Genomic DNA, 72,089 nt, shown 5'->3' with positions numbered 1-72,089 from the left:
GGAGAGAATGCAGATTAGGTATTCAGTTGCTACCTATTCTACCCATTACTGAAATTTTGTTCTCTGATATGGGGTTTGTTAAGGAGTTGGTAGAATGGACTGTTCCTGCATTGAGCAGGGAGGGTGTTGGAGAGGGATGGAAGGGATTTGTATATGCATTAGAAAGTTCGTATGATAAAGACAGTGCTCTGCAGAAGGTAAGGGCTCTGAAGGGGTATGATGATGGCAACTCACTGACAAATTTATTGTGGTGGATATATACAAGAGGTACTGATGATTGTGATTATTCATGTTGCTGTTAAATGAAGATATCAAGTAGAAATTCATGGTTTTTTTTTTTTTCCACAAACCTCCGTTTATTAGGCACTAGTTATTTAGTTGTCACTTAGCATCATTTGTGCCTAAAATGTAAGTTACCTTGATAATCTGGATATAGGATTTGCCCGTATTTTGTTTGTATATTTCCACACATATTCAGCATGCTTATGAAGAAAATATTACTTCCAACTGATTACTATTTTATTACACTTCATTTGCTTTCATTCATAAAAGAATGTCAGGATAACTTATCTTCTTTTTATGGTTTACCTGAAACCATGCAAGTTACATGTCATGATTCTTTTTTGTTTTTTCCATGTATTTTCACTTAGTCCTGCGACAACTGCAGGCCTTTGATCTCTTTCTTATGCTGGATAGTCTTAAGAAGGATTTTGTCCCTTTATTCTTTAATCATAAATTCTTACATATGGATTAAGATATTGTTTTTAAAATATGTAGCTAAGAATATTTCTTTCAAAAGTACAAAATAATGAAAATCCAGAATGTATTGTGAAGTAACGTGCTAAATGGGATGCTCAACACTTGAGAGGCTATATATCATTTGATTTTACTAATAATAAATGAAGTCCTTTTCTCAAGCAAGCCAGCACAGTTTGATAAAAAAAACCCACAAAAAAACTTTCAAAGTTGCAATTATTGCATGATTTGTCACAATTTGTTTCATACAGATTTATATTAGAAGATTCGAGATGTCATTGCTGTTAAACTTCATCACAATCTGAGTATCCAAATAAAAGAAGAAGAAGAAATTGGATGCTTTAAAGGATTTCAAAATCAAATTGTAAATTTTATCATTTAAAAAAGACAGAAAGCTGAATTAAATCATCTATATTTATTTTATCGTTTTATGTCCTACTGCTAATAGTTTTGGATTTTGGTAGACCTTTGGGATCAAAGGCAACATATTTAACATCATAGTAGCGAAACTTGAGACTTGGCCAAATAAACTAAGTTATGGATAGCTTATTGAGATCCTTGGCAAAATTTTGTGTTATGTGAAAACTCAGAGACTGCTGTAGAGATGACCTGTTTCAACTTGTTTGGGATTTGCTTGCTAGCTGGATTTATAAATACTTGGAGAATGTGGGCAGTATGATTACCATAACATGTTGACCGTCATGTGGCTGCATCCTCAATGGTTATAAAAATAATGACCTTTCAGCACTCTGACATATCTCTGGAAATCCATATTTAGTGTATTTAAAAGTTTAAAAACATGTTGTAACCATCATACAAGACATTTCTCTCTTTATGCTACAATACAATTACTTTCACGAAAACATGCCTCTCATTTTTTTTTCTAACCCAATAAGGTAATAAAAGATTTCATTTAAAATGTTCGTAGATTTTCAAGGATGCGTTATGCTTTTGTTACATTTGATGTTCTTCAAGATAAAATTAACAATCATGTAAGCAATTGGTTCTACCCCATTTTGGCCAACATTAAATTAATGTTATATCTACATATATTGAGTGTACAATGTTGGAGTTCTTTATGGAAAGACTGGAGAAATGTTTTGCTGCTTTTCCATCTATTTTGAGATTTGAATGTAATGGAACTTTAAGGTGGGTGAGTTCTTTTTGGTTTGAGAAAGAGCTTTCGATCCAGTTCTATATATGGTAAAAGGTCCTTCATACAAGTCATCCTGTGTCTAAATGGAGTTGTATTTTTGCGGTATGGTGTTTTGGCAATTCTGAGCTCTAGATTGCATACTAGAGGAACAGTTCTATATGTGGTAAAAGGTTCTTCATACAAGTCATCCTGTGTCTAAACGGAGTTGTATTTTTGCAATATGGTGTTTTGGCAATTCGAGCTCTAGGTTGCAATACTAGAGGAACCATTCTACAGCAGAACACCATTGCATCTAGCATCAATTTTCATTTTCTGTAAGGTAGAATTGTGAATTGCACATGGACTTTGCCATCATTTCATATTGTTGAGTACGAAAGAAACTGTGCTGGAGTTGTTGGCTTAATCCACAGTTCACAACGCCAATCCTCATCTTAACAATTGGTCCTTCATCTTCATAGTTTTGACTTTGCTTTCTAGTTGCTTGGTATCAGTCAAGGTTGGCAGTGCCAGTTTGGGTTGAGGGTTTGGTTCACAGGTTCAGGTAAAAAGAATACAGGGGTTGGTTATATATATATATATATATATATATGCAATAGTTATTAAGTTCAAAAGATACCTCTATGCTAGTAGTCAAAAAAACATAGCAAAACACACCACTATATTAGTTAAAAAGGAATAATGTCAAGTGTAAACAATTAGCCATCCGTGATCAAATATCATGTCATCAAAAACATCATCATCCCTCACGTGGTGTGGTAAATTAGTAGAACCACAAATAGTGCCACTGGCACTAGCATTGGCAGTGGTACTAGCACTCTTCAGTCTTATGCTCACTAGGTGGCTCATAGTCATCAACTACAAGTGCAGCAAGGTGGAAAACTGAAACATCCAACTTAGCATGCTCTCTGGTCATTCCTCTGGCACTCTCTGTCTCATGCTCACAAGGTTGTTAGCATGAATGCTGATGATACTACTTTGGGGGACTATCCTAAGCATTGGAGAGTATTGATATGTTGCATTCATGACTATGTTTGTCATTAATGTCAACATAGCAATAAGTCTGTGAAGACTGACAAAGTAGCAAACATAGATCTTAGTTGTATGGACAATGTTTTGATTGTTTGGTGATACGCGTTCATGGACATGTTCGGTACAGTGTCCTGATGTGAAGGTTCAATGCGCAGCACATAAGTCAAAGACGTACAAAAGTTGTACCTGATTTACAAAGAGCAGTACAGAGACAATACCTAAGAAGTGGTTTTTGATGTTTGCATTATATCTTTTGGCAGTGATATAATCTATTGATGCGCGGTCAGCAAGTGACTAATGACAATCTGATGATGACATCAGTGGATGCGCAAGCCCTAGTGTCACACTTGTGAGAAGTTGTATAGACTATGAGCCAACATTGCTATTGTAATTGTAAATTAATTAATTATCTTATTATAATTAATTGGGAAAACCTCAAGGCTGACTCAAGGAATTATTTTGAAGATATGGTATAAAAGAAAGATATTTTCCTTGTTTGTAAGCATGTGGTGATCATTGTATTGAGTGCAAAGTGCAAAAAGGAGCAGAGTGTTTCTTGAATGCGAGTAAGTGATCGAAGGGATTATTGGATGCGAGATTTGAGATTTGGTTACAAGATCAGAAGGAGTAGAAGTCTGGTTGACAAGACAGAAAGAGGAAGGAGCAATACTATTCATTTCTATTATTTTACAAGGAATAATACAGAGATCATTTAGACGGTGGGTTCATTAATCTTGCTCTTGAAGTTGTTTGGGCAGTGGGTTCAACTGTCTTCCACAACTCCTAACAGGGTTGTAATCTCCTAACAGGGACTGATATGTACTGAATGTTGTTATAGACTCCTAATAGGGTCATCGTCTAACAAGGAATATTTATATTAGTACATCATTTTGTGGGTACCATTCCCACCGGGGTTTTCCCTCTGATCAAGGGTTTCCCTAGTTAAAATATCTAGTGTTATTGTGCATGAGTATCTCGTTGTGGTTTCTGATTATATTGCTCATATGGTTAAAGTTTAATAAGGTTGATAATTGTGATATTAGTTGGATAATTGATTAACCCCCCGCTCCCCCTCCCCCCCCCAGTTATATTGGTGGACTATATATTCTAACATAGGTTGCTCATAGTCGTCTTTTCCAAGTGTAGCAAGCTGGAAAACTAAAACATCCAATTAGCATGCTCTCTGCTAAACATTTTGCTGCTTTGTCTCCCCTTGTTTGTAGGAATTTAGTTTGTGTGTGAGGAGCCACAAGTTTGAAAGCACAGACACCAAGCCCTTTGCTTTTTTGGAGTGTGGTCAATTGCCTTCTATTAAGTGGTTGAAGGAGCATGTGCTTGAATTTCTCTTAGATGACAATGAACTAGCAACCTATTAAGATTTTGAAGTTAGAGAGTTTAAGAGTTATAATTAAAAGTAAAATATAATAACACAGTAAACTTATAAGCAATATGGAAGATTTTTGTAATAAAACAAAGAACTTACTTGCGATAAAACTTTGATTACAAGAAGTTGTAGGTGTGTGTATGATTCTCCTTGGTAGTACCACTAACTATGAGCATCAACCCTATACTTGTCCCAAAGAGGATCAAGACCACAAGGCACAACCATTCGTGCGTGCAAAACTCATGAACTCAACCCTCACTGCATTCTGTACGTCACTATCACCAAAGCGTATACAAAGTGCTGCCCTATATACTTGAGCAATTTAGGGATCTCTATATGTGGCAACTCTTGTGCCAATAAGTAGCTGTTGACATAATACCTAAGACTCAATGCAAAGGCAAGAAGATGCAATGAAGTGGTCATTTTGTTGCATCTCTCCACCATGATTTGTTGTAGTACTTTGAAGAATGTTTCTTTGTGATCTTGCTCTTTTTTTTATCTATGATAATTTCCATCTTCTCAATCATTAAGTTGATGCTATCATATCCCTCAGTCAACACAAGGCCTAACTATGTCAGTATAACAGATCATATTCAATATAGGCCCAGTGAAACTTGAGAGGTACTCAACACATGCAAGATTGCCTCCATATGCCCCAATTAGGGCAGTTGTCATGTTAGATAGTATCTCATGAATCTTTAGAAGTCATCTCAAACAATTGGGTTGGAGTCAAAAGGGTCTCACCAACCTATATTAAAATCAAAATAATTAAATTAAAAAGTTTACTAAGTAAAACATATTTATTTTTTAACTTACCTTTAATAGCTTCACTGTTGAGAATTGTCTAAATGTGCCTTGTGACATATGGTGGTTGGTAATGAACATTAGAATCTCATTGACATCGGCATACAATTGTTTGATCCATTCAACTTGTTGCCATTTTTTTGCAGCATTAGGTTGAGTGAGTGGACAGCCTAAGGTATCCAAAAAATGTATGAATAATGCTCCTCAACCAGTAACCCAACTGTTACAAGATTCAAGAAGAGTTGGCAGATTAACGGATTTCCGGATCATTCATTGATTAACAGAGGAACAAATGTGTTCCTTATAAAGAATTACAAGGATGTAGACTGAAGACGGAATTAGAAACAAAACTAGAGACAGGATAGGAAACATTCCTATCTGGACTGAAGACAAAAGAGATGGGATAGGAAACATTCCTATCTAGACTGAAAGACGGACTATAGACAAGTAGTTGACTATTATAGAAAGTATAAGATATTATCTTAATACCCTCCCTTAATGGTCAACGTACAGATGTTAGAACATTTTGTGATAATTGAGACCCTCCCTGGATCTACAGAATGTTGAAACCAAGAAGCTTTGCTAGAAGAGTGCTATGACCCAAAACAAATTGCAATTACAAAACTTCGTTTTTGAGAAAAAAAGGGTAAAACCCAGAATCTCACACAACCTTGCTTATTACAGGCAACTTGAAATGATTTTTGAGGAGAAAATCAACAAACCCAGAATCTCACACAACCTTGCGTATTACAGACAACATGAAATGATTTTTGAGGAGAAAATCAACAAACCCATAAAAACAGAAACAGATTTAGAAGGCTCTTGTCGGAAGTCTCATGAAGACCTTTTAGATGTGTCCAGATTTCGGCAGCTGTCTTGCCGGATGGAATCTGAGAAAGCTGGTCATCAGCTACGGATAGTTTGAGAAGCATTACTGCCTCTCGATTGTTCAGATCCCATGTATCTTGATCAGGACCCAGAGAAGTCGGACGCTGCGTAACACCCAGAACAAGTTGATCGGTGTTTCGATATTCGAAGATTGCGATGATGCGCTGCTTCCAGGTTCCATAATTGCGACCATTGAATTTGGAATTATGTTTATGCAAAATATTTGTCAGAGATGCCATGGCATGTTTTTCAATGAAAAACTGTGAAAATCTGTGAAAGCACGTTCTTCGAAGCAAAAGTAAAAAAGACCTAGAAGAATCAGAGAATGACCCAGAAGAGAGCTTGAAAAACCCAGAAGGAATTTGCTGTCGTTTTTTAGATCCGCTGGCTTGAAAATCGAGGTACCCAGAAAAATGGACAACAACCCAGTTGAGCTCTCGAAAAACCCACCAAGAATCTGTAAACAAAATATTTTTTCGACCCCAAAAATTAGGGTTTCGAAAAAAAGGGGCCCTAGCTGAAAAAAGCTTGAAAAAACTTCAGATTTCTTGATAAAAAATGGCAGATTTTTCTTCAAGGATCGATGTGCATGGACGAATGGGGCTAGAGTGTGTTGAACAAACACAGGCAGACCCGAGTTTGAGAATTTCTCTAGGCCGAAAACCCTAAGCGGGTTTTAGAGAAATTCAACAGAAATAATTTTGAAAAAATTTAAACAAATAATTTCACGAAGAAATTATAAATTTTTTCGAAAAAATTTAAGCAATAGCTCTGATACCATGTTACAAGATTCAAGAAGAGTTGGCAAATTAACGGATTTCCGGATGATTCATTCCTTATAAAGAATTACAAGGACATTGTTTCTAAAAGAAACAACGTAGACTAAAGACGGAATTAGAAACAAAACTAGAGACAGGATAGGAAACATTCCTATCTGGACTGAAGACAAAAGAGACGGGATAGGAAACATTCCTATCTAGACTGAAAGACGGACTATAGACAAGTAGTTGACTATTATAGAAAGTATAAGATATTATCTTAATACCAACAGCCTTATAGTTTTTGGCATTTTTTGTTACCGTCTTTCACCTTCACTTCATCTTCCCTTCATAATTCATTGCTTTCAAAAATGTTACCATCTTTCACCCCACAATTCATTGCTTTCAAAAACATTCCCCATTTAGGGGACACTATAATAATGAAATATACTAACTAGCCATTCTTAAGAGAACAAACAATTTTTCTTGATTTCTTTTTCCATGAGTAAGCTACATAACGACAGAGTCAAGAAAATCTGCATTTTGTGCAAACGTATGGGATTTTACAATGCAATTACTTACATCAAAAATACTGAAAAAGTTCTGCAGCAATTGTAATTCCAAAATTGATATTAATGTGAAAGCTTTTACATACCAAATTTGTACCACCATAGAACTTATACCATTAATTGAATACCAATCTTTCTGCCGGCATAAGCGAACCTAATACAGATGGATAACCTTTGATCAGGCTGTGAATTAATGCAAGCTGCAAATTATTACCAGGAGCTGTGATTTTCTTCTTCTGTGCCAAATTTCTTCTAAACTGATTGCTACAACTTCCAGTGATTTCGCTGGGCTTATTTGCTCAATTAAACAAGAAAGAAATGGAATTGTTGAAGGCTGTCCAGGCTAAAGCTCTTCTACAGAAGTTAGTGATTTAATGCAATTTCTATTTGCAGACCTGGGTGCCATTAATGACTTGGATTGATTGAAGAATTCAACAACTTTTCGTGTTTAAGCATGAACTTTTCAAGGGTTTTGTCCTGAAAAACTGAAACTCACTTCTTGCAGAAAGAAATCAAAGTATATTGATAGATATAATGAACAATGAATGTTCTCAAAACCCCAATCAATTCTTTTATAAAATTCTCCAGCCAAAAAGCATCCAATCCCCTCCTTTATTTCTTACCTTTGAACTTCAAACTAATTAAATTGCCACCTTGGTACTTCACCTAGACGCAAGAGTTCATTACTTAAGTTGCCCTATTTAATGATGACAAACGAGTAATTAGATTCTTAATAACACAATCATAGCTTTTTTACCCATATATCTGATTATCACCTTTTCCCTGCTACTAACTTATTGCTTCAGCCTGTGAGGGGAAAAATAGAAGGCTAGCATTATTTTTTATTTTATTTAGTGGCATGGTAGGCGAAAGGGGACAGTAGAAATAACACTGATCAATGGGCAATTTATTCTGTCTTTCCACTCATCATATATGATGAACACCTGGAAAGGCCTTCAAACCTCTTTTAGTCATTAACAAAGGATGAGCACCTATGGCTAGTTTTGTGCTGCTCCGTTTTCTTGCTCTTCAATGTATGAAAATACATGTTCCATTACAAGAAAGCCTTTACCTTTTGACTTCTTGGACAAAATTTGATGCCTTGTTGAGGTACAAAGCATAAATGTGCTTTCACTGATCTCTAAGAGTTGTTATTAACTTATATTTTTCTTTGCAATGAGGACGAAGCCAACTGTAACCTCCTCCACCTAGAAGTTGTATCATTTCCACTTTTCAAAAAGGGACAGTGTGGACCTGTTTTAAAGCAGGTTTGGCTCCCAAAGCTATAATCACTTTCCATTTCAATAACTAACACAAGTAATTCTATAAACTACATGGATAGATGCAAAGCCACAAACCAAAATGATAAACAAAACAAAACTAGAGTATTCATGTCATATTTTTTTTTTAATGTAAGGTAAAAAAATGCGCTTAAAACCTACCTCTTTTGTTGAAATCTTTCTCTACAATGTCTTGAAGAACAAATCAACACTTGCAAATCCATAGGAATAGCACAAGAACCAGCTTTGAGCATGCAACGGTCAATCTTGAACTCTATTCATGCAACAGGAAGAAAAAACCAAAGTTCAGCAATGGAGCAAAATGTTTTTGTTTCCCATTCAATTGAGCATAAATGGAACAGGTGTCAACCTCAATGGTCAAACCAGGGTTTTGATGCTTGAAATTGACTTTTTGCAAACAAGGAACATTTGAAAATAAGTGAAATATGGCTTGGATTTAGAGGGTGCAGAATTTTAAGGCATAAATTTGCATTGGGCTCACCTGGGTTTGGCAATACCAAACTCAGTTTGAGGGCAGGTCTCTGTCCGGACCCACAGTGTACTGGACCTGAATCCAGATTGGGACCCGGGGGTTTCAGGAGGAAGGACCTGGTAACATCGAGTATCAATAAATCTAGCCCAAAATCATAGACAGGTTGATGGAAAAATAGAGAATGTTTCCATCTCTGGGTTTGTGCTAATTTGTTGATAAGAAAGTTCACATCAGAGAGCAATTGTTGAATTTTATGTCAGCTCGTTAAAAAAAGTTCTGTCAGCTCCTATATGATGTGATTTACAAACTTCATATAGGAATGATTTTATGTCAGCTCCTTTAAAATTATTGAACTTCATAGAGAATAGTTCCCATCAGAGAGCAGTAGTTGGATTTTATGTCAGCTTCTTAAAATGTGAGCAGTAGTTAGAGTACACAACTCTTTTTCTTATTAGAATCCTGCATGAAGTTCTCAAAATCTCTGCTTTTCTTTTCTTTCGATTGTAGCACAGAAGCAATATAGAATATAGACAGAATGAACTAGAAAGCTAAACTTAACAGGTTCTCCTGTGAGTTTGTGTCTCCTTTGATTATCCTCTATGTTTGTCTCTTGTGCAATACTTCATTTTTTGTCTTAATTTCATATATTCATTCACAGGCATTCTTTTATATAATGTTATGCTGTCTTAGAATCTGTTATACCTTTTACAGTGCATGACACTTTCTTTAGTAAGAGTTTCTATTATGATGAGAAGTTGCTTCTTTTCAAATTTCTGTGAAACATTCAATTCATCCAAAATATTTTGATGGGCATGGTGTAGGGTAGATTACCATATTTTTATGGTGCTCTTTGAATATGTCTTTTACTATCATTGTCTTCATTTATGCCCTGAACCCAATTCATTTCTAAAGATTTTTCTTCTTCGTGAATAATCACCAATTATGCACATGGATAGATTCATATAACTTTCTTAAATCTGGTATGTTCTCTGTAGTACATTTTAGTGCTCTGTCGTTCATGCTTTCTGATCATTTTATAAGGTGGTGTCAAATAGGAAACAAACACACAATGGCAGTTATTCCTGGAGACTGCCCTCCAGTTCCAGTTAAAGACAACATACATTGTGACTTATATAACCTGTTACTCAGCTTCAAGGAGTCTACCCAGCTTGCGTTGCAGCATCTAGCTGCTGAGATTCAGGAATTAAAGAAATACTGCCAGTTCTCAACACAGTAATTCTTGGATGTAATATTTTTGAATACCATACATATGATCTCAAGTTATCTTTTCTCAAGGTCAACATGGTGATAGTGTGATGCCCCGATAGCTCAGGCATTTTGTAGAGCTTGGATCACATGCCTTGCAGGAAAAAAATGTGGCACTAGTTTTGGAGATAATAAAACATTTTTTCGCATATCAAGAGAAAAAAGTGGAGTGCACAACAGTATCATTTTTGTTTATGAAAAGGTAATTGAGTTGGTTGTTTGGACGGTGTGCATGTACAGTGCAGTTCATGGACAGAAAAAATACCCTTTTAGCCATTTACACTTCTATAGTCTAGCAGCTTATCTGAAGTTGACATGCAGCCCAACCAAAATTCTTCACTGTTAAGTAATTTTATTTGAATGGTCTAAGTCCAAAGGTGTAGTTTCATCTAAAAGAAATTGCCATTAACAAGCTATTCATCAATAGTTTGAAAATCTAGATTCTTTGTTTATGTATCACGAATTGATTTTGTTTATAAGATGAACTTGCCTTTTCCATCCCCTCTCTGATAATTTTGACTAAACAGTACCCCGTAACTTGACCTCCCAATTTGTGCATTAGGCATAAATCATGAATTCTGATTTATTCTAGCAAGTCTAGGCAAATGCAACATCAACCAATGAGACAATGGGCCCAGAAGATGTGGCCATGACCTTGCCTTTTTCATTTCCGTGCTTAACAATATTTTGCTTGGAAAAATGCAAACACTATGAGCCACCATAAATAGTAATTCCTTATGCAACACCATTTGTATCTTACTATCTTTCCTTATGGAGTCTTTCTGAGTCGGTGAGTCACCAGAATGTGCCGTTTACCTTCACTGTGCTATGTAGATTGGACTCTACTGTTGACCTTGTTGATTAGTTAAAAAGTAAAACGCCTGAGGTTAAACTATTTGTTTCTGGATGTATAATGTTGCTAATTGAAAGTGTTCATATTTGATGAAAATTCCCTCTGTACACAATTTTACATTGTAATCTTTCCAACAATGATATGACACTCTATGAGAATCTCAACAGCACAGTTTGACTTGTAGATGTTGAATCTGTATTTTTGTGAAATAATAATACTTGCCAAGTACTTTAGTACTAAAACTTTACACTCACGATCAGGCCAAAGTTTGAAATCCACATGCTTTCCTACATTGTTACAAATATGTCATGACTGCGGGAACCCTTATAAAGCCACATAATAATTTCGTAGAGTTTTTTTTCTTCTAAACCTTATTGATAATTGATGTAACAAGATATGTAATAAAAATGCCTGATTAATTTTCTATGGTTTATACCAATGTAACTGTGTGAACTGATAATCTAAGTTCAGATTTTACTCGTTGCCTAAAAAATGACGTAAGTTCTAGTGTCTTAGCATGGTCCTCAAACTGTTAACTGTAATTGTTTTGCACAGAATCACTGCAAGCTTTACAAATTTGAATTTCATGTTCTTGTTATCTTTTAGCTGAAGACGTCCACTGATAGGGATCTTTCAGTTATGCCGGAGAATGAGATGAGCAACAAACTGATTCATGCTCGAGTCCACGTATCAAGAGCAATTTTGTCCACCAATAATGAATTCCGAGAGTGGTGTAGAGGAGGTCAGTGTCTGGAACTCAAAGGAAGATATCGCATCTAAACCATGATAAGCAGCAAGATAAAGCAGCATATTGGAAACCAAAGATCCTGGATACTTATATTTTGTAAAAACCTAGAAGTAATATCAAAAGACGACATTTTACTTGAGCCAAAACTTGATTTTCACATTCCCTGAAAATAAAATTAAAAATTATCTACACATATGATTTATGGTGAGGAGTCCATTGCACATCGCCTAAGAGGTTATAGGGGGCTTTACAACGTCAAAGAGCTAAGCTCTGGGTTGCTGGGCTAACCTGCTAATTCCTTTCAGTGAGAAAAAAAGTTAAATAATATCTTTGGTAAACCACAATTTCATATGTGCCCTTCCATGATAGTAAAAACAAGCTAAATTACTGATGAAGAATCCATGATACCATATATACAAAGAAATTTGCTTGGTGAAGATTAAACTCAGACCAGATATACAGATGGAATCTGCTTGGTGAAAAATAAAACTGAGACTGGTGAAATGGTACGTATACCACTAAAAGGAAATGCAATCTTGTAATGACTTGCCGATGCACTTTGTTCAAGTTCCCTGTGAGATGGAGGAGGAAATAAGAAGTGACAAATAAAATACGTGCCTTAATGGTGATCTTTAGCAGCACAAGAGTAGTGCAGATGTCTTGGCTCCTCAGCTTGGCTTAGGCACATGCATTGGCACAAGTTTGATGGTTAACTTCAGGTGCTCTGCTTGTGTAAATAGGATCTGGATTTGTGTTTGTCAAAGTCATCATTCACCATTATTCTCCCCAAACTTGTCTAATGATATCCAAAAAATGGGTACAAATTGGAAGCATATCTTTAAACAGGAACGTTTATATGAACAAGATTAAGTTCACATCTCGTGCGGATACTTGGCTCCTGAATAATGTGGTCCTTCCTCAAACTTCTATGCTAAAATCTGAGAATATGATAAGTTGAAGTGCAGTTCAAATGAAGGAAAATTTCATTTGAGCAAAGTAAAGCTCATATTTTGTGCAAGTATAGGTACATGCGTTGCCGTAAGGTTTGATCCCTGCGTTAGGAATTTAAAATGGATAATTTTTTAGCCTCGAAGCTGACAAGATTTACATTAAAATACAGTTTTGGCTAATATTAAATGTAATTTTATATTTTTATGTTTTTATCTCTGCTTTAGGAATTTTAAAATGCATTAGTGATAGTTAAGTTGTGGTATTTAATGTGGGATTATTTTTAACTTTTTGATTGAAAAATTTATGTCACACTGTAAACCTTTTTTAAAAGCCACAAAATAACTTTTAGAAAAGGTAAAATCATTTTGCTACAAAATCTTTTCACACTAAGAAAATGATATTAAAATAATCATGTCTAATTATTAATTTTATTAATGAACTTAGAAATTAAAATAAACAATAGCATAATGAATAAAAGTCACTATATAAATGAAGTACAAAATTTCATTTCTTCTTTATTTTAGTTGTTTTTTAGCAATAAAAAGTATATATATATGTATTTATATTTATTTATTTATTTATTTATTTATTAAAATAATAATTACGATTTTTTTTATTAATTAAAAATTAATAATATTTTTGATTGAATAAAATAGAAAAAATATAAATGCAATTATACTATCTTCATTTTAAAATAAATTATAATAATATATTTAAAATTTATGTACTAAATTTATGATTACTTTTTATATTAAAATTAAATAATTAGTTTCACAATGCTTTATTTTCATTTAAAAAATATCATCTATTTAATTAATTAAAAAAACCTAAATAAAATATATTTCCAATATATTTATTTTCATAAAAAATTGATGATGAATTTTATTAATTAAAAAAACTTACATAAAAATTAAGAAAAGTAATATTCATAAATTTCTATAAAAGAAATAAAAAATATTTTGATAAGTAGGAGATAATTTCCATAGCAAGTCAAGTTGTGATATTGCTATTAGGATTTAACTATGTGATTTTGAGTCAAACTCATTGGCCCATGTTTCATGAGTAGTAATTCAACATGAATCCACCTCTCATGAGAATAAATGGAACACTTAAACACTCATTAAATCTAGGTGATGCTCACAGGGGTTAAGCACCGAGACTTCTCGGGAGGTCACCCATCCCAGTACTACTCTAGCCTGAGCACGCTTAACTACAGAGTTTCCTCCACGGTTAAGCTTTGAGTTTAACCATGGAGGAAACTCTGTAGTTAAGCGCGCTCAGGTTGGAGTAGTACTATGATGGGTGACCTCCTAGGAAATCCATGGGGTTGCAAGCTTTGGGTTTAACCATGGAGGAAACTCTATAGTCAAGTGCGCTTAGGCTGGAGTAGTACTAGGATGGGTGACCTCCCGGGAAGTCTTGGTGCTTCACCCCTGTGAGCATCACCTAGATCCAATGAGTGCTAAGTGTTCCATTTATTCTCAAGAGAGATGGATTCATGTTGAATCACTACTCATGAAACACGGGTCAATGAGTTTGACTCAAAATCACACAGTTAAATCCTAATAGCAATATCACACACAAAAAAAAAATATTAATAAAAAATTATAACTGAATTTTTTATGACAATAAAATCTAAAAAATCATATTTTTTATGACAGTAAAATTATTTTTTTGTTAAATAAAAAAACTAAAATTAGATTCATAATTCTCTAAAATATTAAATAAAATAAATGTGTATTCAATAAAATAGTTTGCATTAATTAGAAAAAAAATATTTTAAGTTTGATAGTAAAAAAAAATCAATTTGTTAATAATTAAAATAAGTAATATAAAATTTCTTTTTTTAATCAAATAAAAATACCAAAATAACAATAAAAAAAAAAAAAGATATCTAAATAATATTAGAACTATTGCAGAGAAACCATAGACCATCAAAGGCGTTCGTATAGTACAAAACAAGGCAGATAAAGATGATTATGAGGAGCCCTCCTCCTAAGTGCAAAGTGCCTCCAAGCAATGATCAAATTGTGCAATGCACCTCCATGGGTTTACTTGCCCTTCTGTAAAATCATAATAACACCAATGAAAGTATCTCACCAAGGATGTTATGTACTTACCAATGTTGTCAGATGGAAAAATTAGAAATGCTTAAAGACTTGGGTGTGAAAGAAAAGGAAGTCGTGGATCTCTAGTCTAGGTTCAAGTCACTGGAAAAAGACAATAATAACAAAGGGATGGCTTTGTGAAAAATGAATTGTCAAACAAACTTATATGCTTCTTACTTTCTTAAAACAAAATATGTGATACTAAAACTTGTATCTACATTCAACAGATATGAAATACTATAGAAATCAAAAGAATTTTTAGAGGCTAGAAATGGTAAAGGGAACAATCAAATCACAGAGGTCAATAACTCCTGTTGATCAGAGAAAAACCTAGCATCAATATCCATTGAAAAGCAAAAAAATACTTCGAAAAAACCAAATATTGTCATAAGGAGAAGGAGACAACAATTCTACAATCACAAATCTTCACAAGAAACAAAAGGGATAAAGGATATCCAATACTATCAAGAGAGAAGAACCATGGAAAATCATGTCTCAGAAGCAAACAGGGTTCCAATAGAAACAACTAACAAAAGAAGTAATGCGAAGGATCCAAATAGTTGGCAATCTCAAATTCCACAAAAGATAATTTCTTCAATCGTAAAGAGGAGAAAAAATGGCAATGTGTACATTTTGCCTCATAGAAAATTTGTAATGATACAGTTACAATAAAATTTACATTCAATCATAAAATGGAAGGATCAACCAAAATCAAATCCATCAAATAATAAAGACAATGAAAATATCTTGATAATCGATGATATCTACAGTGAAAGAAGATAGTTTGAATGTTAGGATTTGGGGCTATTTGCATATTAGAATGGGTCGAAAGCAAAAAAATCCAAACTTACCTAAGTGGTTGAAAGACCACTGTGATCAATAGGTAAGTATTGTTACAAACTAGAGTTTCCCTTGCACCAAATGATCGACCTTTTAATGCCTAATACAACTACTAGACTTATAGAACATAGGACATGATTAAACCATGTCACAAATCTTGAAGGGGAACATTGGCGGATAGTCCAACAATCCTCCCTCAGCGTTACTCAAGGAGATTCAAACCTGTGATCAAGATCTAATACCAATTGTTAGAATATATAGTCCACCAATATAATTGAGAGGGAGGGGGCATAGGGTGAATCAGTTATACTAATATTATCACAACTATTAACCTTATTAAATCTTTAACCATATCAACAATATAATCAGAAACCACAAGAAGATACAAATGCACAATAACACTAGATATGTTAACTAGGGAAACCCTTGATGAGAGGGAAAACCCTAGTGGGGATGGTACCCACAAGATAATGCACTAATATAAATATTCCTTGTTAGAGGATGGACCCTAGTAGGAGTCTATTAAAACATTTAGTACATATTAGTCCTTGTTAGGAGACTTTGAATCCTTCTTAGGAGTTGTGTCAACCTTATTAGGAGTTGTGGTTTAAGGCAAATGGACCCACTATCCAAATAGCTTCAAGGGCAAGACCAATGAACCCACTAGCCAAATGATCTTTGTATTATTCCTTGTAGAATAATAGAATTGAATTGTACTTCTTCCTCTTTCTCTACCCTATAAACTAGACTTCTGCTCTTGATCTTGATACTAGATCAAAAACTTTGCATCCAATAATCCCTTGGATCGCTTACTCGCATTTACCAAACACTCTGCTCTTGTTCGCACTTACTTGATCACTTCGCATCCCATACACACTTTACAATCAAGTATATCCTTAAAATAATTCCCTAAGTCAGCCTTGAGGTTTTCCCAATTAATTATAATAGGACCACAATAAGATAATTAATTATTTCACAATCACATAAAATTGTCAGCTTATAATTTATACAACTTCTCACACATGCGACTTTAGGACTTGCACACTAGTTAATGTCATCGTCAAATTGTCCTTTATCACTGTGTAACTTTGAGTACCTTGATTATATCTCTATTGGGAGATACAATCCAATCATCAAAAACTGCTTATTAGGTACTCTCTCTTTGCACTGCTTTATGTAAATCACACATATCTTCTTCATGACTTCGATTGACCTCCTCAGTAGGACATAGTTTGGAACATGACCTTAATTGTGTGTCACCTAAACATTAAAATATTGTTCGTATGATCACGATCTCTATCTGCTACTTTGCCAGTCTTCACAAAAACCATACTATGTTGTCATCAATGACAAACACAATCATGAATGCAACATGTCAGTTATTCCACATGCTTACCGATGCTTAGGATACTCCATAAAGGAATACCATCAGCATTTATGCTAACAATCTCCCCCTTTGGCATTGATGGCAACATAGATGAAAAACATCTATGTTCCAAGAATACCAAACAACACTCTACTATTGTTGTTCTCATCTTTTCAAATCTTCTTCATTAATCAAATTTGAAATCCTTTGGAACACTGCTTTTTCCTGCATCTTCTTAGGATTAGCATCAGTTTTTCACACGCTAAACAACTTTCAACTTCTCCCCCATACATCATAACTCTTCATGATGTATCTCCCCTATGGAGATATTCCTTATCCTTACTCACATGAATATTTCTAAGTCTCCCTAGCTAATACATATGTGTTCAACTATTTCTCCCCCATTCAACTAGAGGATGTTTTTCATGTACATATTTCCCCCATTGACATGAATGACAAAGGCCTCATTATGTCAATCATCTTCTCTAAGTCTTCAAAAAGCTCAAGTGTCCAAAGACATTGTTTAAGACCAATTGCCAAGAGTCCTTAATGACTCTTCTCATCACAGATACCCCCCCATACAACTACTAGACTTATAGAACACATGAGGTGGTTAATCCATGTCACGAATCTCAAAGGGGAATGTTGGTGGTTAGTCGAAAAATCCCTCCTCGGTGTTACCCGAGTAGAGTCAAACCTGTGACCAAGCTCTAATACTACTTGTTACAAACTAGAGTTTTCGTTGCACCAAAAGATTGACCTTTTAATGCCCGATACAACTACTAGACTTATAGACCACCAGAGGTGGTTAAACCATGTCACGAATCTTGAAGAGGAACATTGGCGATTAGTCCAACAAGTATATCTTCCCTAGCTAATAGATTAGCATACATTCAATGTAAAGAAATAATAATTAGCAAACATCTCCTTTCATTTTCTATTCATTTTTATAAAGGTTATCTTGTGAAATTCATAAATGGAGCCCAAACTTTAGTGAATGCAATGCTAAAAAACTATGAATCACTACTTGGGTATATATTAACGCATTACCAATAGAGCTTCTACATATTCAAAATTTAAAATTCATTGGTCAGGCTTTAGGAGAATTGGTAGGTTTTGAAGTAAATTATAACAATTCAAACAATATCAAAATCCTAATTAATATGGAAACAAACCTAGAAGAATTCAAGTCATTTAAAGTAATTACAAACAAATCAATTTATAGCATCAACTATTCCAAATATGATGGCTATGTTCATGACATTATCATTTTAGACCTTGCCCAAAACCCTACAACATATAATTTTAAGTTTTATGAAAGAAGCTCTAACTTAAAATAAGTATTTCTCTTTTTATCAAATGGAATTAAAACCAAAATAGAGATCTAACCCCAGTAAATCAAGAGAAACATTGTTTGATAGAATCTACAGAGGAAGGAACTAAGAAGAGCTTAAATACATCAAGTGTTAAACTAGCCAGTAAGATATGTCATTACATAGAGCACACCAAGGAAGGAGAATTAGAGGAGAAAGAAAAGAAATCAACAGAATATCTTAGTTTATACAAAAAATAGTCAGATAAGGATACATGGGACAAGAGAATGGAGAGAAACCTATGGATCTAGTAAACTTATCTCTTGGAACTCAATTGAACCTCTTCAAACCTTGGTACAATGTGGTTCGAAGTGCTTTAGATGCAACTTGTAACACATTTGGTAGGTCTTGCCTGCAAAACAAGTGTTAGTCCGAGACCTTCAATAGAACCAATTTGAACTCCTTTGAACTTTAGTCCAAAGTGGTTCAAAGTAGTTCAAAAGACTTGTTCATAGGTATCTCACAATAGATTGAGTCCTATACACCTAGAACAATACAAGACCTCTGAAGGGATCGACATAACTCTCGAAAGGCACACTTGGGAGTGTGAGGCATAAAGAAATGAGACAATAAGGCTCGAAAAGTATGAGTTTGAAGAGAGAATTGAAGAGATAAGATGTATACAATGGTGAATCAAAAATTCAAACTAACAGGTATCCCCACAATGAAGAAATTGTATTCCCTTTACCACCCTTTTCATCCTCAATATTTTGTCGAAATAGAGTTCCTTTGGCCTTGTCTTCCTAAAAAACCACCCACTCATCTAGAACATCATTACTAATCTTATCAACAATACAAAGTAGATAAGATTCTTGATATTAGTCTCTCTAAGGTTGATCCTTCTATAGCTATCTTACCTAATCCACTTATTCCTCCTTTATAGAACATATCTCAACTCATAGTTGTTCCCTCTTCAGAATCTATATCAATTGATTCTAATCCTTCAACTTCATCTCGCAAGACTATCCCTAATTAACATGCTCATTAGCATCTCAAGAATTGTCAAGCTAAGGATGTGGCACGAGCTCTTGCTTCTCCAATTGTGTCATCTTATCAACCTTTTCTTTCTTCGATCAACCCTTGCTTGAGACCTCGAAGGAAGTTAATCATAGTACTAACATGCAAATGGATAAACATAATGATTCTATTCGTATTTTAGAATTTCTTGTGATTAATCTTGATCACAAACATGCTTTTGATAATGATGTTATTGATGATAATGACAATATTGATGATAATGAAATCCACATGTTAGTGGTGATGAATATGAGACTATTGATATGGATCATGATTTGTTGGTTGTTGTTCCTACTGCATTGGATGTTTTTCCTTTTGTGATATTCCCACCTTTCCCTAACAATATAGATCGAGATTGGGGGGGGAACTTGAAGCGGACTTTTCTAGCATGTAGTCTTTGTGTGTTTGTGTTGTGTTCCCCTCATTTTTTATTACATCTTATAATTTTTATCTAGATTTCTTTAAATGGTCATTGTTTCTTGTTGGTGTGAGGTGATAGAGTAATTGAACATGGAAATTCTTCTATTTCTATAGGTCTTCTTTTATATGTCATTACATGTTATGTCATATATGTATTATTTTCCATGCATGTTCCCTTATGTAGTCTTCTTAGATGCTTGCGATATGGTAGTACCCATGTATTTTGGTCCTTGTGATGTCAGCCCACACAAACTCTTCTTCATATCTTTTAAATGATTTTCCTCTATTGTGTTGTAGTTCTACTTCATTTTGGGAATGATGACATTTCATACTTTAATAATATTACATATTATCAAACTGATCCCAAAGTTAGTAGATACCATTTTTATTCTCTTACTTGTCGTATTTATTTCCCTTGGAAGTGTTCTCTATTGGGGGCATTTCATAGTGGAAACATTTCTAGTGGATGCATGTACACTCTTGTTAAATCCATTTCTCTTGTTGACTAAGAGAACTTGCAATCACTTTATCGTGGGTGCATACACTTTTCTCACTTGTACACACACACTTCGATTGGTAGTTGGTTTTAGCTTTTTGGACCCCTCTATCCAGCTATTAAAAATTTGGGGGGCATGATCCATGTAGCTCTTCTTGGATCCCTCTATCAAACTATTAAAATTTTAGGGGGTTTGATCTTTTCATTTGATCCATCTTTAGATTACTAATAGTCTTAAGAGGTCGGATCGCCACTTTTTAATCTCTTTGGATTACTAGTAGTTCATGAAGCTTGAATGTTTCTTTCGATGTTTCTTTAGACTACTAATAGTTTGAGAAGTCTAGTCATGTTTCTAATCCCTTAAGGACATATAAATTCTTATGTCTGGGTCATTTTTCATTCCCCTTTTAGGACATGGAGTTCTCTTGGGGATGAATCTTTGATGGATTAACTAGCATACCACACAAACTTGCTAGACCATTGAATGTCATCTTTTGTTGCAGCATGCCTTTGTTGTAGTTCACAATAAGGAACAAACCTTATTGGGTGAGATGACTAAATGTGTTCTCTATATTCCTCTTGTTAGTGGCATCTCTCTTGTTATGACTTTGAATATGATGAAGACTCAAGTCTATTAAGGGCTTGGTAGCTTCTTTATCCCTCAGTCATGAGGGATCGACTCTTTCTTTCAATCTACTTTACTGTGAGTAAGAGGTAGCTCATACTCCCACTAAAGTGGAGGCTAAATGTATTGCCTTAAAGTGGAAGCACCCATAATTTAAGACCTTTTAGCTCTCACCCTTTAGTGACTTTATGGACCATGGATGTATTTGTGCTCAAACTATTTTTTCTATTTCTCCCACTTAATCTCTTTTTTTTTATTTCATCTATGTAATTTATAAGACCTTGGGGTTACCCCTTGCTTGGGATAACCCTGGTAAATTTCAACCCGATTAACCTATACTGGTATATACCCCAGGTTGTTTTGGTCTTAGAGCCATTTTTGTCTTAGAGATTCAAATTGAAAAATTGTGGGGCCTCATCGGCTTGCTTTATTTACGATCCCAAAAACTTATAAAAAGAAGCTTGGGCATCTCATTTTCACATTACTAGACATCGATACATTATATACACGCATGAAGGACACTCAAGCTGGTGAATTCTGAGTATTTTCATAAGGCATTCCAAACATCCATCAAGCATTCAAGTTGTTCTCAAGTTTCAAAGATCTTTTGTGAGCAATTCATCTTCAAGATCTAGTGTTCTGTTTGTTGTCAAGGGATGAGATCTACATTATGGCATTTCTCTTCTTCTTCTTCTTCTTCTTCCTTTGTGTGCATCTACATCCATGGCTCTATGGTTTGGTATTGGTGAGATCCATTGCATGTATGGAGATTTCTTGCATCCTTCATTGTAAATTCAACATCAACAACATACAAGCATTGCAAAATCCTTATTGACAAGAATTTCATCTTCTAAGGTGAATATTTGCATGTCTTACTTCTTTACATTCTTTTACAAACTTGGCTCTTCCAAGGTTAGTTCCTAAATAGGGGTTTGACCAATGCAAACCCCTTCCCCCTCAACAAAAGTCATTTTTTCTTGTGTGCAAGAACAAGATATTGGAATTACAAAATCAAACATGGAAAGCATCATTCGTAAGCTTTCAAAAAAAATTGGATCGACTTGGTTTCTGTGCTCTAGGAATATGTATGGCATCCTATAAGCCAACTAGGAGACATCACCCAAATCAACCTCTACTTGAAGATTTAGGGTTTTCAAGGTCTTCTATATTTTTTGTCTTGTATCAAATCCACGATCAAATTCTCAATCACACTTTCAGATCCATAATTTTTGGACCAGAAAGGCACTTTTTATTTGCATATTCCGAAGTCATTTTTCTACTCTTCTTTTATCTCTTATCATAGACCTATTTTCATCTTTTAATTGGGTTGGTTGCAAACCAATTGCTCCTAGATCTATCTTATCTTTTCTATTTAGTCATTTGGTTCAATTTACATTCACAAAGTACATTCAATATAATTTTGGTTTAGTATTGGCATCCCTTCATCATATTTAGATTTTACTAATCTAACTTGAGTTGTATTGAGAGTTATATTTGGAATCCCCTCTTTCTTTTGTATTTGAGTGTTATTGGAAATGGAATTCTTATATTTACACATCTTATTTAACACTTTCATTTGTTCACTAAACATTTATTGGAAGTGCTTCTCTACAAGTCACATGGCAACTGACTTTTCTCTCATGAGGCATAATCATGATGCCACTTGTTGGAAAGATGTTAATAATTAACATTTGATTGTCTTGTCTTTTGATTCTTCCTTTGATAAAGAATTGCAGGTTGACGATGAGGATGAAGCTCGTACTACAACTTTGAGTTATACTCTTACTACAAATTGAGCCTCATCAATTCTTGTGAATACTATTTATCTTCCTCTGATTGGTGTGTGCTCCTCTACTTGTGTCAACCCTACTATGTTTGCTACTTCTACTCTACTTCAATCTTTAGCTAACAATTGTAATGCTTTCTCAAAACTCAGCCCCTTGTGTCGACATTTTTTCAAATAGAGTTCCACTAGATACACCCCTTGCAGTAGGAATCCTAATGATAGCATTGCTTGGATAGTTGCATGAAGACATAGGAACAATCATTCTTTAACCTTATATTCCAAGGATAACTTTAAGAAACCCCCCCTTTGGAAAAATGTATAAAATCATAGTGAATCCAACATTAATTTAGGGGTAAAACTTTAATTTCTATTGGCAATTTTTTTTTTCAAACTAGGAATAAAATTAATTTTATTGACAATTTTATTTCCATCAAATGAAAATTCTGTAAAACCTTGACAAATTTTTAATTATTGAAGGAACTCACGACCAAAAATGCAAATACCTAGAACCATAATTTTATATCATCTAAACACAATAGCCCTATTTAATAACCATCAGATGATGCTGGATCAACGGTATAAATACTACTTCAAGCCAAAATGTTAAAGGAGAACAAGTTTTAAAGAAACTCTCTACAAAAATGACACCTACTATTTCAAGCCAAAGATTAAAAGGATAAAAACTCACTTGATATGCCTCCAGAATAGTAACACATGTCAATTATATGTACTTAACATATAAACTAACTTAAAGATTTACCACATATTAGTGAATGTGTCCATTGAATAAGACAAGCCTTGAAAATTGTAGGCCAAAATATTTGATTTATTGCCTAGAAAGATTAAATTCCATTGGCAAAATCATCACCAAAATAAATATTATTATGTATCATTATTGGCAATTGGTCTAACATGGGACCCAATTTTCATAAAGTGCAAAACGACATGACCACCTCGAAAGTGCAATTTTATTTGCCAAATTCAGGGTCCTCCTTGAGTGAAATTCGTCATTTGCGAATATTTGCCACTAAAGTTATCCTTACATTCTTCTTCCCATGTTGTGGGTGAGTTGTCTTCCGAATCTTGAGATGGACTACTAACCTTTCCACTGGTGTGTTGCATAATTTTCCAACACCTTTATTTTCAATGCGATGTTGATCCCCTTTAACTCTAGGCTATGGTTGTATAAGTGTCAACATCTTTGCTAAGCTGCTAAATTTAATAAAAAATAAAAGTAAATAAAATCACCTAGTTTCTTGAACTAATTACATAATTCCACTTGAGCTTGTCATTGCCACCTTTTATCTTGCTTTAATGCCCTTTATAATATATTTGATTTCATCCTTCACTTAAATTTCTTTGTTGTTTATATTTATAAAACCGAGACTTAAAAGTCCCCAAGCCCTTGTACAATAGAGCAACCGACCAACAAACGAAACAAGTACCATGAGACGTGGGAAAAACTAGACAAACTATAAGACAAAACAGTGATGCATGATGGTATCAAGCTACCATATACTACTTTAACCAATAAAACATACATATTAGAGCTCTATAGGCCCACTTAGAAAATGTGAGACCTGACCCTATTCAATCTCATACGCTTCGCACTAGCATATGTGATTGGGCGACAAATTTACATTTCTTCCACCTTCACACAATGGTCCACGAAATGCTATCATCAAGTCCTCAAACATGATTTCAGACTTTCCTAAATATTTCAACCCAGCTATGCCATATTTAAGTGGCCATGTCTGCTTTCTCCTGAAAATGAAATCCTGTTATCTTATATTAGTAATTATGGATTGTGATATTTAAAATAAAGACTTCACAAAGTATACATGTACATGTTTCACTTAACGAATGGATTACTGTGCTGTATTTTTCCGTACAACGAGGACTAATACATGCTGCATGACCGTTTTACACTGGTGCAGAAAAGTCACTTTATTTTCAGAACTGTGACTATATTACATGAACAGAAATGTAGCGTACATAAAGAAGTCTGCAGCACCATAGAGATAAACCAAAGGAGCATAGACGATATCTGATTGAGCACCAAAATACATTGACAAATGAAATTCAATGTTTCCTATATAGAAGAATGGTCGGGAAAAATGTTTGCTGCACCTTCTGTTGACTGCAAATTTGTTTTCCAAAGATTTTCCAGTAATTTGAAGCATCAACCCGATTACAAAATTTGTTTACAGAGATTGAAAGCATCGCTGACTTATTTTGCAGGTACCAACTATGTACAAGGAGCTCCTAGATATTCATGTATGTCATGAATACTAGCAAAAGTATCAGAACGTCTGGATCAACTACATTTGTCACCTAAAGGGACCAAGTTTGGAAGTGAGCTCCTGGCAATACATGCATAATACATGAAAACTAGCAAACATATAAGCACATTCTGAACAGCTTTCATTGTCACCTGCCAAAGTTTAAACATTAGGTTTCTGATCTCTCTGTATTACTGGGTATCACATTCAACTCAAAATTTGAAGGATTTGTTTGCTCCTCAGCTTCAAGAATTTCACCATTTGTAATAATTATACTCTTTAAATCAAATTTTGGATGCTCAATCTGTTCAGCTTCAGAGTTTTCATCCCCAGTAATAGATGAGGGATTTTTCTCATGCTTATTAGTACGTTTTTTCTTCCCTATTCTTGAAATAACCTGAGCCACATCTCTCATGACTGGACGCCTCCTTGCAGTTGTTTGAATGCACCTGTATGCAAGATTTGCCATTGCAGTGACTTCATCTAGATTATATTTTCCATTAAGCCGTGAATCCAAGATTTCCTCCCATCCAGACCTTTCGTCTGCACTCAATGCAGCCTTTATCACACAATGAATTTATAGTCAGAGAAAATGGAAAAATATCAGGATAGAAATCTTCCTAATCAACCAAAAAATAGGCAAGGCAACTAGAATAGAAGCAACAAAGAGAATTTCTTGATAACCACATGGTACCATAAATGAACGTTGAGGCATGCAAGGTTAAAAACTATGTAATTTCATTTTTAAATCAAACACAGTATCTCCTTCAATGTAAAACTAGTGAATCTAAAGAATATTAGCTCCGAGATGAAGGTTCCAGTCAGACACCAACACAAGATATATATGAACGTTCATTTAAGCAACTTTTCTGAACACAAAAGGAAATTAGTGTGAAAGAAGAGAAAAAAAAGTTGTAGCTTACAAGCTCAACATATTCCATCAGTCCTTGTTGTGGATTCCTTCCAGAGATGAGTTCAAAAAGTAACACACCAAAGCTATACACATCACTCTTCTTTGTAAATGTTTTTGTTGATACATACTCGGGATCTAGATATCCATATGTTCCTTTAATATCCGATACATGTCCATTTTCCTCCCTCGAAAGCCCAAAATCTGCAACCTGATTGGAAAAGTAGAAAGGTCTCAGATACCTCAAAGTTTCATGAATCATGGTTGTAAATAATAAGCTTAAATTCATTGATTAGATACACAAAACTCTATTGACAAAAGTATGATTTGAGAACAAACAGAAACAATCTTGTGGTTCTAAATGTAAATCCAAACCATTAACAATTGTCTTTGGATATAAAAATAGATTAACTTGAGCCAACGTAAATCAATACACCCCAATATATTAAGACCTCCAATGTAAAGCACAATAAGACGGAACATACACCAATTGTCAAAGACACTCCAATTTTGGCATAGGCTGCCACAGAGAGTTGAATCTGTCAGAATTCAGAATGCTTGTTCTTGTTGGCTATCGTAGGTGCAGAAATAGCATAAGAATAACCAAAGTCTCCGTGCCAATATAAGTAAAAGTTGACAAGATACATAATTTCTCAACTGAATATGCATAGTGGAGATAGCTAGTTCAAATTTTCATTCCATTACTTTGTTGATTTAACAATAAGTTCCCTTATTCTTTGATAAGCAAAAATGATACAATTGTACCAAAATATAAAATGAACAAAGATGAAAATGATTTACATAGAAAAGAGATTGTAACATTGAACAAGCCACTCTAAACAATAATATTGACCAGCTTAATTTTTTCAAATATACTAGAAATCATAGTGACAAAGAAGCCAGCAGGTGTAATAGAAGCCACCTCTGTAATGACCCTGCTCAAATCTGATCCCAAAATGCTGATAAAGGTTCACGAAAACACTTTGCATACAAGGGTCATATGACTGATATAAAATTTCAGTTTGCTTTTACTGATCTGCTTTTTCACTTGCTTTTTCAGATCTGCTTTTTCGCTTTGCTTTTTCGAACTGTTTTTTGGATCTGCTTTTTCGGACCTGCTTTTTCGGACTACTTTTTTGGACCTACTTTTTCGCACTGATTTTTCAGATCTGCTTTTTCGGACTGCTTTTTCAGATCTTTTTCAGACTGCTTTTTCGAAACTGCTTCCAAAAACTCAAACCCTCAAGTAGTCTGAGTATACAAATTAAGCTCAACTTGAAATGGTTGAATACCACTTCCAAAGTGCAACCCTTCAAAAAGTCTTTCACTTCCTCAGTTATGCAATCTCTTGAGAGGTATCGTTCTCAAGGATTATGCTGAATATTTGCAAACTATCAAGCTCCACAAATGCTCATAGAAAATGTAGTTGAGTCACCAAATTCCGTCTGTCCAAATGAGAGGCCAAGCCCTCTATTTATTTACTTTTCTAAGAAGTTACTAAGGACTTCTAGAAGCATCTTTTTCTAAGAAGTTACTAAGAACTTCTAGAAAAATCCATTATAAAATCCCATTATAATGCACTTTTATAATAAAATAACTTTATAAAATAAGAAGTGCAACTCAACTTAGAATTATAACATGTAGGCCCGATATAAGAAGTAATGATAAAATATAAATAATATCTCCAAGAGCATAATAAGCCATCTAATCACCAAATAAATGCCAAAATGACTCTCTCATCACAACCACTATCTACAAGAGTCCGTGACAGACTGATCCGGCACGCAAAATGATGTTAGCCAAAACGTGGACATTATAGTCCGCCCTTCCTAAAATTGCTTGTCCTCAAGCAATCTAACAACACAATGAACTCCAACCTCCACCTAGATCCCAAATGAAGTAGTATGTGACATCCTTGTGGACATTAAACCAACTGCAAATCAACATCATCAAGACCAACCACATGTCCAATAACATAGCACCCAAAACTTGTGCAGGTGATGTAAAAGTTAGAATGACACCAAAAAGCAACTCCATGGAAGATCTAAGAAATCTCTTCTTCCCTGTATCCACCCACATAATATATATTGGACTAGAATCCTGGTCATCACCAACATGCATTGAAAATGATGTAGCTACAAGCGAACCATATGCACTCATGTTAATTGTATCAACAATTGGTGTAGCCATATCAAAACATATGGAATTAGGAACAACACTAACAGCTGCAATAGAAAACTTAACCGAATCTGGAGTTAATGAAATCTCATAATCAACATGTGTGCCATCATTAGAACACACATCAACCACTACATGCATACTACTAAACTCCTCATTGGATGGTTCAACTGACATAGAAGTGGCTGCTGATATGACAGTATCCTCGCATTCTCCTAGTCCCACTATTGCTGCATCGTCATCTGCTGACAAAGCTTCATATGTGGACTCCTGACTCTGCACATATGACTCAATGCCAGATTGTAAATCAATTATACTAGGGCGTAAACCCACATTGACTGACTCCGCTGAAACACCAACATCATAGCACATCATAGCTGGGTGGCTCTATACATGGCTTGATCCCACCTGAGGAATCAACTACCTCCTGCACTAGAACAACATACAAATCATCAATATTGATGCCCATCTGTCTAGCCATAAGCTGCAACATCCTATCCATTCGCCTCTTTTGCTCACCTTGCATCATATCCATTCGCCTATTTTGCTCCTCTAATGTATCCAGTAACCTAAACATTATATTTTCCTGATCTGGATTGATATACATTTTGTCAAACATTGTTTCTCTCTATCTGGCTATTCCAAATTCCCAATAAGACCTCCACAAGATGGCAAGACTTATAGCTCTGATACCACTGTAATGACCCTACTCAAATCTGATCCCAAAATGCTGATAAAGGTTCAAGAAAACACTTTGCATACAAGGGTCATATGATTGATATAAAATTTCAGTTTGCTTTTATTGATCTGCCTTTTCACTTGCTTTTTTCGGATCTGCTTTTTCGCTTTTTTTTATCTGCTTTTTAGAACTGCTTTTTCAGACCTGCTTTTTCAGACTGTTTTTTTTGGACCTGCTTTTTCGGACTGTTTTTTCGGATTTTCTTTTTTGGACTGCTTCCAAAAACTCAAACCCTCAGGTAGTCTGAGTATACAAATTAAGCTCAACTTGAAATGACTGTATACCACTTCCAAAGTGCAACCCTTCAGAAGGTCTTTCACTTCCTCAGTTATGCAATCTCTTGAGAGGTATCGTTCTCAAGGATTATGCTGAATATTTGCAGACTATCAAGCTCCACAATTGCTCATAAAAGATGTAGTTGAGTTACCAAATTCCGTCTGTCCAAATGAGAGGCTAAGCCCTCTATTTATTTACTTTTCTAAGAAGTTACTAAGGACTTCTAGAAGCATCCTTTTCTAAGAAGTTACTAAGAACTTCTAGAAACATCCATTATAAAATCCCATTATAATGCACTTTTATAATAAAATAACTTTATAAAATAAAAAGTGCAACTCAACTTAGAATTATAACATGTAGGCCCAATATAAGAAGTAATGATAAAATATAAATAATATCTCCAAGAGCATAATAAGCCATCCAATCACCAAATAAATGCCAAAACGACTCTCTCATCACAACCACCGTCTACAAGAGTCCGTGACAAACTGATCCGGCACACAAAACAATGTCAGACAAAACGGGGACATTACACTGTAATGACCCTGCTCAAATCTGATCCCAAAATGCTAATAAAGGTTCAAGAAAACACTTTGCATACAAGGGTCATATGACTGATATAAAATTTCAGTTTGCTTTTATGGCTCTTTTCTTCACTTAGCATCAATAAAAATGCTTGCAAGCAGAGACTCTAAATTGACTAAACAATGACCTATCATGAATGTGCAACTAATTTTGACAATATACAATGCATATATATGATCTAAACATGAGAAATGAACACCTACAGCCAACTGGCATTTTTACAAACAGTTGGTATGCAAACTAACTAGCTGATAAATAATGATATTGAATTGCTCAAATGACACCAGCAACTATTATCTCCTTAATTGCAATGAAATTTCTAATACAATGCTCATGAAATATGGCCAAGACTTTTGGCATTTACATGGATTACAAAAATGATAATGTTGGTATAATGCACACCTGCAGCTGAAACTTATAACACCTAAAATGCAATGCTAACAAAAGAACCTGGTTGTAGATGGCTGTAATAATTTTCTCTAATGCTGCCTTTCTGCTTTGCTTTTTCCGATCTGCTTTTTTCACTTGCTTTTTTCGGATCTGCTTTTTTCGCTTTGCTTTTTCGAACTGCTTTTTCGGACTGCTTTTTCAGACTACTTTTTTTGGACCTACTTTTTCGGACTGCTTTTTGGATCTACTTTTAAAGACTCAAACCATCAAGTAGTCTGAATATACAAATTAAGCTCAACTTGAAATAGATGAATACCACTTCCAAAGTGCAACTCTTCAAAAAGTCTTTCACTTCCTTAGTTATGCAATCTCTTGAGAGGTATTGTTCTCAAGGATTATGCTGAATATTTGCAGACTATCAAGCTCCACAAATGCTCATAGAAGATGTAGTTGAGTTACCAAATCTCGTGTGTTCAAATGAGAGGCCAAGCCCTCTATTTATTTACTTTTCTAAGAAGTTACTAAGGACTTCTAGAAGCATCCTTTTCTAAGAAGTTACTAAGAACTTCTAGAAACATCCATTATAAAATCCCATTATAGGGGACAGGACCCAGTACTTGAACGGGTTCGAATGGTTGTGATAGAAATTGTTTAGTTTATACCTACACTTGCTGACTTAATGTCCAATTTTTTGACAACATTGCACCAATACTTGTGACTTTAAAGTTGTTAGTACAATGACAATTACCAAAAAAATGAATGAAAATGTACCCTTTGATCTAAAAAGTAACGAATGATGTGATGCCACATCAGCTGTTCAACTATGGGTACCCTTTATGTACGACCATTGGTCTCACTTTTTTTTTGGGCTGTTTTGGACAACTTGGCAAAAAGCATGCTGATGTGGCATCATAATGAGTGACGTGGACTTGAAACCTTAGTTATAAGTAGACGACTCGCCAAGTAAGCTGCTGTAAAAAACTGGGAGCGATTTGAAATTTTTATGTAGGGTTTTGATAAGCGCGAAGTTAGGGTGTTCAAGTACCAGGTCCTCTCCCCTAATGCAATTTTATAATAAAATAACTTTATAAAATAAAAAGTGCAACTCAACTTAGAATTATAACATGTAGGCCCAATATAAGAAGTAATGATAAAATATAAATAATATCTCCAAGAGCATAATAAGCCATCCAATCACCAAATAAACGCCAAAATGACACTCTCATCACAACCACCGTCTACGAGAGTCCATGATAGACTGATCCGGCACGCAAAACGATGTCAGCCAAAACGGGGACATTACAACCTCTGTTCCTAGAACTTTGAAACACTTGTTCTGCAATCTACACATTTAATCATAAAGACATTTGCTGAAATTGCAATCATAAAGACATCACTGAAATTGCAATCATAAAGGCATTGCCGGAATTATAAACATTCATAGAACTGTTTTTCTCCATCCTTCTAAAGCAACACATATTTGGTAAACTTGCAAGACAAGACTTCTGAGCACTTCCCACAAAGCAGGCATTGTAGAACAAGTCATTTTGGAGAGCCTTCAAGAGGGCCCTCTCAATTTGAATAGTAATTTGTGCAAGTTCAGTATGAGTCCAAGTAGATGGGCCGGTCTGCCTCACAGGTGTTTTAGAGATTGGAATGATCCAATCCATGGCTTATGCTTCTGTGCCGCTAAAACTTACACAGGTGTTTAGAGATTGGAACGATCCAATCCATGGCTTATGCTTCTGTGCTGCTAAAACTTACATCCTGTGTTGTTGAAACTTTATACAGTAGTTGGTGGCAGGTTACCCATTGGAAAAACACCTCGAGTAGTGAAAGTAGAACCACTCCAGTTTAAGGAGCTGCTAGTTTTGTGGTTACAGTACGGGTAGTACATTGGACATACAAGCTGGGGACAATCAAACATTATATACTCTAGTAGGATGCTAAGGATAACGGTAAGGACAGCTTGACTGATAAAGAGGAAAATTTTCAGAATTTCAATTGAAAGGTGAATGTTTGAAACTTCTTAACTGACTAGCAACAGGAATGAATGAATTTCAATTATGTTTATCTAAAGTTAAACAATAACAAAAGACCAGGTAACGAAAACACTTTGCAATACCCTCATGAATATCTGTAACACTTAAAATTCATCTGCCAGAGATTTCTGAAAATTTTACACCATTCTTTATTTCATTTGTAAAAATTATGAAAGTAAACGGAATCACAAACAAAACAGAAAAGAAGAAAGAAAAGTAACTGTACCCTGGCTCTCATAGAATTGTCTAATAATATGTTGGCAGACTTTATGTCCCGATGAACTACTGAAGGCACTGCCTGTTACAAGATCAATTATGCAATCAATGGTAATGTACCACCTTTTGTATCTCAAAAAACCATTTACATGGGACATCAATTGCTCAAAGAAAAGCAGCAAATACAAGCTATCACAGTCTTTATTAGACCCCAAAAGCACACCCCATCATGGAGATATTCAATTCCTCTTGACACATCATGTGCTATGCGAACCCTTCGTTCCCAGTTTAACGGTTCTACGTTCTCATCTGGAGAGGAAACCCAGCACATAGAGAAAAGCTTTATCAATAACATAATTTGTAAGGCATGAAAATAGGAAATACAGATAGGCCATACTTATGCAAAAACAAATAGAATATATATATAAATAATTATATGATAAGTAAATAGCTCAAGCCACAACAGAAAGTATGATATCGGTTTGGCCAGACTAGAGTACAGAATGTAACATCAAACAAATCCTGATAGCAATATCACAATCAAACAAATCGTTTGAGAAAAAGAGTAACAATAACAATAAAGTATAATATCTATTGTAAATTTTAAAAGAAAACACTTCACACAAGAAACTACATTGAAAAAAATCTACTGGTAGAAATCATGATTATGTAAGTAAATATTTCTATAAGTTATAAATGCAGAAAAGAGTACCAAACCCACTGATAATTGAGTCTTCAGCAAAATGCTCCAACCTTGTGAGAATATTATCAGCAACATATAAAAACTTGTGTCGTTATTAGTCTCATTGTATTTCAACACAACTCACGTATATTGAAAAACTCTACAAGAAATCATGATTAAGAAGTATTTCCACAAGATCTAATTATAGCAAAGAGTTGTTATTAAACCACTGAAAGCTGAATCTTCAGTAAACCGCTGCAACCTTGTGAGGATGTCTATCTGCACATACAACTAATGTTGATATTTGTCTCATTGCGTTTCAAGATAAATCTGCCTATTTAGTTGTAACTTGAGATGTAAAATTTAAAGCCCAAAAAACATTGTGCATAAGGCCTCTTACTTTCTGAAAGAAGCTCCCTTACCAGAAACACAAGGAGATGACACAGTTTTCTATTAAAATGGAAGATACATTATCAAATTCTGCTTCTTGTTACTTTGGCATTGCCATTACATTTCACATTTCTTGTTTATCATAACATTGTTGTAATGTAATTCTAAGGTTATTTAATCAAATCATTGTATTTTTCCAGATGTTTGATGGGTAGCATATTCTCAATTCTTGTATATAAATTGCCTGCATTGTGGCTTGTTATCACCTTGCACTATGGCTTGTTCACTATAACTCTGAAATGATATTGTGAGCTTGCCTGCATCACTTATGGGCCACCTAAAAAGTATTAAAGTGCATATGTGCCCCATAATCATCACTTTAGGTCCAGAATATACTGAAACATCTTGTGAAAATTAATATGTTATAACTTTATATTATAACTTTATATTGCAGGAATGCATACACAAATAAAACCAGACATGTAGATGTCGAAAGAAACTTCAAAACAGGTCCAGAGTTTCCAACAACTAACATATTCTTACATATATAGACACTAAAAACTCAGGGATCAAATGCTTTTTACATGTTTCAATGTGTCTTATTTGTACTCAAGGATATGGTTGTACATGAGTATGCACATGCTTAAGCAGAAAAGATTGAGGTGGAGCTAGCTACAGTCTGCCACGGGGAAGAAGGGTCAGCAAAGACATTGAAGGGGGAGGAATCACTCTATTGAGGTGGAATATGACAAGAAGACTTCGATGTTCATTATATCATTTTGATGTGAAATTGACAGTGACCAAACTTCTTCCGCCAAAGGAGTTGTCAGATTACAAGAGAAGAGTTAAAGTATCGCAAGCTCCTTCCCAAATCATCACCTCCCATTTCATAGACTAGCATTTGTCAAGGTTGACAGGCATTAGCTAACAAGAGAAAGAATAGAGCAAGGGAAATAAATGAGTCATGTCAACCAATTTGCTGTATTTTTTTGTTGAGTAGAGTGATTCCCAACAGTAGTTGTTCCCAACCATCACACCTACTAAACAGATTATGGTATATAGATAACAGATCAATTGGATGCATTTGCCTCAGGACAGATTTCTATAATTGTATAGCATATCATAGATTTTTCAAAGAAAATTAAAACCATAAGGCTCTATTTTTGTCTTTCTGTGTTTTGATTATTTTGCTAACATTATGTGTTTGTGCTCATTCAACAGAAACAAATTGTGGAGTGGTAAGATAAAAAACCCACAGTAATTAGTATGAAATTAGCCCAGATCTGTGCACTGGCAGCAATTGTGAAGTGAAGCAGTATGCAAGTGATGCCCTTGCATTCTAAAGGTGCAGGTGTCTTTTCTTGCTTTCTCCATTGTATTTTCTTTTTTATTTCTCAAGAAAGCGAATATTAAATATACAGAGGATTATAGCAATTTAACTTAGGTGGTAAGACGAGCTTTCTGGGATTACAAGATATACAAACATTTACATCCTCACGACTCAAGGTCAAAAATGACTAAGCATGTGTAAGTTGTTAAAATTGTTTATTACTCTCAATCTTCTGTTGGTGACCCTTCTAGGTCTAAGAAATTTAAATAAAAAGAAAAATCCATAATCTATGCTCTAAGGCCATAAAAAGTTTAAACCATAAAAGAAGTATTGTCATAACAAAATGCTGATGCAAAATAAGACAAATTAAGAGCATTAATTGTTAAAGAGTTCCAGACAATCATAGCTTCTTCTGTCAGATTTTATGGTTAATTAACTAAAAAAGGTAAGCAGGATAGATCATCATACCATACAAATGCATTGCAAGACTCCCATTGCTCATGAACTCGTAAACTAACATGCGGTGCCCTTTATCAACACAATATCCTACCAAATTCACAAGATTTCTGTGATGTAACCTTCCAAGTAGCAAAACCTGCAGAAAACTAATAGATAGCTTTCAGCCTATAAAGGATTAAAGTTTTAAACTATATATTGTGTGTACTGCAAGTGAAAAGATTGGGAAGAAGAGAATGTGCAAAGGGAATAGACATTCATTTCCTAATAGTAATTTTACATTATGAAATATATAGTAGGCTATAAGCATCTCATATAGTGATTTACAAGATGACACAGATTTCAGTGTAAATGGAATATCTGAACATGTTAAACATGCACCTGAGCAAAGAAATGTGCTATGTATTTTAACCAAGAATGACAATATATAAGATTCTACTCTAGGAATGCTTTCTTTTAAGTTTTAAGAGATGTTAAAATACCAAATTCAGTTCTGATTGGTATACATGCATGGTAGAATACTAGAATTAGTGAAGACCGGAGTTGATGGAAACTGATATGGTATGATATGGATACAGTGCATTTGGAAGATTTGCATATAGAAATGACAATTATAAATACATATGAATATTCAATTATTTATATATCTAACTGTATCTGGAGGCATCGGCTTCACTGCCTCATAGAGTGATTTCCAGTGAGCATTAGAGCTCCTATGTGATACAAAAATATCTTCCATCCCCGGAACTACCAATTCAATCAAGAGCTATATGGATGATGCAGAAATCTGACTCATTTTAATCACCAGAAAAGACTGGAAATCTATTTGAGAACTAATACATATAGAATGCCTTAGGTCTATGAAGAAGAAAAGATTGGAGATGTACCAGGTGGTGATGGAACATAACTTAATAAAAAAATATTGAAACACATTCTGATCTTACTTTATTTTATACTATTTACCTTGGTATATTATGCTTGTCTTTAGTGGTTTGTATATAATTTCAGTATTTCACAAGGATGCATCCCAGCTTACCCTGTCCCCAACCAAAAAAACAAGGCATTTCAAAAACAGTGATGGGGACAAGGGATGAAAGTTGAAACATCCTCCACCATCATCACCAAAGAATGTATATCCCCAAGGCATTTTCCTAATAAAGGGAAGTGCCAAGATGTTCCCCCTGATGAAAATGTTGAGGGGTCTCTAGGAAGTCCGCAGGATGGAATGGAAACTTCATTAACTCCCTCAAAATTATCAGAAACTTTGGAACGTCCATACAGCCTGCACATGCAAAAAGTATGTTTTTCTTTTAAGCGTTTTATTTTAAAATTAGTTCATTAATCCTTATCCTTAAAATATTAATGGGCCCACCCCCACACTACAAATTCTCAACAAACTATAAATATACGTGCCCAGCGTCAATCAAAATCACCATTAACGCTTTTTCATTGCATTGAGCAAGAGAAAGAGGAAGAGGAATACTTCAATCATCTTCAGCAATCAAACATTCAAAGCATTCATCAAGTCATCCAGGTAAAGACTTCACAAATTTTGAAATTCACACTTTGCTTTTAGCATTTGCAATTTCATTGTGGAATGATAATCCGAAACCTTATATTCCTTTCTTGCTCTGAATCTAAAAATCTGTATTGAATATATGCAGCTGGCAAATTATCAGTAGGATTTAGAAATTACTCAATATGTTTTTAAGGTTGTTTAACTGTTCTTATTACTATTTAGGGTTTTTTTATTTCTAGCATAAGTTTTTAGGGTCAATTTTAATATTTGGTGTTCTTCGAATTCCAAAAATACAAGTTTTTGCATGTTCATTTGAAAATTTATATTAAGGATATAGCTGCTTTTCTGATTTTCATTTGGCTTTTGCGCATTCCCTACTTTTGCACCTCATGCAATTTGAAGTGTATGACAACAAAATCACAATTCCTCTTTTAATTTTAATTTTAATGTTCTTTAGTTTACTAAAAAACTTCTTCCAACAAACTATATGCACTTTCTCATATCAATATTTCAGATCACACTATATGATCTATTCATTGGAATGAGGATAATTTGTTGAAGTTTAAATGTTAAAACTTAATAAATATTATCAATATTCAAAAAAATGCACATAGTTTTCTACCATAAGCTTTTAATTTACTCTAATGAACTGTAAAAATTTCATGTCTTCAATTTTTTCAAGTTTCTGTTTAAATGTTAAATGTCAATATGTTAGCATTTATAAGTAATAGTCAAACTAGACTTTCATATTTTATTTGTCATCTACTTTTGTGCTCCGTGCAACATTAAGCAAGAAAGACAAATGTGAAGTCCTTGTTTGACAAAAGTTGAAAAACAAAGTTTAATTTTGTATATCTTATCCTTTGCCCTTCATGAAACCTGAATCAAGAAAAACAAAAGGAAAATCTTTGTGTTTTGCAATATTACAGTATTACTACAAGTACTCATAGCACGAGTGCAAGCATTGCAATTGAATCAAAGAATCAAAGTTTAGATGTGGGGGAAACTATTTCAATTGGGAGTGTTCTTTAGGATTACCCTTCCAAGTTCTGGAACATTTTACCCAAGTCCCTTTCATAAGGACCCTATAAAACAGCTTTCTTCCAAACTACAATTCAAATACTTATAGCATGTCAAAGAGGACTGGGCTATTAAAATGTCAGTTTTGTGGCCTTGAATTCCAGAGTGAATTTTCGAGAAGTGATGCACATTTCATTCACATCTGAAGAAAAGGTGTTAGGCATGTGGCAAGTCGTCACTTGAATAGAGGGCAAAGATACAAAGATTGTTTGGTGGTGGTGAAGTGCACAACACACCATTTAATCTTATGCTAGTGAGGGCACTTCCCAATTGCCATAAATTCCTCTTTTCTATCAAGAATAGTATAGTATAGTATAAGGGAGAAACTAGGGTGACAAATTCTTCTAGCCCAACAGCAAATGGTTAATGTTAAAATGAAAGACAGGGTGGATGATGCCATTGGCAGAATATTATTTCCAATGGCATTCCATTCTATGTTGCTTGCTCTCCTTATTATAAGAAGGCTATGGCTAAAATTAGAAAGTGGGGCCTTCATATGTACCACCAAGGGTGACAAAATTGGGAACCAAAGAGGAACTCCTCTAAGATAAGAAATCTTATGAAGAAAATTAAACCAACATGGACCACGAGTGGATGCCACATTATTATGGATAAATTGTGTACCATTGTAAACTATATCCACATACAATTTCTTGCTCACCTAGGCCTCACCTTAGCATCCTTGGCCTCCTATGCCAAATCATGATTGATACTGCTCATATTGGCTCGAATTCCAGCTTTTTCTCTGCATTCTAGACATCAAGACCTTGAACCTGCCTTTATCAAGAGGACTAGGTTGCTTGGAATGACCTTGTCCCAATAATTGGGTCCCAAATTCAAACCCTCTAAATGCTATCTTGTGGGAACAGGAAAAAATTTCCCCAATCGGCTTGCTCCAAAATTTCAAACCAAAAAAGCTAAGGAGAGGAATATAAGAAAGCTTACCCTCATCATTTGATCATATCACATAAGAACTCAAGGAATTCAATTAAGCAGTCACAATCTCAAGCATCCGAAGAGCAATTGATCAAGCATCACTTTAAGTATTGAAGATAAGGAGTAAATTTCAGGCCTATAGCATTTATGATCGCATCCACGATCAAATATTCATAAAGTCAACATCAACATCTTCATGTTGATTTCGGCACAAAGAAGGCCTATGAAATTACAAACAGTCAATTTTCAGATCCAGCCTCTGTTAAATATCAACGTGATTTAATTTCTATTTTCAATTTCAAGGTTAGTTCCTAAACTGAGATTTGACCTAGGTAAACCCCCATCAATCGAACAAATTCTCTCTGTGTGTTATAGAGATATGGATCTAGACTGTCATGAGAGAACACACTAATGGCAAGGAATCATGCATTCAAGATTTACTTAACTTGCGACTAATTTACTTACCTTGAAAAGCATAAAGTACACTGCCCAACCTTAAGTGCACGTTTCTGAGAAAAAGGTGATTTGAAAGTTCTTAATAGAGGACGATCAATTGCCTACTCATCCCCTTCTATGCTAGGATCCGAGTTTGGTTCATACCTGATTCAAATTTGGAGTAAATTTGTCAAGTGAATACAAACAATTGCAAATTCATCCTGAACAAATTCTCTTCAACCCATTAATAATTTGGGAGTAAAATTGCATACCCTATGCAAAGCTCGGTATATTCACCTCTATGCAATCTCTTTATGCAGCCTTTTCCCACCTTGGTAATATACTTGACAATGTTGGTTTAGAAGATGAGCATTCCACCAAAGCAATTGAAGTCGAAGTTGAACAAGAAGTCGTGGCAAGCCTTGTCTCTTGGAAGGCCCAAGTCTTTTACCACCACATCAAGAAGCACCAATTTGTGAGCTTTAATAAAAATGTAGAAAACTAAAATATTTATATATATTATGATAATAAAAAATTATTATTAATACAAAATATTTGTTTAAACAATTTTTAATATCACTTAAATTAATTTTTAATTATATTTTTATTATAATATTATAATAAACTTTATTAATATTATATAAGGTTTATAAATATTATGATACATAAAAATGTGAATATGTGGTCTTATATTCAATTTGACAATACGAGTCTTTTTATTATTTTTATATGTTTTTCAATGTAAAAACCAAAAAAAATAGACCAAACCCTCAAACCCAAACCAAGACCAATAACTTAGGTAGGAAGGTTGAAACAAAGCAAGTTGTGAATACCATTTTTATGAAGCGTTTATCAAGGCCATAAATGGGATCATCAAGGTGAGTTTTTCGCCAAAAATATTTGTTTACAAAAACTTTGCCAACATTACACATTGTTTGTGTAATATTTTAATATTTAATTTGTGGGTCATTTATCTTTTTTAATTTTATGATTTAGTTTAATTTTCAAATTTCCTTTTCATTCACACTTTTGTTTTAGGTGCCAAAGTCATTAGACGGGGTTCTACAATAGGTGAATAGGGGCACAAATCCCATGGGGTACCTCTATGAGGTTATTTATAGGGCCAAAGAAGCAAATCAGAAATTGTATGGATCAAACAAAACCAAATATAAACCCATACAATGCATTACTGGTTGTAAATGGAATCAACAACTCCAATATATTCATGTTTATGTCTACTATTTGAACCCAAGCCTTTTTCTTCTCTCCCATATGTGTTGAGTTGTAGAATTATATGAGGGCAAAGGGGGAATTATTCTCTTTAATTTTATGCATCTATAGTAGAAACTCTTTAGCCAAGTTGAAAAAACATTATGTTTAATTTTAATTGGAATTTGTTTAATTTTACTAAAATCCTTAATATCTTAAAAATAAATGATACTTCTACAAATTTGTAGTAGGAAAATTTTTGCGTTGATGCACCTAATCTTCAAAAGTTTGTCATCCACATTTTATCCCGGTCCTATAGCATTGCCAGTTGTAAGCGCAACTCAAGTGTTTTTGACATTCAAACAAAACAATGCAACAAAGATTGACGCAAAAGCACTTGGATGACCTTGTATTTGTGTAGTTAAGTCATTGACAAAATGAAAACATAGTGAAATATAGGGACATGTCCCCTCCCCCTCTAAAGCCTCATGTTTCCGAGATGGGGACATCTTTGAGACTTGGGGACAAGATGAGGACGGGTTGTTCCCCCACCATTCCACTAAGATGTTCGAAGATGGCAGATAGTGTTCAGGACACTGAGGAGTCAGTTGAGCATCTCAAGGACTTTTGTATATCTCCTATCCCCAAACATCTCAAAAGTTTGTGTGTGTGTGTGTATTTGACTGATTGGAGGACATTTTTGGATCATTTGCAAACCTAATATGGGCAATTTATGACGGATTGTAGCTGTTGTTGCATGCATTATTGTTAATTACAGTGGCTACCCTAGATAAAAATCAGAACTGGGGTTTCTATGTTGTTGCTTCCATGTTTCTTGTCATACTTATCCAACAATTCATTATCCAAATCCATTTTCATATATGGTTAATTTCAATGTATAAGGGTTTTATATAATCAGTGGTGAATGACAATATCACTGTCCACAAAATATCGGTCATTATCAGCATTCATATTTGAAATATCTGACACATTCAATTCATATCTTAGTGTTTAGTATTTGCAATTTCACTATTTTTTCTAATTTGACAAAGTTTCATTTGAAATGTAATTCTTATACATCTTTCCATAACTAGCTTTTCAAGTACTATAAGTATATCAGCACCACCCCCCACCCCCACCACTCCCTATCTATTGTCCCCAATGAACAGCAAAACACTTATGAAAGGAAGGTACTACCCTATGTTTGTGTGATAAAACCTTTACACATTATGCACTTGACCTCGTTGATAATCACTGTCCACAAAATATCATTCATATTTGAATTATTTGACACATTCAGATCATATCTTAGGGTTTAGTGTTTAAAATTTTTCTATTTTTTTAATTTGAAATGTAATTCTTATACATATTTCCATAACTATCTTTTCAAGTACTATATGTATATCCGCACCACCCCCCACCCCCACCACTCTTTGTCTGTTGTCCCCAATGAGCGGTGCAACACTAATGAAAAGAAGGTACTACCCTGTGCTTGTGTGATAAAACCTTTACACCTTATGCACTTGACCTCAATGGCATTGATCCATCTTCAGATTAGATTGCTGCATCTAAGGATGTAAATGCATTGTTTACTACTAATGACCTAGTTGAGTTGAAGGGGGATAGTGCCAAATGGAAAGCATATGAGGCCTCAAAAGGTGAATTTGGCAGGTCATTAAGGGCATGATCACCATATACACAAGTTGTTTCATTGCTTAAGGCTCCTGTCGAGGATACCAACCATACCATTCATTTCCATGATGTCAATGGTGGCAGCAAACTTTTCTAGGCTTTAGTTATAAAGGCAATTTATGATTTGTATTTTTTGATTATATTGAATTTGGAAGTTTATATGTATTGAAACTTTGAACTCATTTTTTGGTCTATGAAGTTTATTGAACTTTAATTTTAATCTATATATCAAGGAAATTGAATATATGGTGTATAAATTCAATAATATGCATGGTTTTAGAACATATCGTTTAATATTAAAAGCATTTTTTGATGTTCAATTAATTTGTCTAGTTATTATCATGTTTTAAAAAAATGGATTTGTGGAGTAATTGCCAAGTCCAAGTTTGTACACTAACTTATACTAAAATAGTAACCATAGGTAGTTGCTTTGTTGATTTACAACAGAGAATAGAATCTGTATTGTCCTAAAAGTTAGCACCTACTAATTTGGAAGCTCTCAAGTACTTATTAGGCTCTTTTTTAGTGAACTCCTACAACATGGATGCATGTATGCTTGATTTTCTGCATTTCCCCTTTATTTTTTCCCCGAACAGTTTACACACCCGCAATCTCCAAGATTTCCCAGTTGCATGGACTTTCTTGGGTCAGATACTGCAAGTCAACCTATACTGGTATTGGTCGAGTTTGACCTAGACCTGAGGTTGTGGAGTGCAGGATTTCAGGGCCCATTTCCGTGTTTTTCACTTTTTTCCATCAAGTGCAGTCAGCCCTCTCGATTATGAATCCCGAAATTGCTATAAAAAGAGGCTTTCTCACTTCATATGAGAATCCACACTCAATCTATCAATTGCAAGACATTATCCACTTGACCCATCTTTTTGTGCAAGTAAGCTATCAAGTCCAAGGTGCATTCAAGGAGTTCAAGCAAGGTATGGAAGGATTCATTTGAAGGCATCCATCCATTCAATCAAGCATACATTTCCTTCTATAGATCTAGCTTCTTTCTTCAAAGGATATAGAGGAGTTGGCCATCAAGGGAGGAGATCTACATATATCATCATTGCACATCCATCCTTGTTCAAGCATACCAAGCATATTTACATCTATGGTCTATTATTTGGCAATTGTAGAATCCATCCATAGGGCTTTGACAAGCAAGGTGACTGCTAACATTTATCTTGCTTTACTTGCATAATTTATCTCATTGCAAGGTTAATTCCTAAACGGGAGCATGACCAATACAAGCCCCTCCTACCCCACCCACACCCCCAACAAATTCCATTTTTCTTGTGTATAGGAGCAGATTCACAGATTTTTCGAAATTGGCATATTTCAAGTTACAGTTTTCGTCGGAGATCAAAAATTCCAGTTTTGAGCATCTCAGGTATAGGTCAACCTCAACCAATACCCCAAGGACCTCAACCTATACCAGGGAAGTCAACCAGTTCCTGAGACCACCAGATTTTCGCACTTGGTAGTTTCCAGCTTCCAGATAATAGTTCCAGCTCTATTCTGGCTCTTCATACATTACGATAGTCTATTTTCAGATGTGATCGTGTGTCCTCTACTAGTCCTCAAGGTGAGTATATTTCCCTCTTTGTCATTTCATAGCACTTGATACATCAGATTAGATCCTTCATTTATTTGTGCTCCTACTTTACTTGCATCTCAACCTTCACATATAATCAATCAATTAACATTTAATCAACATGACAAACATAAAGGGCAAGAAAGAGAGACTTTTGGACTGAAACGCTTTAGAGCTCTTGAAATTGGCATTAGCACCCCTACAGGATTGTGCTAATCTGATATAGGTCCACCAAGTTATATTTGGAGGCCTTTCCTTCTCATTCTGAACGTGCATATAACTTGGTGGTCTAATCACAAAGGATCACCACTTTATATGTTATAGGTTCATACCAAAAGAATTATGTGCATTTCGACCTTTCTAAGACTTTAAGTAGGGACCTATGGATTTAAATTTTAATGTCTTGACAAAGGATTTTCCACCAGTCCATCTTTTAAGAGTTCAAATGCCTAGATTTGAACAAATTCATTTTTTGTTAAGGTTCGTTCTTTGAGTGTTTTGAACGCAATACCTCCACAATTTAAGACAGTATTTCAACCACAGATTTGACAAGTTTAAGATTAAACCGACAAAGATAAGTATTTATGAATTTTGTTATCTGATGGGAACAAATGAAAGGCAAACTGAAAATACTTGTGAGAAATAAATATTTCCTTTACTGGTTTTGTGTTCTACTAGAGCAAAACCAAGAAGCATGACATTGTTTGCAAGAAATTGCAGGTTCAGAATTCTCTCTTGCACTGTCTTTTTCCTTTGTTTGATGTCTTTGTCCCAGGAATTCAAAGATCCACCATATTTTCTATAGCAAAGATTTTCTGAGAAAGGTGAAAGTTCAACAAACTCATTAACTAGATAACATTCCCATTTTAATAACTGAAAACGAATTCACAGGATCATCAAACTATTGAAAAGTCCAGTTATTTCAGGGGATAGATACATTCTAATTTCATAATAATCTACTTATCCCAATAACAAATAAACCTGAACTATATGATCATGTATTAATGGCTAAACCAGCTAAGGGGCGAGCTATGATTATTATGGCAAGGGCACTTGGCCCAACAATCTATTATCTATTTTTTCACTTTTCAGTGGGTATTTTTGGTACTATTGCATGTACTGCAATTTAGCCACATCCGAGTTTTATATCACTGCCCATCCGCTATGCAAAAAGGTGAAACACTAAAATCCTATATTAAAAATTATTTTTGTGACAAGTTTCAACTGTTCTTAGAAATGTTGTTCACCATTGAATAAGTTTCAAGACGATCTAATATAACGTAATGAAACATTTTGAATGACCTACCTACCTAGCATCACAAATGGTTCCAGCACAATGAACGACTTCATTGAAGAGTTCAATAGAATCTCACAAAATAGAATGACCATCTTTGACCTCCATCTTCCTAGCATAACAAGCTCTAATATCACTTGTTGGTTATTAGGTCGAAAATGATTAAAAAAAGAGAGGCAAATTAACAAAATAGAGAATTTCATTTTATTAAGGATTGATAAAAAAGAATAAGGGCAGAAACCCAGACACACTGTAATATCCCAATAGGATATTATCTCCAAATTTTCTCAAAATTAATTTCAGAATATATGAGCAACTCAACTCTTCTTATAAATTTCTGTCCATTTATGACTTTGCAAATTCCTTTGACAGGAATATATGAGCAACTCAAGTCTTCTTTTCACCAGCAGTTGAAGCCAATATCTGTAGTATCCTCTGTAAACTTGTTTTCAACAATCGGCCCCTTTGCTCACTCAGAGCTGTAGGTTGGTCCAAACAATTTATTTGAAAACTGTCTCGATAATATATTATTCTACCACCGCAGAAGTTATATGGTAGACTATATACCATGTAGCAATGCTTTAAAGAGGCTCAATAAATTTTAAAATAGTTCTTCTTAATAGCCCATCAAACACGCCACTGAACAGCCTGCCATACAAATTTGTCTAGTTCCACGACAAATATCAAATCGTACTGCAATGAGGGCCCGACTATATATCTTAAACTATTATTAAATCTAAGTTTTCTTAACTTTTAACATCGCCAAGAATAATCTCCAGTCAAATGTAAGCTCCAACCTTGTATTTTTCACCACATATGGGCCCATGATTCAAATATTCAAATATAAATAATAAGCGCCCGACTATATATCTTAAACTATTATTAAATATAAGTTTTCTTAACTTTTAACTCTGCCAAGAACAATCTACAGTCAAATGTAAGCTCCAACCTTGTATTTTCACCACATATGGGCCCACGATTCAAATATTGAAATATTGCCTCAGACTTCTTACGACAATCAAATTCCTCTGAATTTGATTTTCAATTTCAAGGAATTACTCTCCTGAAATAACAATGCCTAGAAAAAAATTATTTCTTTGAAAACCTCAGTAGGAGTCATTTTTTGATGAAATCTTTTAGTAATTTGTCTATGACAAAAAACTTCCACATGCTGGCAGGATTTTTTAAGCTCTGAAACCACTGTAATATCCCAGCAGGATATTATCTCCAAATTTTCTCAAAATAAAATTTCAGAACATAAACAGATAAATGATGCAATGTAAACCAGCAATATAACCAGTAAATTCTCAAAAATGCCTCAGAATATGTTATTGCATTATACATCAGCATAACCAGATATCAAGTCCAATCTTAAATACAGAAAATACAGTAAGATTGGAAATAACAATAAAATAGACATGTAATCCCAAGTGTGCATTCTGATATGAATCCACCACAAAGATGAATCAGGGCTACGTCCAATCCATCCAAGAAGAGCCTGAAGCTTTCCCTCCTCAGGATCCTCAACAAGAGAGAGCTAATAGCTTCCCAAAGTTCTCCAAACAGAAACTAGAAAATAAGTCTCGAATCCAAGCCTGTCCAAATGAATGAAGCCTTTCTTCTCTTATTGCCCAGAGTTGTGACCATTCAACTCCCTTCTCCTGTCTTTCCGTTTTATTCCTCCTTTGTCACTTTTATTTGCCCACTTTATAATATTAAATTGACCCCTGTTATGAATTTATATTATGCTCTCATAAGTCAATTGTAATATTAAATGGATATGTCCTTAATTTCCTAATGTCCCCAAAAAAGGACATTAGACACATAGGGATGGATGCAAAAGGTAGTTGATAAATATGCATTGCCCAAAAAGGAAACATTTCAAGCAACTTATTAACCTACCCACCTCAACACATAAACACAATTTAAATATAGCTTCTTAATTTCTAACTTGTGTTCAGGCAACTTTACAAAAGAGATCTATTTGCTAAACCTGAGAACTACACTATCTGGAATATGAACACAACAAAGATCAACTAATGAATTTTCAACAATGTATAAGATGCATTTCTTTCAAAACAAAATTAAGTGATTTATAATTACAAAACTTCTAGGCCAATATCATGATGATGCAGTTTAATAAGATTCCTCTGAAAGTTGTGTTTTTGTGAGCTATATCCTACGAACAGAAAAACAAATGAAAATAAATCTTGTTAAGTAAAGGACCACTGGGAAGTGAAGTGTATTAGATTTTTATAAAATAAACAACATTTTGATTAAGGGAAAAAGATAAGAGAATGTACCAGCATATTTATTTAAATTAGACAAATATAATAAATGCTTCTCATAACTTTGTCCATCTACAATAGATTCATCTTAAACAGAGAGATGTGAATTGAAGAAATCAAATTGTGAAAGCTAAGTTTTGGTGCTAAATCTTATAATTTTCATGCGCACTCAAACTGAGATGCAGGCCTCTCCATGCTGAACATGGTTTTTGCATAATGTCCTGCACTCTATGACTTAACACTTGGCTTCATGGTTATAATATACATAAATTTGTACAGAAGTGGTAGTAAAATAAAATGGCCAACCCCATTAACAAACGTACATTGTAGAGCTAGACATCAGCACTGATTTGATTCACACAAATACAGAAGGAGGAAAACTAGCGTTACAGTCATATTGATTACATCAAAAGACACAATTGTACACTTTATTCTCATAAGCAGAAAGCAGTGTATATTGTTTAGACTTCAGATGTAGGTGAGAAAAACAGGAACACTTTTTGGTAAATGCTATTACTACAATGCTATAGACATTACACCTTTTCCAATTGTCCAAAAATTTGCAAATAATCAGATCATTTCATCATCGTAATATTATTCATAACCGTCCTTACAAAATAAGAAAACTATTCCTAATGAAGCCATCAAATAAAAGATCAAACATTTTCAATATCACTCATGTCATTTCTAAAATTCAAAAGAATTCAGCAAGTATAAGTAGTTGAAAACTCAAAGATAAATCTAATCAAAAGCCACTTCTAAAGTAGCAATCTCCGAAAATACAATGCAATAGACATTACACCTTTTCCAATTGTCCAAAAATTTGCAAATAATCAGATCATTTCATCGTCTTAATATTATTCATAACTGTCCTTACAAAATAAGAAAACTATTCCTAATGAAGCCATCAAATAAAAGATTAAACATTTTCAATATCACTCATGTCATTTCTAAAATTCAAAAGAATTCAGCGAGTATAAGTAGTTTGTAAACTCGGACAAATCCAATCAAAAGGCACTTCTAAAGTAGCAGTCTCTGAAAATACTTGCAATGAACTGTATCACCTTAAAGTATTCAATATACAAGCTGATGAAAGCTTTACAGAGTTCTTCATTATGTTATTCAGATATAGTGCGGTATTTTATAGGATGATCAATACCTCAGCCTGGAACTCCTTCTCCCCTTGCTTAGAGTCCGTTGCAAGCACTTTAATAGCAACTGTTTCACCAGTAGCCATCGTAGCTTTATAAACTGGACCGAATGCCCCTTGCCCCAGCACTGTTGTAAAGTTATGTGTAGCCTTTTGGAGATCCCTAGAGATTCATAAGAAAAAATTTGGATAGAATACAGAACTCAGTCAGCCCTGAAAGAAAGTACCCTTTGGAAAAGCAAATAGACACCTATATGAAGTACAAAAATTATTATTATATTCTGAAGGTCTCATGAATCTGTAACTATCAAAAAAAACACTTTTATACAGCAAAAAATGCTACAAGTACTCAGAAGCAACCTAACATCTAGTAGTCTGCAGGTTGACAATGCATCTGGTATAGTTTATAAATGCAAAGATTTGGTAGGATGGGCTGATTTCATTCCAAGGGAAAATCAACTCAAGCTTAAAATCAGTTCTTACTATATCATGATTTCATTCTTCTTAACTAGCAATTCAATTAAGATTATTAATCACACCAACTTTGAGAAAAATACCAAATATGGGTTTTATTTACAAAACCTAAAGAAAGAGTGTGCATTGATGCAAGATACACTATCCAGTCTAAAGCAAGATTGTGTTCAAAAGAATGATAGGATAGGACACATTGGGAAGTATATCTAATTCATAAACCAAAGAATAAGAAAGATGGACATCAAGTAAATTGGAACAATCCTTTAAGGCTTAAATACTTAGTTATCGGATTCATGCCCTAGACGTTAGATCCAGATTCGGATCTGGTCCAGATCCAAATTCGTGTCGATCCGGGCAGGATCCTTGTTTTACACAATGGATTCCTCCGGATTCACGACCCACGAATCCAGGCAAATCCACTATGTAAAACAAGGATCTGGCCCGAATCAGCATGAATCCGGCGCGAATCCGGACAAATCCACTGTGTAAAACAAGGATCATGCCCAAATCAGCACAAATCCAGCATGAATCTGGCGTGAATCCTCAAGGAACGACAGGCAGGCCAAGATTTTATGTGGGTCTTACTTATTTAATAACTTTTTTAATATTTTTTTGCTTTCTAACCCTAAAACGACCCTTTTATTTCACATCCAAAAACAGTTCACCTCAAATTTGCTCTCTATTTTGCTCTCATTATATATATATATATATACACACACAAATCCTAATTGGGAAAAAATAGCGAATCCATGGATCTGATTCACGTGCCCGAATCGGATTCATATCCCAAGTTGGTAACTAAGCTTAAATACTGAATAGTATTAACCAGGTTGATTTGCAGAAACAACTAAACATGAGCTAGCATCTGATTACCTTATTGCATTCACCAAGTTCTCCAATAACCTAGGTAAATGCAACAAATTAACCAAAATCCTGACACCCCCCTGTATTGAGACATATTTAAGCTCCATTCCAAAGGTCCTTGATATTCAAACTGAATTTATATTTAAGTGCTCTCTCTAGGCTCTAAAATAAAGCTGTCCCGCAAACTTGTCCAAACTTCATACTAGAACTCCACCCAAGGTTTATCCAAACTCTGAGTCTAAAACATCAAACTAGTCAAATTGATAGTTATCCAGAATTGGGACTTTTGGGTCACAATAGTGTTCAACCTCATGGCTACCATCAACCTCAATTATGAGAAGGAACAATGAAGAAAATATTTTAGTATGTCCAACAGACAAAAGCCTAATAAGTCAACAAGGCTCAAAGAGATCTAATTATAATAGCTAATAAACAAACTGATATAATGTTTATGGTGAATGTCTAGGGATGATGGGAATACAATGGACAATACTAGAAATCAGGTACTGCCTCTAGAATCTCTTAGCACCCATGACTAATGGACCACAAATGCTATTTAAGAAACAATGAATAACTGATTACCCAAGTTTTGTTAGTGCAAATACGTGCTAGAATAATTTTTATTATTATTTGTTCATTTTACAAGATTAAAATATTAACTAGTCTTAAGTTTGGACCATAAAAAATAACCTTGTCAAGACTACACATCATTAGGACAAGGCAAAGCATGCATGTGACATGTATCAACAGATGAGGCATGAACAAAATACATATATGGTTGAGGTAGATAACGTTGAAGATGCCTGGGAGGGTGGCAGGGGTGGGTGGATGGCCTAAGGGAGTATATTAGTTGGATTTGATTTTCTCCATGTGGGCTGGACTTCCTCAACTTAACCTCGAGAACCCACCTTCCCACAATAGCTTGCTCTGTTTGGTTGCCCATCCATCCTAAACCGGGGGGGCAGATAAACACTCAGCTACTTTGCACTTTAGCGACCAGAATGCCCCTATAATTCTATATTGTTGGGTGGGCCCCTACAATAACTATTCACATGCCCTCTACTAATTATTTGGAACTTGGAAGATAGATAATTATCATATGCCACTTGAGTTCTTACATCAGTTTTCATATCTGATTTGACAAGAATTGAATTCATATGTCAATTTTCATATCTAGGTTCATAACATTCTTGTCAAACTCTCATAATCTCTTATTTTGAAGTTTTATGTAACCTCCTATTTTTGGGTTGTGGACTTCAAATGTTTGTTCTTTTGGTGTTTACTCAAAAATGATACATCAATGTGGTGATATTGTTTTGAGTTAGACAGACTTGAGAATGTACAAATGATGTTCTAGATGACCAATAGAACAAGATCAGTGATTTGATGGAGCAGATGAAGGAATACCTACTTAGAGTCTAGATGCAACATAGATATGGATGGGAGGACAGACATTTGCCATCGTCCACTTGTCAACATCTATTACATGCACAGAGGACCCATACTTTCTGAGGATAGTTGATTGTTTGCGGCATCACATAGATGCTGATTTTCAATTTCACATTTTTAGGGAGGCTATTGAGAAGGTTGGGCCACAAAATGTAGTCCCAGTAGTGACAGATGTAGCACATGTCTATAGAGCTGCAAAGAAGCTTGTTGGGGCAGTCTATAGACACATTTGATGGACTTTATGTTGTGTGCATGCCATTAACAATGCACTCAAGAACATGGGGAAGATTGGCTGAATTAGAAGAGTGGTCAATGATGTGAGAGATGTGCAGATGTTTATCTACAACTACCACCCTTCACAGCACTCTTCAAGAGCTTTGCAAAGGAGTTCTTGAAACCAATTGAGACTAGAAATGCATTGTATTACATTTTCTTGGAGAAAATGCTCGAGTTGCAACAGCCACTACAACTCATGGTTATGGCACAAGAATGGAATCAATGGGTTGAGGCCAAGACAGTAAGGGAAGAGGGTGAAGGAAAAACCCAAGAATCAACCACACAACTAATTCACCCTCTCACCCTATTCCTAAGGTTGATAAAGGAGAAGCCCCTATGTCAGATTGAGTTGTAAAAGGGTAGAGGAAAAAAGAGAACCCTCGGGGATAGACAAAGTGATAGGATATTTATTGGTTTTCTACCTTAGAGGATTTGGCTCAAGAAGAGGGTACTCCATTTGGCTTACATTCTGGTGTTGATTCCTTGGGAGTTGTCACCACAGAGTTTAGAGAGTACAATAGCTCAATTTGTCACAAGTGGGTCTTAAGGATAAATGGATAACAAATCAAACTCCTTTGCTTCCTAGTGAGTTAGTGTCAATTGAGATTAAAGATTTGAGAGATGATTCAACTCCAGTTAGTCTCGCCCCCCAATCAGAGAAGGAAATTTTGGATGTTGGATAAGGCAATAGGGTCTTGCTTGTTTTGGGCTTATAGAAAAGATCCTTTAAAAAGAGTTATCCAAAAAGCCTCCTACGGTGGGATGCAAGAAGGATCAGGAAAAAGTAAAGTCAACTGGTGAGATGTCGGTGGAATCTAGGTCAATATGAACCACTTATTCCCATTTCTCTCTCTCCCAAAAATGATTATCCTTTCATGGAATGTAAAAGTTCCGATAGCATCCCTAGTCAAAAAGCTCTTTGAGAGTTGATTGCTATTGATTCTCCTAATATGTTTTTCATTCAAGAAACCAAATTGCTAGTGGACGATATGCTAGAAAAGGCTACTAGTATTTTAAACCATGGCCAATGCCTATGTGTTGGGGCTCAAGGCAGTTCGGGCGGCATAGCTTACTTTACAGACTCATACAGATTTGTGTTGCTTTGGATCTAATCTTCTTGGAAAACGTTTGCTTTGGTCTCATGTCAGATGTATCTAGCCTCTTGCCCCTATCTTCCTTAAATCCTTGTTGGTGAGTTTAGCATTGTTTCCAATCTACACGAGAAAAGGGGAGGCACTGATCAGCTTAAGTATTTTGTTGGGCTTTTAAGGGATAATATAGCTATCCTGAATTTGAAGGATATAAAGCATAGCAATACCTGTTTTACATGGAATAACAAAAGATGTGGGAAGGATGCTACTTCTAAGAGGTTAGATAAATTCTTCATTTCAAGTTCTAGGTTGATGATAGTTGGGTTACCATTTCAATGATTTTAGATTGAAGAGGATTTGACCACTAGTCGAGCAAATTTTCTACTACATTCAAAACCTCGAAAATCCCTCTTTTAAATTTCAACTTATGCTTGAGTGGTGGTGAAATGAGAGACCTACTTATGGTAAGGCAATGTACTTCTTTGTTAAGAGATATCAAATTGTGAAGCATAAGCATAAAAGGTGGAGTAGACAGTGCTTTTGCAACCTCTTTTTAATTTAAGTGTCTACTTAACCTTGTGTGGATGCCATTACATGTCGAATTTGAGATCATGCTCTAACTAAGGAAAGATGTAGAGAGGAGATTGCAACAATGGAGGAGTTGGAGGAATTGGAGCTTCAAGAGGAAATTTTCTATTAACAAAAGTTGTTTATCGATTGGCTAAAGGAAGAAGATCAAAACACTATCTTTTTCGTAATTCTATTAAGGATATAAGAAATGAGAACCTTATCACCTCTCTTATGTTCTCTAAGGGGAATTAGTTTTCTTCTTTCAATGATATTTTGAAGGAAGCTTCTAGATTCTTTTCAAGGACTCTCCCCTACATGTGATGAAGAATATTATATTCGAATCTGCATTCCCTCGCTACTTTCTAATTAAATAAATGAGGATTTTTTTCAACCAATCTCTTTGGATGAATTACAAGAGTTTATGTTTCAGATAAAGAAAGAAAAATCACAATCTAATTGGGTTCCCAATTGAGTCTTACTAGGAGTTTGGGGAGATTATCAATTAGGCTCTTTCGGAGGAAGTGTAGGAATAACAAAGAAATGAACAGACGTTAAGAGTCATCAACTCTACAATCCTTGCTCTTATCCCTAAAAGAAAAGGAATCAATTCTCTTGATCTCTTTAGACCTATAGCTCTCTATCGTGTGGTATATAAATTAAGTACTGAGCTAATTGCAAAGAAGCTCAAGCCATGGCTCAATAGAGTGATCTTTGAGGAGTAAGGACAATAGATTGATCTCTGAGGAACAAGGTGGCTTTCTCGTTGGTAGAAACTTTTGGATGGGATAGTCATAGCAAATGAGGCTATTCATTCTATGATAACTTATATGGGGAAGGTTGTGTTCATAAAATTGGATATGGACAAAGCTTATGATCCTATCAAATGGGGTTTCCTTCATAAAGTGCTTTCAGCTTTTGGATTTAGAAGTGAGTGGGTTAATCAGGTCATGTGTTGTGTCATGTATTCTTCTTTGTTGTTAATATCAATATTGAGTTGTATGAGTTATTTGAAGCCTCGAAAGGGCTTCGGCAAGGAGAACCCTTATCTCCTTGTTTTACTTTAATAGTTGAAGGGCTAGAAAGATTTATCAAGGCTCATGTAAGACAAGCACTAATTAAGGGTACAAGCTGGACTTTAGTATACCTTCATTTACAATTTGTTAATGACTAATGTTGATCGGGGTAAATGGAATCATTTACACGAAGAACTTAATGACTTTGGATATCAACTCGGCTTCCTTTGCATGAAGGATAAATGATCCACCAAGTTTTAGGGGCGGGTACAATAGGATGTGTTTCCACTACGAGGGTACTTTTGGGCCATTTTTAAGGGAGGATCTAGAACAACTATTAGAAAATAGCGAAATTTCAAGTATTTATATCTTAACATTGTTAAAGCATTCATCATAGACATTGTAGAAGCTTAATACATAACATTAGAGTTAAGTTACATTTCCACATGAGCACTGAGAAACAAATTAACAAAATTCAAATGCTTTCATTGTCAATATTCACACATGTTAAATTATTATTAACAAAAGCCCCAAAGGCTCAAAGTTTCAACTATAAAATTACAAAAACCTAGAAAATATACTATTGTTCCTAATAAGCACATGCAATTGATGGGTTTGTATTAAAATCAAAGCTTGATTTTGAAAGATTGCTAGTATAAGGGGTTGTCATAGGCAAGTCCCCAAGTCCACAAAATGTTTCAGGGATGGGGACAAAGGAAGGGTCCTAAGTAGCATAGGAAAAGATTATTGAGGATGAGTCTTATATTTTTGTTTTTTGCTCCTAGCCTTCTAGGCTTATTCAAGTTATAGGATTGCCCAAATCCTTTGACTCCATAATGGTCCCCTCCCTTTGTTTATCTTGGCATTCCTCTTGTGGTAAGTCCTCTACCAAGGGGGTTTTGGCAGGATATTTTGGATAAATTTCTCAGGAGGGTTAACCATTGGATTTATAGGTGGCTCTCAACAACTAGGCGATTGACATTTTTGAAGTCAATGGTTTGGGCCCTCCCCATTTATAGGTGCTTTGTGCATGTTGCTCCTTCAAGCTTCATTGAGAAACTTGATGCCCTTGTCCATCAATTCTTGCAGGCTAGCAATTTGCTCTCAACTAGGTGAAGGTTAGTTAAATGAGAATCTATTTGCAAGCCAAAGCAGGAGGTCGGTCTTGGTCTTCATCAAGCATGCTTAAGTAGTTAGGTTTCGGCTATCAAGCTTTTTTGGAGATGGTGAATAAACCAAGATCAAGATTTTGCCTGAATCCTTATAAAGAAGTATCTGGGGGAAGTGTGCAAGGATGTCCTTTGGTTCTGCCTTGTGGATAAGGGTTCTATTTTCTGGAGCTCTCTTAAGAGGGGTGCTAACTTAATAAAGCAAGGGCTTATGTACATAATAAGGGTTCTAACTTCTGAGGATCTTTTCTAGTATGATTCATGGGAGTCACCTACCTATCATATCTTTGTTTCCACACTTGCAATCCTTATGCAATAGCTTTCTTGAAGCTAATTGGAGCAAGGTTGAAGACTATAAAATGGTTCAAGCTAGGGCCATATGGAGGCATTTTGATGGAAAGAACCTCAAGTGCCCTATGTATAGTACACTTTTCGTAAGGACAAGAGGGCCCCACCACCCTTCGGGTCAAAAGGCCTTAGGCCTGTGCCAAAACTACCACCGGTTCTAGGTCAACATCAATTGGTAGTGAACCTACTAGTGACGTTTCCTTCATCGCTTGTGGTCCTTAGTGATTGCCCCATGCCTTACCAACGCCCTTAGCGATCCAGAACTCCGTAGTATGGTCATCCTTAGTACGATCAATAATAAACCCTATCAACTCTCTATTATAGGGTTCCATTGACAACTATAATAGCAACTCTTTCTTGGTGGAACTGGAATAGCAACTCAATATCATAGGGTGATCAAGTTGCCTAATATCAAGGTGGGATAAGGAGAATTCATGACCATTAAATCCTAAGTATTCCTGCCAATTTTAGTGCTAGTTGGTGGATAAGTTCGAGATCGAACAATACACTATAAGTAAAAACACAAGCGTTGGCCATAGGGCTTTCTTCAAGTATAAATAAGTATTAAACTTGTATGTCTAGTTATATATCGTATACATGCGACCACATGTTGGATGCATCAGGTATTGAGTTAGCTATGCCCAAGTTAAGGCATATTCACCGATATGCAATGCCAAAAAATTTGAATTAATAGTGCTATGCAAAAATGTGCAAGGATTGTGCACTAAGCAATGCATGAATTATCTTTCATAGAGTTGTGACCTGACTATTCACTATGTGTTAAATGCAGATAAGCACACAATCTGAACAAATCAAGTCTCTAAACTCCTGATATTGATAATTTCACACAAGTGGGTGATCAGATTACAACAACTTTGGGAACAAAGTGTTCTCGGCCATTACACAAGTGAGTGATCAGATTATAATTTATTGGAACAAAATATTCTCAGCCATCTAGTCAGAGATATTTCATGAAACATATTAATAATTAAACCCAATATCATAGAGATGGCCATGCAACCCCTACAATACAATGGCCTGTCAAAACTGGAAAAGAAAGAAGAGCTGGTAACATTGTACTGTAACTATAGCATGATTAATATTATTGAACAATAGCTATGATTCAGCTAAAAATTAGGATTTGCTACAATTTATGGAAACTTCCATTTAAAATAATTAGACTTTCAGGATATATTTTCAAGCTGTACAAAAAGGTAAAATCACAATTATCAAAGAAGTAACTAGAAGTCTTTATTAACCTAAGTTTACATAATCAACTAGCAGCTAGTTCAGACGCCATCGAAATGTAACCACACTAGCTTGATAATAAATGAATTCCTATACTCTGAAACCATAAATTAGAGCAAAATAATGGATTGTCCATATACCCATACGTTCTGCTCCAAAAATGATTTGAAAATTAGAGGAAAAGAAATGTCTTTTGAAATTATTAGTGTTAATGAGCTAGCTAAATCCCAATATCACGCACCTTCCATGATTTGCTTGCCACATTCATAGTCTATATTTTAAATTCTGTAGCTAGGTACAAGTTCCCTATAGTGAAGTATCTTAATATCAAAACCAAATTAATAACAAAAACTAGAACGTACAAGTTTACAAGATAGAGTAATAACACTCAGGAGAATAACGTCAAAATTAATGTTTTATAAGCATAGTGCACCCAACAAGGTGTCAGTAAACCCTTCATGATACTTAACAGATGGCATAAAAGGCTAACTGAACATTTTTCATAATAGAAAATGAAGAGAAAAGATATATCAATTTAAAACAAATGATATTTCCAATAACACAATTTGAGATAGTGCTTGTACTCAAGAGATCACTACCTACCTCAATGAACATCTAATATTCTTCAGCCTATTCCTACAAAATGGCATGTCTATCTAGAGTGATAGACGATGTACCTGAACGGATATCTTGGAATCCCAGAAGCTGTTGCCAGCAAGTTATTGTCCTGTCGTCCCCACCAGGAAGAAAAAACACTCCGTTTACCTGCATCTGGTGACTCAATACCCACCGTTGAATCTGAAAGCACTGTGCTTGAATCAGCACCATTATAGCGCATAGGCATAGATAAGCCTCTCTGGTCTGAATTACTGCCTTCAACTTTAGCACGTCTCCTATGAAATCTGATGCAGAGAAGAGTGAAAGTAGCTAACACTGCCCCAATAGTCACACCAATGGATATTCCTATGATCATATCTTGATTCTTGAGTCCCATTTTTCCAGTGCTTTAGATAATAACAAGGTTCCCAAAATGTACAGGCCAAGTTAATGTCAAAACCCATGATACATTAAAGATTAAAGAAATCAAACGTGAAAAGGAAATATATAACATTAATACACTTTTGGTAAGGAAGGCCCACAGTCACATTAATATTTATAGTAAAGATAATAAACATTCTACAATATGTAGATGACTTTGACAGACGTGAACAATTCATACAGAAGCATGGGATTGTTGCAATGAAATGCCTCAAAATAAAATAGCAATATCCAATCCAAAGTTAACAGCACAAAATCAGTATAGAATATCTAAGATCATCAATTGCTAACACAAATCTACTCAAAGATACGAACACAAAAAGCACTATTTATGGGGAATAATATCAAGAAGTCATGAGGCCATTTCAGATGAAACACTATGCAGGAGAGGAATTTCGAATTCAGCGTGAAGCATAAATGTCTGTTGCAACTCAAAATTCTCCGAGCTCGCTCACTTTTAATATGCATAACAATAACAAATTAGTTGTTAACTCTTTTAATTTCCATAAAATTTGTCCAAAAGAATGTTAATGTAACTTTTATTTTATTTTTATATATAATGTTGCGGTTTTGCTTTAACAAATAACTTCAAATTTAACTAACTCAATGGGAATTAGAGAAACGAGATATGAGCAGGGAAAATGTACTTACATCTTTTAGGAGTTTCAAATGATTCACCTTATATTGAAAAGTTAATTAGTTTACAAATATGGCTCAATGAACAACAATAATATTAAGGTCCAAAATATAAATCCTTGGTCATACATGAGTTTATAATTTTGCCATTGTAATTTTCAATTTTAATTAAATTACGTAACGAGGATATAAATAGAGAAACGAGAAACGAGAAGGAAAAATGCACTTAATTCTTTAAGAGTTTCAAATGATTCTTTTTATCAATAACATCAAGGTCCAAAATATGTCTTGGGATCAAAATTATACCAATAGGATAGCAGGCAGAGTTATTTAATTTTGACCAAAGTCTGTTATCAGTGAATACGGTCTTGTCCCATTTTTGTGAATTGCAATTAAGTTACTTCACTCTAAATTGGACCCAATAACTTTTAATCAAAAGTGGTAACTTATTACAATATTATAACAAATAATAGTTTTAAACACAAGTTTTTTCCACACTGATAATTTTAAAAAAATAGTTTTTAAAATTGATAAAAATAAATTTAAAATAATTTTACACGTTTTTCATAATAAGCATTTTTTAAATGCTTGGGTAAAAATAAAATGTATTTTTAAAAATAGGGTCTAATTTATAAAAAGAATGCAACCATCAAAAGGAACATTTGCTGTTTGCTTTGATCATCATTCAATGTTAAGTCAGAAGTCTATGAGGGGGGCTACAGGTTTATTTTTTAGTAAAGGAGGTCCTATAAGAATTTTTCTGGGATTAAGGATTAAGAATCTTTTCCTTCATAATAGGCGCCCCATTTTATTAAGAAGCAGATGAAAATGAGATGGGGCTGGAAATAATCCCACCAGCTTAGAGAAAATTTTAGTCATTTGTCAAAAACTGGCACTTTAAAATTAAAAAATCCTTTCTTATAAAATAAATTTTAGAAAATTTTCCTATAACTTAGAAGCTGAAACTTCTAAAATCAATCATTTTGGCCTTAGATCAGCCAACCCTAGCTGAGCACCACCCCCATGGAGGAATAAAATCGGCCATTTTTAACTTTGAATTAATCATTTTCTGCAAACCCTAGCTGATTATTGCCTCTGCAAGGAGAATAGCAGTCATTCATGCATTGATTCAGCCTCTGGTTTATCTTGTATCAGTCATCATACATCAGCAAACAACAGCTAGGAGTCATTTCTAAGAGACTAGTATCAGATTTGGACATCATGCGCATGATTTCAAAAAAAAATCAACGCTGCAAATATTTTTCCGGCCACCATACACTTTACATCAACATTTTATACAGATGTAGGGCCTTGTGAGTGAAAATAAATTGTTTCAGAAAATTCTGAAAATTAGTTCCCAGCCCTATTTGCTGAAACTGAATATCTTTTGGAGGTTTCCATGTTGCTGAAATTGAATATTTTTATAAACTTAGGGTTTATGATTTGACGTCAACATATAAGGGTTCGAAATTTGTGATCAGATCGTGAACTTTTTGTTTGGCGTTATTTCTTTTCAAGCAAACAAGAAATTTAGAGTTTTCTGGACGAATACATTACAAATATTAAAATGGAAGTTTTTTCATGGTACAAAAATTTGAGAAGTTAAATTTTATGATATTGTTATTAGGGTTCAACTGTGTAGATTTTTAGTCAAATTAATTACAAATGTTCTATTTGACATTCATTAAATTAATCTTAAGGAACGTCATCCATTCCAATACTATTCCAGATCAAACTTACTTAAAGCACAATTAATTAAATTCTGAACTGAGCCACCTTAACAGATGACATTTAACCAGGAGAAGGAGAATCAACTACTAGTCAATCAGAAGCTAAGAAAGTATAAGTCTTATTATTGCATGTGTCATAGCCATAGAGGTTTACTGTTTCTGATCGAGACACTATTCCTTCTTCAAATTACAATGGCGCCAAATGACAATAGAAAAGCATAAGAGCGAGGCCATTGCCATTTTAGCATATTTTACACCATTCTACCACCATATTAAAGAATCTGTTTCATAGTAGTCTTTTTAACACGGTTCAAGTTATGATTTAGAGCCAAGATTATAAACTTACTAACATATCTCAATACATTTGTGATCCAGCTGTTCCTTCCTCGGAGAAGTACAGACTTGTACTGGGGCATTGATTTCTATGCATTTGTTGCTGAGACGAAGCAACCTGCTGTAGATTGGAGATCAAAATCGTAGCATCAAGTCATCCTGAGATGGGCCATATGTAAAGTTCCCATCGTGTGGGTATGTCACGATTAAAGAAATGTCTTTCAGGAAGTTACTTAGCCTGGGGAAAAACTCTACGGGAGTCATAACTAAAGAAACGAAATACCTTCGGATAGTTCTTTCAATAAAACGTGGATGAACTTTAACAACTGTTGAACCTGTACTGCTGCCGAAAGCTCGCAACTCGAGTGGAACTTGAAGCAGAATTCTACTTTCAAAATGGTTGATATTAGGTATATGGCCACCAAGGCGTGAGAAAGTAGGGCAATTTCTAATTAAAATGACAACTAAAAGTACCGCCTCCCAAAGAAGAATTCCATTAAAATAAGATCCACCCTCCAAAAAGAAGTTAACTGTGCTGTGAATTCGACCTTCGCTTCTTAGAACTCAAGATTTAAGGTCAAGTATTTAGCCTAAGTTTTAAGACGAGATCACTAAGGAAAGCAATGGAGCATTAAACTTATACATACGCACTTCGGGAGATTGTCTTTAAGCTCACTGACACTGACGTCCGAGATACATAAGCACAATGCAACAATTCCACATATTTCTTCTACAAAAAATGTCGACAGCCAAAGCATAAAGCAAAATAAAACCATTCCACAATTAAAGAGGTCCAAACTAAACAAATGCCTCAACAATGTCCACCAATCCCCCCTGTTCCGCCACACTAAAATTCAAAAGACAGCAAAAAAAAAATCCCGGCGAAAAGAGAAAAGACCTGTGAAATAGCTCCCAGAACTGAAGCCGTTTATTCGGAACTGCGTCATCCATTATCCATTCATCCCCTTCAACCAGAGAAACAATCAAGAAATCATCCTGAACAACTACACTGGCGGATCGAGCAGTCGAGGACGCCACCGCTTCTTTGGAGTACAAAAGAAGATCCACGGGTCGTTTCACACAGCTGAACCAAACCAATCGATGAGAGCCGGCAGAAACAAACCACAATTTCACCTCATTTGAAACGACATAGAATTCTCCCCCCCACAAAACAATTGTATAATTTTACCGGAATTTGTCGTTTTGTTTTTGAGTTTTTTGAACTTCCAGATCTGACCAAATAAAATCCTTCCAGTCATATCAACAATACCACTGTAAAGTGGATTTGAAAAAAATTAGGTGGAAAGCTGGGAACCCAAACGGGACGGAACAATATCTTTTTCAAACGGTGCGGCGTCCATCGTGTTTGGGCAACTAGGTCAATGCCTATGCTCATTTCCCTATTTATTTATTTCCAAGAACCCCTCTGGGAGTCCAGCGTGGAATTTCTGGAACAGCAAATGGTGGTGATTGGCCAGATGTTATTTTCATTAAGAACAAAATGTTGCATGCGAGGCATCCACCTGGCCAAGTACGACTTCGCAGCTACGTGAGAATCGTGTGTTCCACACTCCGTTGGTTCTCCCACAGACATCAAGCCGGTGACATACCTAAAGATCTGCTAATTTTAAATTGCCGAAAAATAATGCTGTAAAATCTGATTTGTTAAAATACAAAAAGAATTGTAATGATATCTTTCTATTTCATTCATCTGATTTGTTCGATTTGTTCGATTCAAAAAGAATTTTAATGATATCTAAATATTTTATTTATATAATTTATTCAAATACAAAATCAATTTTAATGATATCTGGATCCTTTATGTATCTGATTTGCTCGATTCAGAGAGAATTTTAATGATATTTGGATATTTTATTTATCTGAAATTGTGTTCATTATTAGAAAGGAAGTTAATGATATCTGTAGTTTTTTATTTGTTTGATTCGGTCAAATAAGCTTCCAAAGAAGCTTGTACGGGATTAAATGGTTATCCGTTGGTTATAAGCAGTGCCATTTTTGTTCTTCAGTCATATAATATTATGATGGAATCAAATTTTCGAGTGTTAAATTGTACTTAGTTTGAATGTTTATCTCGTTTGTGTTTTAAAGGTATCTTTGTTTTCAGATAATTATGGCTGCATTTATAAGCAAGGGAATTTATGTTTTCAGTTGAACAAATTAATGATAGGATCGAAATTTAGTGTTTCCTTATTTATATTTTCTTGGGATATTTATGGAATATGAATATTCAAAGAGTAGGTGGTTTTTTATTGTTATTGAAGAATGAAATGGCCTTCATGTTTATTGTATTTGTAAGGCAGGTCATATCTTTATTTTGTTCATTTAATTTTATAATGGAATCAAAAATTTATCTATATTATTTTATTATATTAGGGGAAACGATCTAGTAGCCACACAGTAGTTTCTAATATGTATGTCAAAATTTGTTGATTTTACCTCTTTAGGTAACTAAAGAGTTTAAAGTAAATCTTTCGATTTTTTAACATTTAGGGAGCTCTTTGTAGAACTTGTAGGGTGAGAGATGGTCTAAAAGTGTCATTTTAAAATATTTGCCCAATCCCTGCCACTAAGACCCCCAATAGTTGTTATAGTACTTTTTGCACAAATGGACCAATCAACAATCAAGAAATTTAAAATAAAATAAAAAATGAATGACTATCGCAATTTTTTTGGGCAGTAATTGGGGAGGCAAAGGTAACCATGGTGACATTCCCCTAGGTTTGGATGTTCATGTAGGATAGTTGTTTAAGGATGTAGTGTTTCTTTATTTAAACTTTTATTGTGATTTAAAAAATTAATATTTTGTCTTTTTATTTTTTAATACATTTTTATGTCTTTCTCACATTTGAGCTTAAACTAGTTCTTTGTTGGATACATGATTTTTCATCTCTATTTGATTTCTAGAAGAGAACTAAGAATTGAAGGTTCTGTAAGATTATATGATTGTAAGGTAGGTGGCATCTTTATTTCTTTATATAATTTTGTCATTTTTTATTATCATCCCTGAAGGTGGTTCTTTTTATCTTTATGATTTCATCATGGAATCAAATTGTGTTTATTTAGATGAAAATGGATTTTGAAGGAGCTTTGAAACCCTTTACATCTTAGAACAAAAGATATAAACTATTTATGCCTAGAGACAAAAACATAGATAAACTTGAAACAAACATGGCAAAAGAAAAAAGTCAACTAGACATTGGGACAATACAAAAACAGCTAAGAAGACCAAAAGACAAGACAAAAAGGACAAAACACAACAACATTAACTCAAACATTTCAATGGCCTTGTTGCCTCAAGCTTCAATTTCACCATTTCCCACCTTCTTTAGCTCTTTAACTTTATTTGATGGGGGGGGCTCTTTCCTAGTATGCACTTTGATCCTCTTGTTGGGCTTAACTTGTGAGTCTATGGAGGAAACATGCATAATAGCCTTATTGATGGGGACACAACCCAAGAACAGAATGGACACAACAGAAAAGGGAAATTGTATTAACTGAAAAATAAGCTAGTACATTCAGTACAGAGAAAATAAACTTCAAAACATGCCCTAAGGGCTTACAATAGCATAAATGTGGAGATAATTTCTCCTTTCAGTACCTCCTCTCAAACTCCACTCTGAACTGCCTTTTACAATGCCAGGAATCTCCTTAAATAGACCCCGGAGGGTTAAGGACTAGGAATACATTCTAGAAGGTGCTAGTAGGCATCCACTGACCAAATAGAAGGCTCCAGAAGCTGCGTTAGAAGTCAACGCAAATCTAGAAGAATCCAGAAACGATAATCGAACTTTTGGGAGGCATAACTTTTGAACCATAGCTCCGATTGACGAACCATTTACATTTTTGGAAAGCTCTCGAAGCGCTCTATAGCCTTATGGGCTAGCTTTGCTCGTCCCCCATTTTTTGGCCCTTTTCGAGGTCATTTAATGCCCCTAACTTGACTTTGAAGCATTCTTAGGAGGTCTCCAAAACCCAAAAAACTGCAATAACTTTCAAACCGTGGGGCCTTTTGACCTGATTCTTTTTCTGGAATGTTCTAAATCAAAATTACATTCATCTGGCCAATTCACACCTTCTAGCTTACCAAAATGATGGCCCAATTACATGCTCCTATTTTTTCAAGATTTTCTAGCACGCTGATAGTGGAACTGTGAGAGTTGGAACCTTTATTTGACCCAAATGGGTGTCCAAAAATGAAAACACATGAAACAGAAACTAAGTCTAAGTACATTTTTTTTGGGTGACACAGGATTGCCCTTATACCTCTGGATGCTCCTGCATCAGACACCCAGGGTAGATTGAAAAGTGACCCTGTCACTTTATGAATGGTAGAGGAAATTCCAAATGGGAAACCTCAACTGCTGAAATCCAAGTTGAGTCCTCGATCGATTGTCCTTTCCATTTGACCAAATACTCTTCATATTGCTTGTTTCTGGTACTCTTACCCACACGATGATCTAGAATGTCTTCTATCTCCTCCTTCTTAGAAGCAGTTATTGGACATGGCTCTAACACCATCTCCTCGTCTGCACCATCATCATGATACTCTGTTAAATCTGCAATGTTGAAAATGGGAGAAATGTGAATACCATCTAGCAGCTCCACCTCATATGCATTTCCTGAGTCATGTTTCTTCAAAATTTTGCAGAGGCCAAATTTTTTCATTTTCAGCTTGTTGTAAGTACCAGCTGAAAATCTTTCTTTTCATAAGTGCACCATGACTAGATCCCCTACTTGGAATTCCTTATGTCTTCTCCTTTGATCAGCCCTAGCTTTATACTCTTGATTCATCTTGGTAATGTGTGCCTGAACCTCCTCATGTAGACGCTTGATATGTTCAGCAAATTCTTCCACTTCAGCACTTGTCCTCTCCCCTTGCTCTATCTTCCTCAATTCTGGTGCAGTCCTTGGGCTATTCCCATATACAATTTGGAATGGTGATTTTCTAGTACTCCTATTTATAGAGTTATTGTAAGCAAACTGTGCTTGTGGTAGAATCAAATCCCATCCCTTGGGCTTATCCCCAACTAAACATCTCAACAAATTGCCCAGACTTCTGTTTACCACTTCTGTTTGGCCGTCAATTTGTGGGTGATGCGTGGAACTGAATTTCAAGTCTGTTCTCAACTTTTTCCACAATGTCCTCCAGAAATACCCCACAAATTTAGTATCTCTGTCAGAAACTATACTCCTTGGAAGTCCATGTAGTCTTACCACCTCTTTGAAAAACAAGCCTACAATATTGACAACATCATGAGTTTTGTGGCATGGAATGAAATGTGCCATTTTGGAGAACCTATCAACCACCACGAATACTGAGTCATTACCCCTTTGTGTCCTTGGCAATCCAAGAACAAAATCCATACTTATGTCCTCCCATGGCCTTGATGGAACAGGCAATGGCTGATATAGGCCAGTATTGTGACTAAACCCCTTGGCAACTTGACAAACCTGGCAACTCTGTACAAACTTCTTCACATCCTGTGAAATTTGAGGCCAAAAATAATGTTCTCTAAGAATGGCAATGGTCTTATCTTGACCAAAATGTCCTACCATCCCTCCACTGTGTTTCTCCTTAATCAGATTTTCCCTCATGAAACTCCTTGGAATGCACAATTGACTACCCTTGAACAACATGCCATCCTGAATTAAATAGTATAACCACTTGGTTCTATCTACAGCAACAGGTTCTTTACAAGCTTTCCATGCTTTAGCAAAATCAAGATCCTCAGGGTACAAATTCTTGAGTTCATCAAACCCAACTACTTCAACCTGCATTATTGTAAGCAACAACTGTCTCCTACTTAGTGCATCTGCAACCCTGTTAGATTTTCCACTTCTATACTTCAACACAAATGTATAACTCTGCAAGAATTCTACCCACTTCATATGCCTCTGATTCAATTTACCTTGGCTATTTAGGTACTGTAATGCCTGATGATCAGTATACAAAACAAATTCTTTTGGCAATAAATAATGCCTCCATTTCTTTAAGACCTGAACTATTGCATAGAACTCTTGATCATAAACAGAATACTTCTTCTTTGCATCATTCAATTTTTCACTAAAATATGCAATAGGCTTACCTTCTTGGCTTAATACAGCCCCAATAGCGCTGCCACTAGCATCACAATCCACCTGGAAAACCTTTCTAAAATCTGAAAGTGCCAACACAGGTTGTTTTGTTACCTTCTTCTTTAGCAATTCAGAACTTCTCACAGCTGTTGCAGTCCATTTGAACTCTTTTCTATCCCCTCTTATTGTATCAGTTAGGGGTGCACATATGCCATTGAAATTCTTAATAAACTTCCTGTAAAAACTAACAAGACCATGAAATGATCTTACCTCAGTAGCAGACCTTGGAGTAGGCCATTCCAAGATGGCTTTTACCTTCTCTGGATCCATTTTGAGACCTTTGGGTGATATAACAAACCCCAAATAGACTAACTCCCTTTTTGCAAAGATACACTTCTTCAGATTAATTAACAGTTTCTCTTCCCTTAGCCTTTCAAGGACACTACGAATATGCAGTAAATGTTCTTCCAAAGTCTTGCTGAAAATTAAAATATCATCCAAATAGACAATAACAAATTTTCCCAAGAACTTCTTAAGTACCTCATTCATGAGCCGCATGAAGGTGCTTAGGGCGTTCCTCAATCCAAAGGGCATGACTAACCACTCATAAAGACCCTCCTTGGTCTTGAAGGCTGTTTTCCACTCATCTCCTTCTCGAATCTGTATCTGATGATAGCCACTCTTGAGATCTATCTTTATGAAGTACTGAGCTCCACTCAAGCAGTTCATAAGATCATCCATCCTTGGCAAAGGAAATCGGTACTTGATGGTTATCCTATTTATAGCTCGAGAATCTGTACACATCCTCCACTCTGCATCCTTCTTTGGTGCGAGTATTGCAGGTACTGCACATGGACTCAGGCTCTCTCGAATCAAGCCCTTCCTCAACAGCTCCTGAACCTGTCTATTTAGGTCCTCTATTTCAGCAGGAGTCATCCTGTGAGCAGCCTTGTTAGACAAACTAGCTCTTGGAATCAGATCTATCTGATGACTGATTTGCCTTACTGGTGGCAATCCATCTGGAACATTATCAGAGATAATATCTCCAAATTCCCCTAGTAAATCTGAAACTTCAAGTGGTATTTCACTACTACCTTCTTTATCTTTCTTAGGAATCAAAGCATAGCACATATGCTGATGTTTCATGTCATCTAAAAACTTCTCTCCATCAACAAGACAAATCCTAGCACTGCTACATACCTTTTCACCTTCCTTTTTCATGGGCTTCAATTTATGGCGAACTCCATCCTTTGTCAGAAAGTATGTGTTTGCATGCCCATCATGTACTGCATGTCTATCAAACTGCCATGGTCTACCCAACAATAGATGGCAAACATCCATCGGAATAACATCACAGAGAACTTCATCATGGTAACTCCCAATTTTGAATTTCACTAAACATTGTTCACTTACCAGGACCTTATGATCATCTTTTACCCAAGCAATCCGATAGGGCTGGGGATGTTTCTCCCTCTTGAGCTTCAGCTTAGAGACCATCTCTTCTGATACCAAGTTATCAGTGCTACCACTATCAATGATCACGTCACAACATTTATCCTCACACTTGCATCTGGTACGGAACAAACTCCTCTGTTGTCCTAGTTCAATCTCACCACTTAGTAGGACTCTTTCATTTACCAAGGTCTCTCCTCTTTCTGCATCCTCTGAATGTGATGATTGTGCATCCTCATCCACATGAGCAACCCTAGCTTGGCCCTCAGCTCTCCTATTTGTTCTTCCTTGTCATTGAGGGCATTCATAGGCATGATGACCTTCTTCATTGCAATGGAAACAGGTACCACGAAAGCCGCCTCTTCCTTGTCCATGTCCTCTGCCTCTTCCTCTCTGATTTCCAAAGTCTCGATCATGGGAGCGATTGAAACCCTCATTCCTCTGGTTCCTGCTAGTACCCACATCTTCATTTTTCTTTTGGGTTTCATTGCGGCCTCCAGATGATCTACCACTTCCCCTTCCTCCTTGATCGTGCCCTCTTTGTCTTCCTTCAAACCTTTTATTCAGCTTCTCTTCAACCCGTAGGGAAAACTGGTATGCCTCTTCAATGCTGGTCATTCTCACCAGACTCAATTCCTCCTGGATGTTAGGTCGCAACCCACTGATATAACGAGCAACCTTCTCCTTATTTGCTTTTGCATGCCCCGCTCTAATCAAGAGTCGATAAAATTCCTCTGTATATTCTTGGACTAATCTTCCTGCTTGCTTTAACCCATGCATCTTCTTAAACAAATCAAGCTCGTAGTCCACAGGAATGAACTACTTCTTCAATTTGTCCACATGCGATCCCATATTGTGATCTTCTCCTTTCCTCTTCTGTTTCTTTCTAATTGAACCTCTTGCCACCAGATTTTGGCATGGCCTTTCAGTTTGGCCTTTGCAAACTTAACCCTATCTGGGTCCTTGATATCCTCATACTCAAAGTATTCTTCCAGTTCATTGATCCAATCAATCAACTCATATGGTTTTAGATTTCCTGAAAATACACCCACTTCAATTGTAGGTCTTTTCCCAAACTTAGTAATGGCCCTAAAAAGCCTTTCCTTTGTATGATTCAGAACTTCCCTGTCAAATTCCCCTTCTGGTCCCATTTCTTCTTCTTCATTGTCATCCTCACTATCGTCACCTTCGGCCACATTTGCTCCTCTACAGAGCTCCTCTTGCAATGCCTATACCTGCCTTTGGAGGGCTCTAACCTCCTCAGGATTAATAGCTCTGGCCCTTCCGCCATGCTCTCTTCATGGAGGCGTCTTCTAACTCAAACCCACAACCACACAGTCCTGGTGCAAACTGCCTCACAGTCAACACTCTATCTACACACTCAAGAAAACCAGCTCTAATACCACTTGATGGGGACACAACCCAAGAACAGAATGGACACAACAGAAAAGGGAAATTGTATTAACTGAAAAATAAGCTAGTACATTCAATACAGAGAAAATACCCTTCAAAACATTCCCTAAGGGCTTACAATAGCATAAATGTGGAGATAATTTCTCCTTTCAGTACCTCCTCTCAAACTCCACTCTGAACTGCCTTTTACAATGCTAGGAATCTCCTTAAATAGACCCCGGAGGGTTAAGGACTAGGAATACATTCTAGAAGGTGCTAGTAGGCATCCACCGACCAAATAGAAGGCTCCAGAAGCTACGTTAAAAGTTGGCGCAAATCTAGAAGAATCCAGAAATGGTAACCAAACTTCCAGGAGGCATAACTTTTGAATCGTAGCTCCGATTGACGAACCGTTTACATTTTCGAAAAGCTCTTGAAGCGCTCTATAACCCTATGGACCAAATTCACTCGTCCCCCATTTTTCAGCCCTTTTTGAGGTCATTTAATGCCCCTAACTTGACTTTGAAGCATTCTTAGGAGGTCTCCAAAACTCGAAAAACTGCAATAACTTTCAAACCGTGGGGCCTTTTGACCTAATTCTTTTTTTGGAATGTTCTAAATCACAATTACATTCATCTGACCAATTCACACCTTCTAGTTTACCAAAATGATGGTCCAATTACATGCTCCTATTTTTTTAGGATTTTCTAGCACACTGATAGTGGAACTGTGAGAGTTGGAACCTTTATTTGACCCAAATGGGTGTCCAAAAATGAAAACACATGAAACAAAAACTAAGTCTAAGTACATTTTTTTTGGGTGACACAGGATTGCCCTTATACCTCTGGATGCTCCTGCATCACTTATCCAATGAGGAGTTATCCAACTTGTTCAGGGGAATCTTGACATGTTCATTTGAAGCTTCCAAAATCTTGAAGCTTTGGTTAGTAATACTCTTGAGGATAGCTTCAGTGTTGTCAGTCTTTCCTTCTTAAGACAACACTCTATCCTCCAAAGCTTTAAGACCCTCATTGGTTATCTCCATTCCACAAGCACCGCTCTTGTTCCCATCTGTCATTTAACCTCATTAGCCAAATCCTTAGCAATACCAACCACATTCTATCAAACTGTTAGTGTGGTAGTTTTTTTATCTTTATAATTTCATCATGGAATTGATGGTGTTCCATTATATTAGCTTTAACATCCATGTACAAGGACAAAGTGTTTCTTTGTTTCTTTTTTTTTACTATTATTGTTTATTGAGGTTAATTAAGTTGATAGGCTTATATGTGGAAGCTATACTGCTGGTTTTTACAATTTCTCATCAAAAAATTGTCAGCCTCGCCGTAAAATTGTCAGTCTTAGTTGTCAAAATTTATTTCTAGTTATTTTGACTTGCTTTGCAGTTATTTTAAAAGTATTATATAAAAAAAAATTATTTCCTTTAAATTCCTTTCTATTCTCATCTATTTGTTTCTCTAATTTTTCCCTCCTATATTGATTGGTTGTATCAAAACATTCACTTTGAACATGTTTTTTCTTTTCCCACGCACAATCATTTTAGGTTGCATGTCTTTAAATTGTCCTTCTACTCATTGTGGGGTTTATTAGACATGTATTTTGGTGCACTTACAATTTGGATAAGTGGGTTTAGATTAATTTCTTTTAATAGTTTTTAATCTTTAGATATTTTTGTGTTTTCTATAAGAAATAATGAAATCTTCTTTATCATGGATGTGACTTGTTAATGTGGAGCTTCATTCTTGTGAAATCTCTAATTATTGCATAGTTTATGTTGGGCAATCACTATTAACAAAAGCATGGCTTTATAGGTTGCACACATTGAAAATAAAGAAACACACTTCCTATCGTTGCTATTTGGTTTGGATCTTACATTAAGCATGTTTGTATCTTGCTAGACTAGTCATCTTATTATAATAAGAAACAATGTATTTTGACCCATGTGTCATTGCATTTATCAAAAATAGTCTTGCATGTTGCATCCTTCACACCAAATTCTCTTACTCCATCCTTTTGGCACATCGAAAATTTCTAATCATCATGGTTTCTCTCTATCCTCTAATCCCAATGGCTATTGTGATACACATTGTCAATTTTGAATAGTAGCATTCACCTCAAAATCTAATCATAATCATCTTAAAAATATTATGTATTCCTATTAGTTTAAAATTGCATATGTACAAAATATAAGTAAAATAAGACCATGCAATATTATTTAGAATTGATCAAATAATTTTAAAGACAATAGACCAT

At 35.2% G+C, this 72,089-nt stretch overlaps 2 protein-coding genes across 5 annotated transcripts in view; one reads left to right on the top strand and one right to left on the bottom strand.

The window, feature by feature from the left end:
• LOC149566803 (glucan endo-1,3-beta-D-glucosidase-like) overlaps positions 1–12,166 on the top strand; it is a 15,485-nt gene extending 3,319 nt beyond the window's left edge. The window contains exons 2-3 of one of the 3 annotated variants that reach the window (XM_089820127.1): positions 1–267; positions 11,874–12,166. The exon at positions 1–267 is cut by the window's left edge and continues 1,007 nt beyond it. In XM_089820127.1, coding sequence (XP_089676253.1) covers positions 1–267; positions 11,874–12,016 — 410 coding nt within the window. In that variant the 3' untranslated portion in view covers positions 12,017–12,166. Of the gene's footprint in view, positions 268–10,172; positions 10,533–11,842 lie in introns of those variants that run through there. The other 2 variants (XM_089820128.1, XM_089820126.1) reach the window with 2 other exon arrangements.
• A 12,558-nt stretch (positions 12,167–24,724) lies between these two features.
• Positions 24,725–62,547, bottom strand: LOC149566802 (calcium/calmodulin-regulated receptor-like kinase 1). 2 transcript variants are annotated; one of them, XM_089820124.1, is made up of 8 exons: positions 61,774–62,547; positions 57,816–58,142; positions 48,646–48,799; positions 35,455–35,581; positions 32,808–32,893; positions 32,595–32,666; positions 26,172–26,369; positions 24,725–25,807 (listed from the first exon to the last, which is right to left on the bottom strand). In XM_089820124.1, the coding sequence occupies exons 1-8, from the start codon at positions 61,824–61,826 to the stop codon at positions 25,418–25,420; spliced, it is 1,407 nt and encodes a 468-aa protein (XP_089676250.1). In that variant the 5' UTR covers positions 61,827–62,547; the 3' UTR covers positions 24,725–25,417. The 2 variants fall into 2 exon arrangements, with proteins under 2 accessions (XP_089676250.1, XP_089676251.1); XM_089820125.1 differs by having other exon boundaries at positions 35,455–35,591; positions 61,774–62,255.
• Between the last annotated feature and the right edge of the window lie 9,542 nt (positions 62,548–72,089).

This window comes from Cupressus sempervirens, chromosome 3 (assembly GCF_028749045.1).
Source record: "Cupressus sempervirens isolate cs-2001-9-10 chromosome 3, ASM2874904v1, whole genome shotgun sequence".
Classification (NCBI taxonomy): domain Eukaryota; kingdom Viridiplantae; phylum Streptophyta; class Pinopsida; order Cupressales; family Cupressaceae; genus Cupressus; species Cupressus sempervirens.
This window is presented reverse-complemented; position numbering and strand designations above follow the sequence as displayed.

Bases quoted from the DNA above. Each gene is read 5' to 3' on its own strand.
- LOC149566802 (XM_089820124.1), bottom strand. From the start codon at position 61,826: ATGGATGACGCAGTTCCGAATAAACGGCTTCAGTTCTGGGAGCTATTT. The intron at 35,582-48,645 runs GTATTGATCATC...AGTTTTCTGCAG, and splicing joins AGAAGGAGTTCCAGGCTGAG to GTTTTGCTACTTGGAAGGTT. The intron at 26,370-32,594 runs GTACAGTTACTT...TTTTCCAATCAG, and splicing joins ACAATTCTATGAGAGCCAGG to GTTGCAGATTTTGGGCTTTC.